Below are 72,089 nucleotides of genomic sequence, written 5' to 3'. Positions count from 1 at the left end.
CTTAAATTGATATATTAATTCATTAGATACAAAATCGTGATAATCCGACTACCCCACATGGCAAACTAAATCGATTACCCTGATGGGATAAGTTCAAGAATCGTAGATTTGCACTTCTCAGGATGCACGACTGCACTTTCCGATAAAAAAGTGTAGCTCGAGAGAACCGTGTATCCCGAGAGTCACAGATCTACGGTTTCCAACTTGTCACGTCAGATAGTCGGTTGAGTTAGCCACGTGGGGTAGTTAGATTATCACGACTCTACAAAATGACCTTTGAATAAATCTATCTATGCATTCAAAATAATAACAAAGCCTGGTACCAAAGATTTCAAGTTTGGCAAAACAAAACATGTTCCTCAATTCCACTCTTCTCACAACTAACCTTTTACTATTGAAAATGCACTCATATTGACTTTCACTATTCGATCCCATCTACATTGTCTGTCCTTTCCACAGATTCCTTTTAAGTCCTTTCCTTTCATAACATCATTAATGCTTATGCATCAATCCTCAAGAAGTGAACTAATGTATCTAATATATATGGTTATGCGAATTGCATTGGGCCTTTGGGATGCACTTCATGAGCAAGGTTAAAAAGTTAACTATTTCTCAAGTCCAAACAATTTTTTGAAGAGTGCTGATTTTTTAACTCAATCTCACAAAATAAGTCAAAAACTCACTGACATGACATATGCAAGAATCATATATTTTTCCTTCAAAATATACAATTGCATATGTTTATGGGGATGTGTAATTATGTATCCTGATGAAAAAAATCTATGATTCTTGCACTTGTCACGTTAGTGAGTTTTTAAGTTATTCTATCAGATTGAATTAGAAAATTATTACACTTTTACAAAATATACATATTAAAAAGAGTTTTGAAAATCTAACTCAAAATTCGCTCAACTGACGTGGCATGTGTACAGAGCATAGATTTTTCCTCGGAATAGGAAAAATATCTATGATTCTGTGTAATTGAGTGAATTTCGAGTGGCATTTTTCAAGTCAATTTATCACAATTCTATTAAAAATATATTTTCTATTGAAAGTAATTCTTGATTAAATTAATGAAAAACTACCTAAAGGATTTGACACATGAGTTGCATTTTTCTCTAATCTTGGACATTTACCCAAATTAATGGAAATAAATCCTATATTGGAATCTTACTATCACTCAAGTGATTCTTTGAAAACCCAATGAACACCATTCCTGAGACTATGTAATGGAGTCTACTTATGTATAATCAAAATTGTAAGTTATTTTGTGACTAATAAGATTCTCCAGTTTAAGTATTGGTTTATCTGTATTGCCTTGTGTGAGACATTCTTTTCTAGGCTAATAATTTTTTGACTCGAAATTTTTTTCTCAGTCTGCACTCGATTGATGTGGCAAGGGCACAGAACCATTGATCTTTTTCCTTGTGTATCCCGAAGAAAAAGATTTATGATTTTTTGCCTTATCACGTCAACAACGACAAGCCGAGTGAAAATTTTCGAGTCGAAAAATCACGACTCATCTTTCCATTAGTAACCTTTATAAGATGTCTCACCACACACAATCTATTAATATACATTAAAATTAAGCACCCGTATGTTGTTTGTATATATAGTCACGACTATGATAGCTCAAGATTCAATTACTAGGAGTACACATAAATATCATGGCAAACCTTTAAAAGAAGTGCCAAACTTCATCCTTAATTGTGCCGATTTTAAATTTAAGAGGTCGATTAATTACATTTCTAATACAATTATCAATTTGATTTTTAAATCGACTTGATTCTTAAATCACCAAGTAACCATAAACCAAAGCTTTTGTCAAGAAGATTTGTATGAGTTAATTAAGTTGAGATTGAATATTTCATGCAAGAAAATGACAATACACAAAAAGAAAATAAACAATCTTTAAAAAGTTAAAATCTTTATCATCACCACAACATTAAAGATGAATAATAAGGAAAAGAAGAGATGGGTCTTCTGAAAAATGCCTTCTTTTTGCAGAATTTGAACTAGAGGAAGTACAAAGAAGAGAAAAATAATTCAAGTTAATGTTTAAATTTAACAACAACAATGCCAAGATATGGGCCAAATTCCAACATAAAAAAAAAAAAAAAAAAAAAAAAAGAAAAAACAAGACGACAATGTATATAGCTCTAAGATTCTTCTCACTTCCCTTCCTTCTTCTCCAATTCATCTACCAATCAACTTGTGCGAATCTCGATGATTTCTTTCTCACAATTAATCCTTCTTCTTCATTGAAGAATGTTTGTTATTGTGCATCCACACCTTAAGAACTTGTCTCTTCACACCAACTTCTTCACAAAATTGTTGCACAGTTGACTCATCTTGCTTTTGAATCCTCCACCCAATCTTCTCTGCTAAATCCAACATCTTATCTTTCTGTTCTTGTGTGAATTTCGTTCTAAAACGCTTCTTCGACGATGCGAAAGTTTGAGGTTGGGGCGGTGCCATCGCTACCGTTGCCCCCACGTTCGAGTGGTACACGTTAAGTTCGTCGCTGGACGAATCTGTCGGTCCAGCTGCACCAACACCACGACCAAAGGCCATCATCATTGGTGGTGGAATTGAGGTTGAAGGATGAGGTGGAGGAGGTGGTGGGAGTGGAAGATGTGGTGGTGGGATTTTGTTACTTCGGTAGTAATATAAGCGATTAGCACCGGATTGATTCTCACCATTGATTTCTTTTCTATGGAAGTTCCGGTGACAATCACACGCGGCACATTTAAGTGATTCTGGTGTACCATCTTCGCCATCTGGCATGAATTCGCAGCATCCATCGATTACATGACCTCCTGCGCTTGCCGCGTGGTTCTTCAAACATTCTTGATATCTTACTACTGATGTAGATGATGATGAACCTGTAACTGCAATTGACACTGGAATTGGATCTGGATCTGGGTCTGGGTCTGGGTCTGGGTCTGGTTCAGGATCTGGATCTCTTTCCTCATGATCATGGTGATGATGATGATGATGATGATGATGATGATTGTGGTGATCTAGGGTTTGTGATGAGGTGAACATTGTGATTCCATTACCATTTCCTTCTCTACTTGATCTCTCTCCAAGTGGTGTTGTTGTTGGTGGTGGAATTATTGAAGTTGAAGAGGTTTCTCTAATGGGAGGATTATAACTTCCCAAAGAGTTTGGCATCCCAAATCTCTTATCTTGGCTTCCTCTCAAGTCCATTTAAGTCTACAAAACCCCAAAGATCTCAATCTCTCTCTCTCTGTCCGTCTGTCTGTCTCTCTTTACCTTTCTTCTATCAAACCTAACTCAAATTATCAAAGAGAGAATTTAATTAAGTATATATATAAACAAACATTTAAAACCCTTGAGACTTGAGAGAGCTAAAGCTAATTAAACAAATCAACACCAACCCATTTCTCTAAATTCACTCAAAGAAGAGAATTTGAAGTTTGAAGGTTAAAGGAGATGACCCTACAATAGAATCACTACTACTCTCTTATACCTCTAACAGAAACCATAGATTAATTATAAAGAAAGCAAGCTAATAAGGAGGAGATATAGGTTGTAACTTATACCCCACCAACAACATCACTAAGCTAACACACCATAACCAGTCTGACTATTAGGGAAGATTAGAAAGAAATAAAGAAAAAGAGAGAGAGAGAGAGAGAGAGAGATGTAGAGTGGGTTTTGTTTCCTACCAGCCATCAAAGCCCAAAGCAAGAAACAAGTTGGTTGCTTGTGTTGAAAGAGGGGAAATTGAGCGTGAGATACAAGAGATTAAGAGCTTCTCTGCAAAACCACCGACATGTCATGTTCCTCCTCTTCCACACTGGTCCCATCTCTCTAATAATTATTGAGAGAGAGAGAGAGAGAGAGAGAGAGAGAGAGAGAGAGATTTTGCCCTTAACTTGCCTTAGCTTTTGCTTGCCTGGAATCCTTCCCACAACCTCAAACTCTCAATTTTAATTAAAGAGATGAAGGAAAGAATTAAAAGAGAGAGAGAGAGAGAGAGGTAAGGGTAAGGACTATTGTGTGCTTGTGGGGAAGTAATAAAGTGGTTGCTTTGGTCCACAACACAGCATTTGTCTTCTTGGTGTGTGTCAGTCTCTCTCTCTCTCTCTCTACTCGACGCTATTGTGCGCCTGCTGCACCTCCTGCAACTTCCACTCTTTTCCTTAAGCGATGGCTTTTTCTTTCTTGCTTTTCTCTACTGCAATCGATTCCTCTTTCATCTTCTCTCTAAAACTTGAGTCTGAGTTTGATGCGAGTTTCTCCTTTGAAAAGCTATACAAATCACGCGTAGATCGACAAGTCATCAGACGCACAAATTAGTTTATAGTCCTATATGTTTATGCTTGATATACTCTTAACCCTATAAATAGTACTTTTTTTTAGTGGATCTTTTACTTCCACATCCAACTTGGTATAGAATAGTGACTTTGACTTTTTATATTTAATAATATCTCATCAATATTAATACATAATGAATTTTTATTATTATTGAAATTATATATATAAATAATCATTTTTCAAAATATGGGTTAGAAATTTTCGATTGAACTGATTTTTTTAGTCCAATTTGGAACTTCTAAATCTATCAAAAGTGATTTACAAATTATTGATAAAAAATCGACCATCCACGTTTTAAATCACTTTTGATGGGGTTTGTGAGCTCACAAAATATAAACTTTTGACCCATTTTTGAAAATTGATTATTTTTACTTATGTTGGATCATCAATATGACGAGAATCTTCACAAAAAATCAGTCCATTCTGGATTTCTAAATCCATCAAAAGTGATTTACAAATTATTGGTAAAACATTGATGGTCCATATTCTAAATCACTTTTGATGAGGGTAGAAGGTTGAGACTGAGCTGATTTTTTATGAGGATGATTTTTTCATCGTAGAGATTATCCTCAGAAAATATTAACTCAATCCAAAAATTTTAACCCATATTTTGAAAAATAATTATTTTTACATATGTTTGTTACTGATGTCCCTTGAACGCTCCCCTATATTTTAGCATTGTTCTAACTTCTTACCATAATTTTTAAAATGTGTGAGTCGACTTGAAACTTAGCCAAATTGACTCAACTTAATTGGATTTCAGAGTGATTCAAGCAAAACTTGATGGAACCAAATCAACAAATCATCAATTCGATTGAGTAAACATGAAAATGCATTGAGTTGGATCAAAAACTCGATCGAGTTATTTGACTATGACTAACGTTTTTGGGAAGGTTTCAAGCGTATTAAGTTAGCTAAAGTTTGAGTGTGTTGAGACTATGACATAAGTTCGAAACTTACCTTCACTTATTAATTATTAACCATTTTTATTTTATGACAAGGGTGACCGAGTTCAAGTCCAACTAGGGGGATTGAAAGAAACAAGGCCGCAGCCAAGACATATGGGTCCCTCCCCTGCACACGTGCAACTCTCACACCTCACACACACACACATCGAGTAAGTGAGGGTGCGCCTTCTCTGGTGGCCCCAAGGAAATACTGCTCATACTGGATAACGAACTCACAACCTATCGACTCTCACCGGTTATTAGATCCGAAATTGCCATTGAACCGCCCCTCAAGGTTTAATGATTATTAACCATTATTTTATATTGCTTGTCCAAATAAAAATGTATAATAATTTATGGTATTTAAAATAAATAAAAAAGAGATAGATTATTATTATTATTATTATTATTATTATAAAATTATTTGTGAAAGTGTAAAAAAGAGAGAAAAACAAAAAACATAAAACAAAGGATTTACATGTTTGACCATAAAAAAAAAAAATATTTTTGAAAGTGTAAAATTGCATACCTCTACCATCAAAAAAAAAAAAAAAAAAAAATCTTACTTGGATACTGGCCACTTGAGACATGAGGTTTAGATATCATAAGAACCAGTATGGATATGAATTATAAATTTAATATATTTTTATTTGACTTATCTTACTTAACTTATAAGTTTTTTACTTGATTTTTTAAAACTTTGCTTATAAAAAGGATACCAGCAAAAAATTTGTACTTACTAATACAACAAATTCGCACCCCTATTAGGTGTCAGTCCATCCGACGCTTCTTATCTTTTTTTCGATACAAGGTGTTCATATCAAACTCTTTTATTTTATTTTTATTTTTTTTATTACTTTTTCCTCTCCATCTCTCTCTCACTGACTTGGTTGAGACTTGAGAGGCATTTCTCTCTTTCTGTATGTGTCTATGCTTCGGTACTTGATCGCTGAAAACGTGTGTGTGAGTAAAAGATTCTCTCTTCTTTTATTTCCACACTGTGCTAATTGACTTTCACCTCTTACTTTTGTATTAGTCTTTTAATTAGGAATAATACTGGAGTGACTTTAAAATTGACATCGATTCACACTTTGCCAATGTGGATGTATGTATGGAGCCATAAATGCTTTTTCATCGACATAAGTGTGAGAAAAGCATTTAAGGTTCGTAACGCACATCCACATCAATAAAGTATGAATCGATGTCAATTTTAAAGAACTCTTTAATTGTATATATTTCCCTCTCATTCACCTTACAAGATAAACAATTCATAACTTTCTCTTTTTTCTTATTTTAAATGTTATTTTAATCCAAATCCCACTCTTAACAAATCTTTTAATTCATAAAATCCATGATGATCTAAAAATATATATTTTCAATGATTAATCTTAGTCTAGATACATCCTCCTTGAAAGACTTAATTTACATGATTTTTTTTTTTTCTTTCTCTTAATCATATATAGTTAAAAAAGGGATAGTGATATCCTGACTATCCCATGTGACAAATTCAATCGATTACCTTGACGTGACAAGGTCAGGAATTGTAGATTTGCATTCCTCGAGATACATGACTGCACTTTCCCATAAAAAATGTATCTCAAGGGAATCGTGTATCTTGAAGAGCACAGATCTACAATTTCCTAACTTGTAATGTCAGGTAATCGATTGAGTTTGCCACGTGGGATAGTCAAATTATCACGACTCATAAATAAATTAGTAAAACCTCATATTTTAAATAGAGTCGTGCTTGACTAACATTGAAATTGACATCGTTTGGGACATTGGTGTGTACAAAACCATAGATACTTCTCTCTCATATTTTGATGAAAGACATCTATGGTTCTATAGACACATCCATGTCAGCAATGTCTCAAATGATATAAATTTTAATGTTACTTTAGCATTTTCCTTTTAAATATATTGTCAATATCACTGGAATGGAAAATTCTTCATCATGTTGAATTACGTTTGGTTAAGAATCCATTTTTTTTCTCGCAAAACTCAACTCATCTCATAGAAATAATGGTAGTATGGTGCATATTCATACCTTTATTCCAAAATTTGTAAAATTCTCTAAGTAAGGATAAATTCCTTAAGGAAGACTTCATGGGACACTTAGTTCAACCTTGCGCTGACGTGGTTGTTTGTATAGAACTATAGATGTTATTCACTTGTATCCCAAGAAAAAATATCTATGGCTCTGTGCACACCTTTACATCAACTTAGTGTTGGTAATTGGTATAAAAATCTATCACCCCCTAACATGAATCTTGATCAGGATTATATGATCCCAAAATATCATATACAGTTGGATGTCATGTATAATAATGCCAACTAGCTTAGTTGGTAAATCTTTAGGTGATGATACCATAAACTTGGGTTCAAATCTCGTCAGTACTAGATTAATAAACGAGTCATGATAATCTAACTACCCCACGTGGCAAACTCAATCGACTATTTGACGTGACAAGTTCAGAAACTGTAGATATGTACTCCTCAGGATACACACTTCCCCTGAGATACACTTTTTTAATGGGGAAATGCAGTCGTGTATCTCAAGGAGTGTAAATCTACAGTTCCTAACTTGTCACGTTAAGGTAGGCAATTGAGTTTGCCACGTGGGGTAGTCAGATTATACCGATTGTTAATGAACTCCTTAAAATTAGGATTATCGATGAAAATAATAATAATAATCATCATCATCATCAATCCCCCTACCACCCTATCCTAAGCCATCTAAGGCATCTAGTACCTCTACAGATTGGAAATAAATCAATTTACCGAATCCATTGACCCAAGTCAAAGGAGAAGACACCAATAAGAAAAAACTATTTGTTGGGATACTAAATGCACCATTTGAGAAACTGGCTTAAATAGAAAACCTAATCCCTATGGACTTTAAATAACCTTAATTACGTCCATGCTTAGCTAACTAATCAACATTTAATATTGTCCTCCCCCATTTTTTTCAATCCTAAAATAGTAAGAATCTCATTATAGCCGTTTATTTTTTCGTCAAATTAGGAAACAAAACGGCAATTAGAAACAACATTCAAATATTTTAACTAGTATTTAAGAGGACTAGAAGAGTGGAACGCGTAACCTACATAACCACACAATTCACGAGGAAATAACATTAACAATAGTTGCAGAGACTGTTTTATAAGATTAAAGTAATAGAAATGTGATTTAATTAGTGGAAACCAATAACATGAAATGAGGGTTGTGGATCATCATCAAACAAACTGCGAATACTGTGAGGATGTTTAGGGAGGGCTGTCAATGGGTAGGTTCAGGTCAGGTTAGTTGAGTCCTAACCCGGTCCTAAAGAGGAAGGTTGTACTAAAAATTGCGATATACTCTCAACGGAAAAAAATCGATACTGACTCACCAGGGTTAGTTGAGATGGTAAGGAGCGATTGGGTTTGCTCCCAAGGTCGTGACTTTGAGTCTCTACATGCCCATCCACAGAAATGCGGCTACTTAAATGTTGTAACACGTGACAGGGTATTGGATGGTGTGTGCACTCTCAGGTAGATTAGTCTCACCAAAGGTAGAGATACTCCCTGGGTTTTTAAAAAAAATGACACGCCTAAGACACATTCAAGTTTATTTACATGTTTTTATAGAAATTGGGGTTCAATATCATAGTCGAGAAAGTGGTTAGAGATGAAAATAAAAAATTATTACTTATAATATGTTTTAATGATATTTTGCTAGAAAATTACATATCTATCTATACAAAATATATTGTGTCGAGTCAGGTCAAGTTGGGTATTGTTAAGCCTTAACCTAGTGCAAATTTAACACGTGATTGAAAAAAATTTAGCCCAACCCTACCTTTACGAGCTTCAAGATCAAGGCCCTTACCCTTCTATTATTGGTTGGTTCAAATCGAGTTAGTTGGCCTACATGCTCAATTGACACCTCTATATTTAGGACTATCAATGGGTGAGTTTCGTCCAATTTGGTTGAACCTTAAACCAACCCTAAAGAGGCAAGTCATATATCGATCGCATGCCCCTATTTGGCCTAATTTGTCAAATCGCAATTGTCTTGAGTGAAGCTTGAATTATTTTTTATTTTAAAAAAAAAATCATGTTAATTTAAAGTCATTAATACTTAGAGTCTTTTGATATATTTTTTCATCAAAATAAGAATTTAATCTCCATCACAATTGAAAGAGAGGATTAGAGATGAAAATAAATTTGTAATTTTTAAAATATATTAATTTTTATTATAAAATCTTACATCTAACTATATATATAATATACATATAAACAATATAATAATGGGTTGGGATCAGTTAACTCCTAAAACTGATTTATGAAAAAAACTCATGATCCCATCCCTTTAAATACAAAATCCAATGGTTAAGATTTATAAGTATCTTGATAACACAAATCTCAAAAATACTTATACCGATGATAAATCTCAATCATTGGATTTTACATTTAAAGGGTTGTGATCACATGTTTCGTAATTTTTCATGAGTTATTCTTAGGAGTTACGGGATCCTGACCCTATAATAATAGCTCAATCCGGAACTAGTGGAATTGTAGCATTGGACAATGTAAGGCCTAAGTTCATCGGTGTAAAGTTTTAAACCTGACCCTACCTTAGGGGCCCAATGTCAAGGTTTAATTTTTGTTATTTTTTAGAGATTCTATAGTCACACCAACTTTTGCTAAGAACACCCACCCCAATTCGTAGGTAAATCATCGAAGAATAAGCACTCATCTTGGTGTGTTCTTAGTAAAAGTTGTGTGACAATAAAAGCTCTCTAGTTTTTTTTATAAGTTGGCTGACCCAATTATAGTACTCCATGTTCCATAGATTTTTAGATATCTAGGAAACATATCTAATCCCTAGATATTTTAGAATTTATGAGACACGTGGCGATAATTTAAGATATTTAAATCTCTAGGAAACATAACTAATCCGTAGATAATTTAGAATTAAAAAAAAAATTCTATTTATGAGACACGTGGCGATAATTTAAGGTCGTATTTCTTTTCTTAATGTCCGTGCCGATATGGAGTCAGAGTCACCTCAATTAGTGCAACTGGCAGGAGTCCGTGAGTTGTCATGGACTACAGCAGTAGTTCTCATTTGTATAATAGTGGTGATCCAATGATGATGTCGTGTACATTACTCTATACTTTGAATGACGTGTAATTATTCTATTGAAGCAAGGTTTATCACTAATATTGGCTTACTTGAAATTAATTAGTAATAATATGACACGCGTCGTTACATGTATAATATTTGATGGTAAGATGTATTAGATCAGAAAGTCCGCATTAAGTAAAACGTGTATGAAGCGGTATTATGTCAGGCTAGCGTACACAAGTCCCTATCAATGTTTCTCAGCTATCGTACGCCTTGTTTGGCGTGTCCACACGAGTCTTACTTTGGGACTCGAAATGTCTCTCGTGTAAAATCTCAACTTCTGATACGCGGTGATCAGGTGAACCGCGGATGGAGCGTATGAATAGTTCAGATTTTAGAACATAGTTTTATGGGAAAATTATTAAAGAATAATATATTAATTAATAATTTAGAAAAAAAATAATAATAATGTACCTGAGGTCAGACCATCGATTTTAATAAAATAAGTGATCCAAATGCCAATTTTCAGTGTTAAATAATTAAATTAATTAAAATACCCTTTTGACTACGAAACCAGACGATTTGACCCTCAATTTTCATACGAGCCTGCTCCCTAGCTCCCAACCACTAATTTTTAATTAAATCGATGGTTGGAACGTCGATTTTTTTATAGTCAAAGTGGAAGCGTGGTACCCCACTCACTCACTCACTCTCATTCGACAAAATCAGATAAATTATATAATTAAAAATTCGTTTAAAAGAAAATTTATTTGTAAAAATAATAATTATTCCATTATTTTTAAGGAAAATTATTTTTAAGTATTATCAATAATAATTTTTATTAGTTGTAAGTATTTGTAAAATCTTAATTTTTATTATATATAAGTATTAATTACAATTTTTTAATTAATATAATAGTTATAATTTTAAGATTGCAAATAAATATAATTTTTAGGATTATGTATTTATAAGTATTAATTATAATTTATAAATATGTAATCATAAAATATAACAAATGATTTTTAATTTTTTTATTTGTAATAAAGTTTAGTCTTATATGGCTAAAAAGTTTTAGAATGAGTTGATTTTTTGTGAGGATTATCTCTATAGTGAGTAGATCATTCTCATAAAAAATCAGTCAATTCTAAAACTTCTAACCCCATAAAAAGTGGTTATAAACTAATGGTAAAAAACTGACGGTTCACGATTCTTCAACTAATAAACTAGGGATAAACTTTTCAAAATTAACTAATTTTTTGTGAGGATGATTTTCTCACCATAGACAAAATGCTTTGTCTAGAATGTTGTCTAGGATTTTGTCAAAATTACATTACTTATATATATATACACACACACACGAAGGATGGTTCGTATGATTAATCTTGATCTTTAGAGAATATTCCAAACACACCTCATTTGAAGAAAAAAAAAAACTAATGGAGAAAAAAATTGTTTTTTCCCTTCTTGTCCTTCCAATCCGAGCTACCATCATATTTATAAGAGAAGAAAGAAACCAAATCCTACTCTAATTGGCGTACTTACCATAAATTGTAAATACTATTTATAATAAGCATAAAAATAGTAAAATTTTCTAATTACTTACTAATTGGATGAAAAATCCTAAGTACGTTAAAATTCTCTTTTAAAACAATTTTAGAATCATGATCATGTTAGAGTTATTCATAGTAAAAGATTCTATAAATAAAAAGTCCAACTTTGTCCGTATTCCAACCGCCAATTTATTATTTTTTTGCTAAATTAATTTTGAATTCTAATATTAAGATCAGATAAAAACCAATCTGATAAGAGTCCATTGCAATGCTTGTTGGATCAATTTTGAATCCAATCCGGACTTGATCCATTGGAAGCCCTATTAGAAATCCCCCCCCCCCCCTCTCGGGCTTAAATTGGCATGGGTTTTATTCGAAATCTGAATCCGAATTTAGCAGGTTTGGTTTCATCAAGTATATCTAAATTAAAATATGGTTCGGATGTGAGTTGATATCTCTTGATCCGAGTTGGATCCAGATCAGATACGATTCTATTCTTATATCTTCCAAAATTTGAATAATATATTACTATGTAAGATGTATTCTTATATTTTTTAAATCATTTATCATCAAACAAGAATAGTTAGGTGTAACAATCAAGACATTTTTTTAAAATAGAGAGGTTTTGAGTTCAAGTCACCATTTTGTCACATTTTAACAATTTTATTTAAAATAATCTTAAACAGTTTGACATTATCCTACCCGAATCAATAAATTCGGTTAGATTGAATTCGTATATACTTTTAATGAAAGTAAAATAGATTGGATATGATCTTAATTAGCTAGTATGATTCGAGTCAGATTCAAATAAAAAGAATCGAATACACTCATATTCGACTTGTTTTAAGCCCTACCCCCCCCCCCCCCCCAATTTTCTTCCACTGTGATTTGGTTTTTGCTTTTTCTTCTTGCAACTCAAATCATAATTTTGCAATTTTCTAAATAATTTAGGAATTATATATGTATTTTTTTTATAATATAAGAATCAAATAAAATTTTCTTATAATTCAAGTCCTTGGATGTATTAGATATTTTTGAATTTTTCTCGAATTTTTCAAGAAATTACTAATAGGAAAGGGGGGGGGGGGGTTGAATAGGTATTCTGACAAATCAAGTCTATTTAAAAATTTTAATTAAGCAATAACAAAATTAGACAATCAGATTTGCAGAAATAACATAGAGTAGTAGAGTTAAGAGAAATTCAAACCACACAAGAGGCACATATTTTTAGTGGTTCGGTGACGTAGGTCCCTATCCACTCTCTGAAATCTCAAAATCTTGAGTTGATGTCTTTTTATTCAATGTTTTCGGATTATAACCACGTACACAGAAAAACAAACACATTGTCACAGTACTCTGCTAGGGACCTTCACCCAAGCCATTCTAAAACTCCACAACAAGAAATCTTAGTGGAGAATACAAATAAAACAACTTTCTCTCTTTCTCTAACTTAAAATATTACCAATAGAAGGATCAAAGAAGAAGAAATAAGATATGAAAAACTCAGAAATTATCTCTTAGATCTAAAAATATTTTACTTTTCTCTTTTGCTTGATGAGAAATTCTGAGAGGTTTCCCATATTCATATAAGAGAATGAAGGATAGGATTTGAATAAGAAACCCTAACAAACTAGGATAGACTCTGAAGAAGTCAACAAGTTTGAAGAAACTAAAAGATCATATTTATCTTAAAAAAATATGCTCGTTTGAAATAGATTTTGAAAAGTTCGCAAGACTACTTCTTAAGCTCAATCGATCAAACAAGTTGGGCCAACCGAGTGACCAAACTCAAGTTTTGGGACTTTCGGGTTCGGTCGACCGAACAGTGTCGGTTGTCCGAGTGAACAAATAAAGAGGTTCTTAAGTTTCGGGTTTGATCAACCAAATATGTTTGATCTCTTGAGAGAGAAAATAATGAGGTTCAAGAGTTTTGGGTTCGGTCAACCAAACATGTTCAATCGTCTAAGAGAGAAGAAATGGAAGAAACTCAAATACGGGTTCGGTCGACCGCCCAAGGACACTCGCATACTAACCTGAATTTCTTTAGTCTATTTTTAACGAGTGTTGAACTTGGTCTTGTTCTTCATTCTTCTTGATCTTGAATATGTCCGTCACTCTTCATGATACCTTTTTTGAGCTTGATCTTCAATAGAATTTTACTTAGACAATATATCTTCAAGCTAAACACTACTTGAAACGATCTTATACATTGATCAATTACAATAAATAAAATATATAAGAAAATCAATTTACATATATATAAGAAAATCAATTTACATATATATAAAAAAATCATGGATATGAACAAATCCATTTAAAATTCATGATTTATCACTTATTGAGTTAAACAAATAAAAAAATTGTAAAATGGGATAAAAAATACATGAACCCTTATTTCTTTTATAATTTTCTTTCTATTGCAATCTCATATGGTAAATTTTCCTAATTCTCTTCTTACACTTTATCCCTCTCTTCCATCATCTAAACACAAGATTACTAATCAATATCTCTCTCTCTTTCTCTAATTTAGTTTTGAAATGAGTCTTGGTTGAAAATCTTACTCAATTAAGTAGGATTGTGTACTTCGTTTTTTTGAAGCTTTGAATTAATAGTGCCATTAGTTTTAAATTTGTTCAATGTTATTCTAAAGAGTCCTGATAATATGACTCGCCGGGTGTTATGCTCAATCGACTCCCTGACGTGAAAAATTTGGAACCGTAGATCTGAAAGCCTTGGGATACATAGTTCCCTCGAAATACATTTTTTTAGGGTGAAATGAAGTAGTGTATCTCGAGGCATACAAATCTACGATTCAGAACTTGTCACTTCAAGGAGTCGATTGAGTATGTCACCTGGCAAGTCATATTATCACGACTCTATTCTAAAATACAATAACAAAATATCTTACAAAAATATGTAGAAGTATTTAAGCGTGTTATGGGTTTGTTGGAAAACTTCATAAAGCTTCCAACAACGATTGAGTTTGATAGCAAATATTGAGAAGCTTTTTAGTCATCCCTTAGTTAATTAAGAACTCGAAGATGTCAATTGCAAATGCATGTGTATCAAAAGGGTTTGTTTATAATTTATAATATTAATTAAAGTATTTTTGAAGATCATAGTAAAAAAAGATATTCCTGTAATTTTGAAAACTACCCAACTTGATTATAGGGATGTTGTTGAGAAAAATCAGAACAATTGGACCAAGAAACGAATCAAAACAAAACACAAATCACGCATAGAAACACTGATTTTTATTTGGTTCCCTCAAGATTGAGATACGTCCACAGATCACATCGATTCCATTATAAAGGGAAACTTACACTTACAAATTACACCCTTTCACCTAAACGAGAAATATAAATACCCTAGAAAACTTAACTTGGATTTTACATAGTATCAGTGAAATTATAAGAATACCCTTGAGAAGGTGTGGCTTGATTTACAGTACCTCCTTGTTAACCAGTACTATCAGGCTCTACAAATCACAACAATCTCCCACTTGGAGATTGATCAAGAGTATCTCCACTACCATGTACTTGAGAAATGACGCCGCCATAACAAACCTGATGTGAGTCTTCCCTTTCTTTTATTCTTGAAGACCAATAGAAACTAAACATGACTTCAGTTTCCCCAAAATCATCACGTTGGTAAACATATCTGCAAGATTAATTTTGGTGTGGATCTTTTCCAAGGTAATCACTCTATCTTCTAAAAGTGAACGTGTAAAGTGATACCTTATATCAATATGTTTTGTTCTTACATGGAAAGTTGAATTCTTTGCAAGGTGAATTGCACGTTAATTAGCACTATATAATTTGCAATCTTCTTGCATCTTACCCTACTCTTTATTGAGAGACTATAACCAAACCATTTCCTTGCATGCTTCTATAGCTACCATATATTCTGCCTCTATAGTCGAGAGAGTAACAATTTTTTACAACCTTGAGACCCAACTAACTGCTACACTACCCAAAATGGAAACATAACCTATAGTGCTCTTTCTTCCATCCAAATTTCTTGTCATGTCAGAATCAACATATCCTTATATACTAATTTTTGCACCACCATAACATAGTGATATATTTGTGGTATCTCATAATTCATTTCACAACTTACCAATGCTCCTTCCCAAGATTACTAATGAATCTGCTTATAACTCCCACTACTTGGGCAATATCTGGTCTAGTATAGACCATGGCATATCTTAGACTACCAACTACAAAAACATTTGATAGCATTGACATGTATTGCCTTTCTCCACCTGTCATTGCACCATGCATCTTAGAAAGTGTGAAGTGACCTGCTAAAGGGGTGCTAACTGGTTTGACAGTGTCCATGTTGAATCTTCTCAATACTTTTTCAACGTATTGTGTCTAAGATAACTTCAATTGTATGTTCACCCTGTCTATACTGATCCTCATCCCAAGGATTTGTTTTGATGCACTTAAAACTTTCATAGAACCTTTTTATAAAGTTATTATTTCAACCCTACTTGAACCTGCAACAAATATATCATTTACATACAAAAGAAGAATAATGTAGGAATCATAGAACCTCTTGAAATAACGACAATGGTTAGCATGACATTTAGTGTATCCAATTGAACCTGATGTACCATTGTTTAGGTGCTAGCTTTAACCCATACAATCTCTTTTTGAGCTTACAAATCATATTCTCTTTTCCCATTGTCAAATATCTTTGTGGTTACTGCATATAAATATCTTCATTCAAGTCACCATGAAAAAATATTGTTTTTACATCCAATTGTTTTAAATGTAAGTCTTCTATTGCCACAATACTCAATACAGATTTGATAGTAGATAATTTCACAACAGGAGAAAATATTTCTGTTAAATCAATATCTGCCTTTTGTTGAAAATCTTTTACAACCAATTTGACCTTATATCACTAGCTTCCATCATGCTCTTCTTTCAATTTGTAGACCTACTTGTTATGTAAAGTTTTTTCGCCCTTGGGAAGTTCAACTAAATCCCATGTCTGATTTGATGATAAGGAATCCATCTCAACATCCATAACAAACTCCCAATCATTCTTGGTCTCAGCTTGCATAGCTTCTTCATAACATTCTAGTTCACCATTATCAGTCAACAATAAATAATGCAAAGAGGATAAATAACAAGTTGGGATGTTTCATTGGATAGATCTAGTAGATCTCCTTTATGGCGAAAGGGGGACATGAGTAAAAGAAGTTTGAGTTTCTACCTGAATGTTTTCATCAATAGGTTTTAATATATCCTTTAATAATATTTCATCAAATTCCACGCACCTATCATTTTCAGGACTTTTTGAAAATTTCTTTTCTTGTAACTTCTCCTTTTACATTACTTTCTCATTGAATATGACATATTTGCTCCTAAAAGACTTTTTGATTTTCTAGGTTCCAAAATCGATTGTCAAACTCATCAATGTCATATCCAATAAATATGCATTTTATGGACTTTGAATCTAACTTACTCTATTCATCCGAATCTATATGAACACAAGAAGTACAACAAAAAACTCTCAAGTGGGATAGATTTACTTTTTTTTTCAAGTCCATACTTCTCAAGTAGTCCAAAGTCAAATGCGGCTGATGACCCTCTGATAATTAAGTAAGTTGCAGTGTTCACAACATCCACCCAGAAAGATTTAGGTAATCTAGCATTAATCTGCATATTTTTGACACATTCTATAATAGTTTTGTTCATACACTCAACAACACCATTCTGTCGTGGTTTCTTGGGAATTGTTTTCCATCTTCTGATCCCATTAAATGAGCACCATTCTTCAAATTCATTATTGTAATACTCTCCACCATTATCTAAATTGAAGCACTTCAATTTCAGACCTATTTCATTTTCAATCAAAGCTTTCCATTTTATAAACATATTAAATACTCGAGATTTATATTTTAGAGAGTAAATTCAAAGCTTTTTGGTATTATCATCAATTAAAGTGACGAAGTAATGAAAACCACCAAATGAAAGTACCCAAGCTGGTCCTCGTACATCAATGTGAACCAACTCCAATTTCTGAAACTTTGGAGCTCTTTTGACTTTTGTAAAATTCACATTTTTTTTATTTTCAAAATATGCAATATTCAAACAAGTCTAAATTAATCTGTTTTAGCCCAGTGAATTTACCTTTTGAATGCATTACCTCCATTCCCTTCTCATTCATGTGCCCAAGCCTCGGATGCCTTGTATTTTCATCACCCTATAGTTGCCACTACAATTGTATTATTGGTACCAAATACAACAAAAAGCATGCATTTTTTTCTTGCCACGCATTACCACTATAGCCCTTGTCATTTTTCATGAATCAGCCAAGAATGATGTGGTAAATGTTCCTGAATCCGCAAGTTGCCCAATAGAAATCAAATTCCTTTTTAATTGTCGAACCTGTCTCACATTTTTCAATTGTAGAGATGTCCCATCTGATAAAGCTAATATGTACATCGTACTTTCCAACAATGCCACAAGGTTCGTTATCTCCAAGAAAGACCTTTTCAAAATCATCCTGCACATAATTTTGTAGGATTTCTTTATAGCAGATAGCATGGCATGATGCACCCGAATCATTGCATGCATCAACAAACAAGATCAAAGCATCAAAATCATTATCATCAGAAATGTTTACTGAGTCTTTACTTCCCTAATTATTATTCTCAACAGGTTTCTTTACAACTTTACAGTTCCCCTTTTGAAGGTGCTTCTTTTTACCACAGTTCTAGCAACCATCTCCTTTCTTTGAGATGGTCTCGACTTGTTTTTCCTTGATTTTGAACGCCCGCAGTTTTTGTTTCATCTTCTTGACGTTCTACCTCTTTCTTCCATATTTAAAGCATTCCTTGATGTCTTTATTGCTCCTGAAGATTTTGTGCGCACTTCTTCACTTAGGAGAATAGAAACAAAATCATAATACTTTAACGTACCAGAACTAAAAGAGTTGTTCACGGCTCTCACCAAATTATCCCAACTATATGGCAATCCAAATAAAATTAGTAAAACTCTGATTAAATCTTCAAAACTAATCCCAATGAATTTTAATTGTTTGTGATTGTATTGAACTCGTTTAGATGCTCAGCCATACTATCACTATCAACCATCTTCATATTGAAGAGTCTTTTTATTAGGAATACCTTATTTGATGAAGAAGGTTTCTCATACATCTTTGACAGAACAATCATCAGATATGATGTCATCTTCTCCTTAAGAAATATTAAACATCACAGATGAAGTCAAAAATAATCTGACCGTACAAAGAGCTTTCCTATCGAGAATCTTCTAGTCATCATCTGTCATGTTCATAGGCTTCTTCGATTTTCCTTCCAAAGGAAGATAAAGATCTTTTTAATAAAATGTATCTTCAATTTGCATCTTCCAGAATCCAAAGTTCAAACCTTCAATCATTGCTTCTACTTGAACCCAAAGGCTTTGATACCAGAAGTTGAGAAAAATCGAAATAATCAAAGCAAGAAACGAATCAAAACAAGACACAAATCACGCACATAAACACAGATTTTTACTTGGTTCCTTCAAGATTGAGGTACATCCACGAATCACACCGATTTCACTATGAAGAGAAAACTTGCAGTTGCAAATTACACTCTTTCACCAAAACGAGAAATATAGATACCCCAAGAAACCTAATTGAGATTTTATATAAAATTAGTAAAATTACAAAAATACCCTTGAAAATGCATGACTTAATTTATAGTACCTTCTTGTTGACCAATTCTATAAGGCTTTACAAACCACAACAGATGTGGGGATTAGGGGTGTCAATGGGTCCCTTCCTAAGAAAATTAGAATCATATCGACTATAGTTTTTTCAATTTAGATTCTAAAATAAGTGGAACCAAAATCTAAATCGCCAAGAATCACGATTACCTGTTGATTCCCGTTCTCAAGATTCAAATGAGAAAAAAAAATTTCAAAACCATTATAAAAGAATCTCCTCTTAAAAAATAACATACCATTTGCAAAGTATCAACTTAGTTATAATTTATTTCATTAAAAATATGATTTAATGATTTTTTTTTCAAAAATTAAAATCCTACTTTACAAGTAATAAACTTTAATAAGCTTCAATAGTTAGCATATATATATATATCTGTTAATTTTAAAATATAGGAAAAACTTAAATCATGTGTAATGTAAAAATAATGAAAAACTAAATCAATTTTGAACACCCATCCCATATAACTTAATGGTTTTGATTCTTATTGGTTCAATTCCATATTAGACAAGGCTTTAGTCGGTTCCAATAACAAGAGTCATAACTGAAGTTTTCGATTTCAGTTCTGATAAATGGGTACCCATTGACACCCCTACGTGGGATTGCAATTTTTTTGGATTTTGACCAAAATAACCTTGATTATAATAAGCTTAAATGTAAAAGTGGGAGCATTTTCGGCCATCCCAATTTTTGTACCAAACCACTTCTAGTCTGCTTCTCTCACAATAGTAGTAAAGGAATACTTGATACTTCATCAATGTATGAGCTAAATCAAACAAAAATTGAAGTTACATAGCAAAGATAAAAAAATCATTGACCCAAGCCAATCTAAAACAATTACATATAAAATTTTAACAAAATTCAAGACTTAAACCAGAGAAAAAAATTCAATGAACCAGAATGGTTGGATTCAGCTACAAATTGATTGGTTCTGGTTCATCCTATTCAAGGTTTATTATTTTCCAAAAGAAATATTTTCCTTGATCTACCAATTAAATAAATATAAAGAAATAATTCCAATACAAGGTAAAAAAAAATTGCCTGAAATTATATCTCTAGGGAAGACCCACTATTCTTCTATTGAGCATAGGAAAAAAGAAATTAACTCAGAAAATTTCAATTTAATAACTCACTGACCACCTCCGGCCGCGAGTTTTATCCTCTGTTGATGCTCAGCAACCTTATAATCTACAATCTCCATGAACAGCTGTGAATCCAATACACTATCTGGGCGCCCATAGACCGCAGCTTGAACACTGGCCATGAGTTTTGCTATCTCCCGACCAGAGAATCCTTCGGTCTTCTTGGCAGCCTCACGGATCACATCTTCGGACAAATCCTTTACAGTTATCTTCTGTTGTTTCCTCTTGAATAAAGATCCCCACCAAGACTCATTCTTGTCCTGGTCGGAGAGGTATTTGTTCAAGTAAAGCTTCAACAGCTTTTCTCGCTCTTCTTTCCTCGGGAGTGGGAATTCGAGCACCTCATCTATACGGTCGGTTATGGCACTGTCAAGATCACCAGGTCTGTTTGTCGCGAGTACAAGGACCATATCACGTGACTGATCTCCAGTTCGAAAGAGTAATGCATTAAGGGCACTTCTCTGAGCTTCACTCATATGGATGCTATTACGCCTGCATTATCATACATAGCAATTGTTACCATTCTCTCTTTTTTTCTCCCAATAGTATTTATAAAAATAAAAATAAAAAGAACTGATATTGACACCCCAACTATTACTTACTACACCCCAATTTCTTAAATTATTTATCACATATTACAAGGGTTTGGCTCAAATTATTATCTCAACATTACAAAACATTATAACACTCACTTAAACTTTAAACAATTTCAGGAGTTTACAATTTGAGTCGTGATAATCTGACGCCCCCCTCTAAAATATGCCCCCATCACAGAACCGTAGATCATTTGCATCGGTATACACATGAAGAAGATTAATGGTTCTGCGATGGCAAGTATGTCAGAGGGGGCGTCAGAAAATCATTATTCTTACAATTATGATGAGGCTCATATAAAATCTTAAACCCAAAAAATATAATTCTAGCAAAAAAAAACACGAGAGAGTTTCTATTCTATTGGCACTACAACTTCTACATATTCTGAACCATTCACTTATTTTCTTTATTTTTAATTGGGGTGTAACAAGTAAAAGTTGGGATACCAGTAGCAGCTCTCTAAAAAGAGTCGTGCTGGGGTGATATTGGGATTTACTGCGATTCTCACATTTCGAACATGGGGTGCGCACATAACCTAGATGTGTTTCCTCAAGATACGAGTAAAAAGCATCTACGGTTATGTGTGCACCTCAACATCAGAAATGTGAATCGCAGTAAATCCAACGTCACCCCAGCATTAGTGCTCTAAAAAATATACCATTAAATAAAGAAACTAGAACAAGCAGAAAAGGTGTTCAATAGAGATCTATGAGACTTTCCAAGGAGTTAAAAACCCTTGAGAAAACGATTGTTAATGTTTATTAATGAGATTTGTACTGGTGGTAGAAGCAAAACTTTCGATAACAGTAGACATGGCTGTGGACAGAATTGAATGGAGGAACAAGATTCATTTAGCCAACCCTATATTTTTGGGATAAGAGTTTGACGATGATAATGATGAGATTTCTTCCAAGTACCACTGGACTAGATACCGTGATGGTGGTGGCAATGGGGTCAGTATTTGGAAGGACAATCAACAGTTCTAGAGTTGCGGGACATAGTTATTATGATATTTTAAAGGTGTAACAGAAGGCAAATGCTTAAACAATCACTGTAAGAAGAAATCTATTAAAACAAAGTATCACATAGGCATACAACTTAGGTTCATATAAAACATTTTCAGCACGTCAACATACGCATATCAAATAAAACCAACAACGGCAAAGCCTTATCCAAAGGTTTGGGATGTCCAGAGCCATATCTGCTTTTACAATCTCCATTCACTCTCATGGGTCTTCCTCTCGCTCTATGAGAACTTTATTTTCTCAAAAGTGAAGGTTGACATGGACTAAAACTGAGACTAGTCCCCCACCCTTCACTTTACAAATTTTAACCTGAAAACTAATTAAAATAAAGTTTAACTTGACAAAAAGTAAAAGCCAGTTAGCCAATTAACTCAAAAGATAAATATCATCCTCGAGGTCTTGTCCCAAATTTTGGGGTCTCAAACTGACATTATAAAACAATGGTTGTGGCTGGATTAGTTGATCCAAGATATGGATTTGTTTTCACACTTGAAATAGCTTAGAGTAAAAATAGCAATGTTGTTGTAACACTGTGTCACTAATTTCCTTTAGCCATGTTGCTATAACATTGTATCCAACATTGTTATAGCCACCAGTGTTGTCAAAAGTGGTCGCATACACCAAATTATGCTATCTGCCAATATGTGATGGCATATTTTTGTGTGCAATAGCATATGCAATGGCATATTTTTCTGCATTTTTTTTTCTTGCAGCATATGCCACCGAATATGCGTTCGCACATGCTATTTAACAACATTGATAGCCACGTTTGCTGTAACTTTTAGATAAAAATAAGATAGAACTTATAAATCCCACAAAATGGAATCATCTAACCTATTAGTCACCACTGCAGCCCCAAACAAGAAACCTACCCACCCACCCGTTCTCCATTATTGCTCTATACATTAGAAGATAAATGGAAAAATAAAAAAATTAAGGTTTTTTTTTGGATGGGCAAGCTGGACTTGAACCCCACGACCTCAAAGTTGCTTTGCAATGTATCAAACCAACTGAGCTGAGTCTAAGCCTTAAAAAAATAAGTAAGGTTATTTACATTATTAGGCACCATGGCTGCTGCAATTGCAACAGGTCCTACATGAAGAAAATATGACCTATTTTGTTGAATGCATTACAATAAAAGGTAAGATATGTTTCGCATTGTTCTTGTGTTGCTAGTAACGGGCATAGTATTAAATTTCAACATATTTCCACGAAATTGACCGAAATATTTTCATTTCCACAAGTTTTGACATGAAATTTAACCGACAGTTTCCTTTGGCATATATTTCAGTGAAAATCACTATTCGTTTCGAGAAATATTTCGATGAATAGTGAATTTCGACCGAAATATCAAATTTTAAGTATAAAAATAAATATTTTGATGGAAATATTTCGAGGAATAGTAAACTTCGACCGAAATATTTTATTTTGAAAAAAATTATAATTGCTTTTAAAAAGAACTTTTAAATTATACAATGTATTTACTAATAAAATATTGCACATAACATTCATCCATTGGTATAAATGAATTATGATTAGTTAGTTATCTTCTCTATTTCATCTTATTTTAATGTATTCTAAGCGTATTAGTACGTCTATATAAGCATGTACATAGTAAGTCATGTTCTAATTAGTTGGATACATTAGCAACTTATTCCAAAAGTAAGAAATATAATAACACTTGAATGCAATTTAATAATTTTTTCATTTCAATGTTTTGCATAGTAAGTTGTATGTAGTTAATGCAACTTATTATTCTTATTTCCATGTAGCAAAATGTTACTGTTCTTCAATTTCACTCCATATGGTTCTCCATTGTATCTTGATGACATAATGTGTGTTTTAATGCCTATTTTATCATTTCCTATAAGAGTCTATGAACATTTCTTCAATATTTCTATCATTTTCATCATTCCAAAAATTGTATTAATTTCCACACTAATCTAAATATTTCCATTTCCATACTAACCAAAATAGACACTGAAATTGAAATTTAATACCTTGGTTATGGGATATTTTATATTTCATGTCCCATATACCTGCATCAGTACACTTATGCACCTTGGTGTGGCTAGGTGCAGTTGGTGAATCAAGTAGTCTTGAAGTTCAATACTTCCATTTGGTTCTCTCTGCACTCCATTGATGTTCAATACTTCCATCAATAATCACCCCTAGTGGCATCGCCATGTATGTGGGTCCTTTATGGGCACTGTAATACTCTCCCCCAATGCCCATCTAAAGCCCACAAAACCACTATCTGTCCATATTTACAGCAGGTACACATATCAAGTGTCCCACCAAGAATTAGGACATTCTCCCTCATAATTCTCTATCCTGTTTAGCTGTCATATTTGCACTAAATGGAAAGGAATTTTTTTCCAGCCTTTCCATCCACAAACTAAAAAAAAACAAACAACAAATAACAGGAAAAAAAAAATCTTAGTGCAGATCCAAGCTACTTCGTCATCATTATACAGACTTTTCAATCAACATCCAACCTTATGGTCCAAAAACTACGAAAAATAAAAATAAAAGAATTTCCTTAGCACATCAATCATTCTTACTCGAAGTCATTGAAAAAAAAAAAAAAAAAAACTGCAAGTCTTAGTAGACCTACATTCTTAATATGTGGCTTAATTTGTTCGTATTACACACAATTCATGTAGTTTAAATTATGGTTTAGGGATTAATTTATGCCTTTTTATATGATTCTTCTTCCAGAAAGGAAAAAAAAAATGGTCGTGGTTTGTTCATGTGGTATGGGGAGCCAAAGACTCATGCAACAACAATTGTGAAAGGAGAAGAGAAATCTGAAGGCTAGAAAAGAGAAACTGAGGAACAGTGGAATAATATTGTAGACCTATTTAAAAACTTGAAAGAAAAATTAAATGATTTATAAATTGATTAAGCCTGTTTTTAGTGAGTTCAGTAACTCAGTGATTGTGGGATTCGAACACAGGTCTCTGGTATCATCATCCAAAGACTTTACCAACTAAGCTAGCTGGCACCTGCTTCATGAATAGACTATTATGTATGTTAAAATTTGGATACAATGATTTGAATTTGTAAACCAGTATTTCAATTTCTTATTTTGTAAGAAATTAGCATATTTTATTATGTGTGATGGAAATAGGCATTTGAGATAGGCAGACAATGCATAACGTGATTAAAAGGGTAAAATAGACAAACTACCATTTTTGAGCAGTATGTACCAAACAAAATTCTGTGAACTCAGTGCTAAATTTGAATGAGTTCAACACTATTCAGACAACAAACAGATTTTTGATCACTTAATTCAATGCTTAGAGGTTTCGGCGTTTAAAATCTGTCAGCACTTAACTTTTTTCAGTTTAACAAACAGCCTCTAAATCTCAAACAGGAACTAACTAGGCAAAAATCTAAGACGTAAGTCTCTCAACGACCTCATCAATGAAATAATTCAAAATATAATCCTGATTAAGAAGGTAACTTTCATGATTCAAGGATATCACAAGAAACTCAGTCGATCTCAATGCAATGTACTTCTCAGAGTTATAGGAATAATGTTTTTAAAAAAAACCCAAAGGAGGCATCCATAAAGGATATGCAAACTTCTGGAACATTTCTTAAAAGTTAGATAAAATATGTTACGTAGATGGTAACTTACTCGCATAGAAAAGCATCAGCCTCGTCAATAAAGAGCAATAGGCCTTTCTTTGACTTCTTAGCCCAATCAAATATCTGATGGATTTTGGTTACGGCCTCTGCCCCCAGCGGTGCAACGTCTCCCCCCGTCATCATTGCATAATCCAGACCCTTAAATGTTATAAGAAAGATTTAGAAGTATATAATTTGAATGTCAATAAAATTTTCCAGGACTATGCAAAATATCATGCGTCACAAACATTCAAGTAATGGAAGAATGAAAATTTTAGTTGAGACTTGGGAGGTATTTCATAAGTGGCTGAATCTTTAAAGAACAGACAGATGCAGTCAAGTTAACCGATGCTTTTTTCATCAGTAGGTTAAACTCACGTTGATGTCTATCTGTGTACTGCTTTCTCAAGCATCTCCATTTTTTGAGCCCTTGCGAACTTTCAAACAATGATCAAAACTAAACTTATACCGTACAATTAATGAATATTATTTCCAAAAATAATCGCAAAACTTTCGTGAAGCTCTCATATTTATAAGTTAATAAATAAATATATAAGTTCCATAATTGTTTTTGTCGTTGAGTGTACATTTTCTTCCACTCTCAGGTGTGTCATACTGATGCAGGAGGATGAGGGGAGATAAGAAAATAAAATTTGATTTTGGATTTTGAGCAAGTATGACCACAATTTCAATGAAAATGGTTAAATGTTAAGGTCTTATAGGGTAAGGAAGGGATTAAAGGATTAGAAAAAAGAGAGAGGGGGGGGATAAAAAGATAGAACCTTGAAATCACACCAAGGATAGTGGAGAAATCACTTCACTCGATTAAAGAAACCCATTTTTTATTTATCAAATTTTCATTGTTCAATAATTTAAAAAAAAAAATCCTAATACATTATATATAAGGAAAATAAATCAAGAATCCTAGTCAAATTAAAATACAAAATAAATAAACCTAATTTTATTAACTCTCTCTCTTAATTTTTCAACCCTAATAAACTTAAATAAAAAAACAGTAAAATTATTAAACTGCTCCTAAATATTATCCTAAGACCATGGACCAATAAAACATTAAAATAATCCCAAAAAACATGAAAATAAAGTCCTAAAACAAAAATCTAAATAAAAATTAAAATCTGCTCTTTAAGATTTGATATCCCCATCAATTCTCCTCGACTATGAAGATTTTGCCACTGGCAAAATAAAATTGTAGTAATTATCATCATCGGTTGCGGTCCACATTATTCTCCTCTAGTTAGAGAAAACTTGTCCTCGAGTTTTAAAATGTTTGAGAATGATAATGAAAATTTGTGATTCATCCATTTTGGGGAAGATTCCTCATCATGTCTTAAATGTGTGTGAACTTCAAATTGTGATCTTCTATCTTGGCAAAGTCTCCATTGTACTTGTCTGAGATGATTAGGTTAATTTGAGGTAGTGATGGAATAACTGCATCATGAACACAAACTGTAGATTTTGTCTCCAAAAGATCTTCTTTAGGCTCTTTTGACGTGTGTACCACTTCATGATTTTGTTCTTGCATTGATTCTGGAGTTGTAGGTACACCATCTTCTAAAGTTGATGTTTGAGCTATCTTTTCTTCAATTTGTTTTTCGACTGATGGTTCCACACAACTTGACTTTCATGGACATACCTTGAGTAGATATTGTATGCCTAAAATAACACGTAAAATATTTTGCTCAGCATCAAACGTAGCTTGTACATGTGAGATCCAACATCGACCCAGCACAATATAACAATCTTTTATAGGAACCACCTTGCACTCAACACCATGGATAAAAAATTTCCTGACAGAACTAAACAACATAGCCATAATTACGATAACCACAATAAGTCTTATTTTCAATATTCTGCAAAATCTTCTTAGAAAAACTTGTGATAATCAAGTTGTCCTCATATTCATCACTGCACAATACCCTGAATGACTTCTCAAAAAGTAAAACAAATCTGATTTTGACTTCCAACAGGTTTAGTTCTGATACCAAATCTGATGCAGGAGGATGAGGGGAGATAAGAAAATGAAATTTGATTTTGGATTTTGAGCAAGTATGACCACAATTTCAATGAAAATGGTTAAAGGTTAAGGTTTTATAGGGTAAGAAAGAGATTAAAGGATAAGATTTATTGGGTAATGATTAAGGGTTAAAATAAAATGAGTTTCAAGAATCAAGAAAGTTAAGAGAAAATAATAAAAAGAAACAAATAAAGATTAGAAAAAAAAAAAAAAAAAAAAAAAAAAAAAAAAGATAAAAAGATGGAACCTTGGAATCACACCAAGGGTTTCTTTAAATCACACCAAGAATGGTGGAGAACTCACTTCACTTCATTAAAGAAACTCATTTTTTATTCATCAAATTTTCATTGTTCATTAATTAAAAAAAAATCCTAATACAATCTATATATAAAAAATAAATCAAGAATCCTATTCAGACTAGATACAAAATAATAAACCTAATTTTCGTAACTTTCTCTCTCCTAATTTTCCAATCCTAATAAACTTAAATTTAAGACAAAGTAAAATTACTAAACTGTCCCTAAATATTATACTAAGACCATAGGTCAATAAAATCAAAATAAGCCAAAAAAAACAAAACATGAAAATAAAGTCCTCAAACATAAATCTAAATAAAAATTAAAATCCACTCTTTAACTTTTATTTCCCCATCAATTATCCTTGATTGGGAAGATTTCGCCACTAGCAAAACAAAATTGTAGTATTTCTCATACTTGGTTGCATTCCACATTATGTACCCCCAATTAAGTCTCTTGACTCTCTTATATTCATAGTTCTCCCCCTCTCCAATAGATTGGTCTTTTAGAGTAGTTGGTTGGTAAACATAATATCAAAGTGCTAGGTTCGTATAGGTCATAGGTTCGATTCTTTCCACCCTTATGGGTAAGGGGGAGTATTGAGTGTATATTTTCCTCCACTCTCGGGTGTAGAGTACCCCAATTAAGTCTCGTGACCCTCTTATATTCATGGTTTTCCCCTTCTTCAATAGATCAATTTTTTGGAGTAGTTGGTTGCTTAACACGTGTTTCCATAAATATGGATATTTGTACACGATTTTCACATAATCTGTGGGGCCTAGCACAAAGTTTTTGTCGAAATAGGCAAAATCCAGAATGTTTTAACTTCTAATGCAATTTTGATTTGTTAGAAGCTTTAGGATCAGCCAAATTTATTGTAGAAATCTGATTTTGTTGAGAATTCTTGGATGATCATTATATGAACCCTAATATGTATTTATAGAGATTACATCAACCAAGATATGGAAATATCCTAATATAAATTTTCTCATTTATTAATACTTCCTAATGTAGAATATCCTAATTGATATATTACATATATTATTCTCCATCACTACCTTCCTCTTATGATGAAATACATTGATGATGATACAATGTATCTCATGTTGATTCTCTTAAACCCTCCCACAATTGCAGTCTTTGGAAGAAAGAGTATGCAATTGACTTCTTTGAATAATTTATCTTGATCTTATTAAGTGACATGCTATTAGATTTCCCAAAATCCAATCGTGCCTCCTGGCAGTCACTGCTTGTCTATAAAGTCCATCATTATCGCATCCCGCTCTTTTTTTTAGTATGTCGAAGCTACTAGCTTACGAGACTAGGTTTGTCATGATCTCTCCCGAGAGCATACAAATTAGGATTGTACGATTGAAATGAAAACTTTCATTGGAGAGATTTTAGATATAAAAAAATGAGATTGTAAGAGATGACTATATAGACATGAGAGACTTGTAAAGATAAAGGAGGTGTGATTTTATAGAAGAAAAATAGAATAATAATAAAGTTTAAAAAAAAAAAGGATTTAGGTTCAGCGATGGAGGTGGCGCCATGCCAAAGAACGATGCACCAAGATTGGTGTGCTCATAGGAGTTAGAACTCTAATAACATGAAAAAATCTGATTTTGTTGAGAATTCTTGGATGATCATTACACTCCCCCTCACGTGTAACATGTCTCCTATATCCCTGTGGTTACTCTCTCTGATACCATGCAGAAGCCCATGGGCCTAACTCATCCTCACAAAACCGGCTTGTAAAGTAAGGATTGCCCCAAGTTTATATACAGCCAAAGGTCATGATACCCAGGCGATGTGGAACTATCTCTTACATTTATTGAGGATGAACTCCGTGAGAAGATCATCATCAAGAAAAATCGTCACTTAACTCATCTCCATGTAGATCCCACTCCTGCATATCAATGCAAAAAATAATGTCTTTTTTCTTTTGTTAGTTTTTATTTTTTATTTTGTGGTGTTGTTTGGCTGGCTGGGATGGGGGGAGGTCAGTCTTTTCCCTCTATGAATGTACAGTTGTCCCCTTATGTAGATCACATATAGGTCTTGCGAAACAAGAAAGATGAAAGTAAACCAAGAATCAATATTATACCGATTTCCGAGCCATCTCCCTTGCAACCATAGTTTTACCAGTCCCAGGAGGCCCATAGAAAAGCATGTTACGGAAAGGTGCCTGATGAGCCTTGGTGTTTGCAGTAGCTCGGGCAAGTTGCTCTATCCTCCTCTGTAAAGAAGGGTGAAGAATAATGTTTTCCAAACTGGTTTTACTTCCAAAAGGCTGTGTTTCTCCAGCTGCAGTACTATAATTCAACATCTTATTAAAACCACGAGAAACCAAACCGGACCATGGATACTTGGCAATGGACGATTCTCGAATCAGTGAAGGCTGGCCCAATATCCGATTGATGTAACCCCATATTACTCTTGCACCTTCTCTGTAAATACAATAAAGAAATATCAGTGGCATATTAGGTGGTATGCATCCCATGTAGAGGAAATAACTTGTGCAAAGGACAGAACATCTTCAATGAAAAGATGCATATAATTGGAACATTAAGAAATTGCACTCATTTGGACTTGATTACTTTTATTTGTTTTTCCCCTTTTCTATCAGTGGAAAACATTGTTAAAGTGAATGGGTTATCTTGATTTGACCACAGGGTATAGTAATTAGTAGGGTTTGTGCAAGAAGGCAATGACGTTCCTGGTTTCCCGAGATGTATGTTAATGTGTCACTTGAAAACAGTTGTTACCAATACCCAGACAAGTTAACCTTTCCCAAAAAAGATTTACAACAAATACATGTAAACCCAAAACCACATATTTGGGATTAGGCTTTGATGGTGATGATACGTAACCCTCGAAAATCATAATAGTTACCACTAATTTCCAAAAATTGCTACTTTGCTGAGGTAATAAAATGAAAAATAACCATAAAAAAAATGAGATGATAGCGTGCAGACCTAGTGGTGTAAACTCCGGCAGCTAGTGCAGTGGCTCCTCCAACAGCCATAATCAATTTACTCTGGTCAGTCAATAAAATTCTGAAACCCCCTACAAATTGCAGTTGAGCAACCATTAGATCAAGAAGATATTTTTCAGCTTCAACCAAAATAAGTAAGATTGAAATCATATAAAAAGAACACAAGTAGCTTGATCAAACTTCAGATTATTTACAAAAAATTGAGGATGAGATCAAACTAGCATACAATTTGAGCATCCAAAGAATATATGGAACACAACTTAAATTCTGTGAAAATGTAAAGAGCTGCTATTGGCACCACAACTTTTACTTATTGCACCCCAATTCCTTAAATAAGTAAATTATTTATCACGCCCTAATTAAAACACACTCTTCAAAAATTACAAAGGTTTGACTCGAATTATCATCTTAACATTACAAAACATATAACACTCATTCAAGCAATTTCGGTAGCTGTTTACAATTACGATTAGGGTCATATAAAATCCTAAACCCAAAAAATGGAAATCTTCAAAAAAAAAAAAAAAAACAGAGAGCTTCTATTGGCACCCCAACTTTTACTTATTCTCAACTGATCTCTTATCTTCTTTATTTTTAATTGGGGTGTAATAAGTTAAAGTTGGGGTGCCAATAGCAGTTCTCAAAATGTAACATCAGGAAGCAACTGGTACTCCAATCGGATGCCAAAGTAGTCAAGAATAAGATGCAAGACCAAGTCAGCTAAGTTTGTTGAAATCTCAGTAGTAACGCCAAGTCGGCCAGATCAAATCCTAAACAAGTTTAGTAAAACTCAGCCGAGCTGCTCTGGATGATATCTATTGGACTCAATTACCTTGCATGACTTAGTTTTCTTTGGCTAATCCCACACGAATTGACCAAGACCCGAGTCAGATAAATGACTCGCATGCTACTAACAATTTCAATACAGCACAGATAAGAAAGATGACTTTATGATACCTTCAATGTGACTAAAAGTTGTATTGATTGCGGCAAGCCACTTCTCTCTTTCACCATTCATTCGTTCTACGAGCATTCTCTTGTTATGGTCTTCAGTCAGTTTTGCCTCATGAGCCCGAGCTTCAGCTTCAGCCATAGCTTTTACTCTTATTGTTTCACGGTCTATCTCTGCTCTTTTTTTCTCAGTTTGGCGTTGTCGTTCTTGGATTTGCTCTTCTGTAGCTCTTCTAGCTTGTTCTTTTCGTATGGAGGACTCCTCTTGCATCCTGACCAATTCGGCATTCTGTAGCCTCTGGGCTTCATGATCAGTCTGCAACAGATGAAAAAACAGTACTGTAATATATTATAATAAACAGGCAAAGGAGAACTGGTTCCACATTTCAGAAAACATATCAGTTCAAACCATAGTGACAAAGTCGGGGTAGGGGAATAATTTGGCAAGAAAAAGCTTCAGAAAAAGTCGACAAAAGATTGATAAAGTCGGGAAAACATCCAATAAATTAAAAAAATAAAATATTTTAAGTATAAAAGTATTAAAAAAAACATGTGCATTTTATGTATTTAATGATAAAATAACAATTAAAAAATGCTATAAAAAAATAATCTGTCATTTTTTCAAAAAATCATCAATTATATCACAAATAATCGTGATTTTTATAAAAACTTTGCGAGAGTTTTTGAAAAAATCGTAATTTAATTGACAGTATTTAAAATCATGATTTAATCGCAATTGTTTCAAAAAATTGCAGATTTTTTTCACTATGGCTCAAACAAAGGATTTATGCTCAAAATTCATGGAGTTAAGTCTGAACTGAGTTTGTGTCAAAGACAAACACAAATTTTCAAGAGAAAAAGGAAAGGCCAATATCGCATTCAATCACCGACTCAACCAAATAGTTCATATGCTCATTTGGTATGGAAAAAGGTTTGACCTAGTCAATGATAATCTCGGAAAATCCTTGAAGAGATTAAGCAAGCTTCTTTTCCACTATTTTTATTACTATCGGAGGGACCCACTCAACCTGACCATACGCTTCTGCAACTAAGCTGATTCAACTTGACCAGACTTTTGGGAAACTTTTTAAGTCATGTACCAGTTTAAGTGCGGAAATATATAATAAAAAATTACTCCTGATACCTGCATTCTCTTCCTAGCCAACTCATCTTCATAGCGTGCCATTTGTGCTTTAGCTTGTGCTTGTTGTTGTACTAAATTCCTATGTTCTTCAGCCATTTTTCGTTGCTTTTCCTGCAATTGAAAAAACAGCTCATTGTCAGGAAAAATATTTTGCTTACAGAAAATTAACTCATTTGTGTCCAAAACAATGAGATTGATTAACAATCAAAATTTTGTAAGGAACCAATTTATGCTAGGAAACTAAAACCAATGATTTTGACATACATCACTACTTATCAAGGGAACAAAATAGAAGATGAAGAATGATTCACGGAGCATTCTCTATGCACGGCATTTCTATGATTTACCAGACAAAAAGCTGTGGCTAGAACAAGAACAAATGCACCAAAAAAACAAACTCACATAATACATCAAAAAGGGTGAGGAGGATAGAAACACCAGATTTTTTCTTCACATGGCCAACTTTCATAGCCGGGTGTATTTTCTCTCCAAGCTTAAAGTCAATGATTCATGGAGGTTGGGGGAAGAGGAAGTGTGTGAAGGGGTCATGCAGTATAATGAGACATTGTATTCAGAAAATTATGCGAACAGACCTACTCTGGACCATTTGCACTTTGATAACTTTAGACCAACAGAGTTGGTTAGAGAGGCCTTTTGAGAAGGAAGAGGTGCGGCTTTTGGTTAGCGGTATAGCTAGTGATAAAGCTCCAGAGCCAGATGGGTTCTATATGGGTTTTTTAAAAGTATGTTGGGAGAGAGTGAAAAATGACATGATGGCAACTTTGGGTGACTTTTATTGTAATTTTTTTCTGGATGTGGGCTCAAATTTTACTTTCATTGCCTTAATTCCAAAGGTTACATGAGCAGAAGATATTTTGAATCTAAGGCCAATTAACTTGGTAAGCTCGGTGTATAAGATCATCACAAAACTTTTGGCTTCGAGGCCAAAGACGGTACTAGGCAATGTCATTGGTTTGTCTCAAAGGGCTTTTGTTGCAAGGAGGCAAATCCTTGATGGTGTCCTTATGAAAAATAAGTGCATTGATTCACAAAGAAAATCTAAGGAGTTGGGTTTTGTTTGTAAAGTTGATTTAGAAAAGGCTTACGATCATGTGAATTGGAATTTTGTGAAGTTTATGTTGAGAAGAACGGGCTTTGGGGAAATATGGGTTCGTTGGATAATGAAATGTATATCTACCCCTACCTTTTCGATTCCAATTAATGGGTCTTCAATAGGTTTCTTTAGAAGTGCAAGGGGGCTAAGACAAGGAGACCTTTTATCCCCTTTCTTGTTTGTGTTGGTTATGGAAGGTCTAGGGAGGGTGTCCAAGGCGGTTGGTATGGGTGATCTCTCAGGTTTCAGAGCTAGTGCAAGAGGGTAATTGATCTCACATCTTCAGTTTGCGGATGACACATTGATTTTTTTTGGATTATTCACAACGACAATTGAGTTTTTTGACCGATATTCTTTGTTGTTTTGAGGTAATCTCGAGTATTCCGATTAACCTTCGTAAAAACAAGCTTCTGGCCGTGGGTGAAGCGGAACGGGTTGAGGCAATGACGGAATCTATCAGCTTCCAAGTGGGGGTACTACTTCCAACCACGTATCTAGGCCTTCTATTGAGGCAGCCCATAATAGTAAAGAGATTTGGGAGTCCATGGTGGAAAGGGTTAGAAAGAGGTTAAGTAGGTGGAAGGCCAAATTGTTGTCGAGAGGGGGGGAAGATTACGCTCATAAAGAGCACTTTGGCCAGCTTTCCAATTTATTCCCTTTCGTTGTTTTCTTTGCCTAGGAGTGTCAAACTACAATTGGATAGAATTTATCGCGACTTTTTCCGGCACGATAACGATGGTAAGAAGAATCATCACTAGGTAAGTGGGAAGATGTGTATGCCTAAGAAGAATGGTGGTTTGGGGTTCAGAAATTTCAAATCATTAAATTCATCCTTATCGGGTAAATGGTTATGGAGGTTTGGGAAGGAAGATGAGTGTCTTTGGAAGAAATTAATTGTGAAAAAATTTGGGGTGAGTGAGAATGGGTGGGAAACTGGTCCAGCTAGGTCATCTGGTGTGGAGTATGAAAATGAATTTTAAGGTCATTATTTAGGAAAAAAGTTAGGTTTAAGGTTGGGAATAGGTCTAGGGTGAGATTTTGGGAAGATTAATGGTGTGGGAATGGACCCCTTTTGGAGCAATTTTCAGACCTTTTCAATTTGTCTATGAAGAAAGGCCAAGTTATTTCTTTATTTAGAAGCATGAGGAATGGAGAAATAAATTAGGATTTCGGATTTAAAAAGGTGTTTAATGATTGCGGAGAGTTTAGGGGTTTGTTACATTTGGTGGAAAATAGTCAAATGGATGTTGGAATGGAGGATCGAAGAATGTGGGGTGGTGCAAGGGATGGTCGTTTTTCTGTGAAAACAATGTATTACGCTATCTCTCCAAAATGTTTTATGGATTTTCCTCACGTGATTGTTTGGGGTGGGAAGTTGCCCTAAAAATTTTTGGCTTTTATTCAGTTAGCGGCTTGGGGGAAGTTGCCAACTTTGGATCAATTAATCAGACGAGGTTTCATAGATCTTGTGAAGAAACATCAAATCACTTGTTCCTTCATTGCCGGGTTGCCCATCAGATTTGGTCGCATTTCTTATCTCTCTTTGAATTAATGGGTTGTTTGCCACTTTTGGTCAAGTCTTTGTTCAAGATATGGCTGGATTGGGGAGGCACCTTCTCCCTATCCAAGGGATTCTTTGGTGTTTGGCCCCCTTTGCGATCAATTGGAGTATTTGGAAAGAACGTAATCTTCGTATTTTTTAGGGAATGGAGTCCAACAGTATCTATTTTGGCCCTATTGTTTTCTTGGAGCAAACTATTTAAGGAGTTCAAAGGGATCTTCTTTGAAGACTTTATTGTTAATTGGGATAGGGTGTGTCAGTTGACATTGGGGTAGCTTTGTTGGGGTTTCTTTTCTTACTTTATATGTTTCTTGTTTTTTGGTATCTTGTTGTTTTTGGTTGGTCCTCTCGACCCCCCGTTGTTGTTTTCTTTCTTTCTTTTCAATAAATTCGTCTTTACTGATAATAAAAAAAAAATTGTCAAAAAGGGTACTCTGAGAAGAAGAAACAATGATTTGCCCTTACTACCAAATAAAAATATAGAAAGATAAAAACATAAGATGGAAAAAAAATCCAGATAGATAAGAATACACTCAAATGATATAACTATATTCAAATAATATTATTCAACAAAAAAAATTATATATTAAAATAAAAAGGTACCTTGCAATTTTTCCACTTGAAGCCATTTTATACACAAAACGTATTTGTCAAGCATGGGAATTTTTAAGAACGAAGTGTTTGTACAGATAACGGGTAGATTTTGTTAATTTGCGATAACAATGAATTAACAACTAACAAACAAGTAGAAATTGTAATGCTAGGGAAAAGAAAAAGAATGAAAGGTAAAACCCAAACTTCTAAATTTTCATTATTTATCTACATTCATAATCAAACCATAGTTGTTCTAAGTTCTAACCAACCTAGAAAGAAGATGAAAATCTATAACAGGGGATGACAATCAAAGTTCACCACTTCAGATAAAATCTAGAAACATTTGTGTTGTAAGTCAATCAACAAAAATGTAACAAAGGAGTCCACAATTACCTTCACAATCAATAAAAATGCATTCTTATCTCCGTGATAGTTTTTAAAAAAAGTCCTTTGTCCATTTAATTATCTGTAAAGCATGTCTATTTTTCTTTTTTCTTTTTTTTTACATAGATTGATCTAGCAATCATTCTTCAATTAGCAAGACTGAAATAGAAATTCAACAAAATTTGGAATCTGGGTGACAAGGGAAAAACACTCACAATTTCATCATGAGATTGTCTTGCTTGATATAACGCCTTCTCTGCAGCCAGATCCTCCAGACGAGTCTCTTCCTGCTTTCTCATAACCTCAAAAACCTGAGCAAGAACAAGGAAATTGAAGAACTCAAATCTGATTTTAAACCAAATAACTCCAAAACCTGATTATTATTATCTTTTTTGAAAGGCAAATTGAACAACTCAAAACTGATTTTAAACAAAATAACCTCAAAAACAGCAAAGCGAAGCACTCAAATCTGGTTTTAAACAAAATAACTCCAAAACCTGTTCAAAAACAGCAAATTGAAACACTCAAATCTGTTTTTAAACAAAATAACTCAAAAAACTGATGAAAAACAGCAAATTGAACCACTAAAATCTGATTTTAAACAAAATAAATTAAAAATCTTATCAAAAACAGCAAATTGAAGCACTCAAATCTGATTTTAAACAAAATAACTCAAAAACCTGATCAAAGACGGTAATTGAAGCACTCAAATCTGATTTTAAACAAAATAACTCCAAAACCTGGTCAAAAACAGCAAATTGAACCACTCAAATCTGATTTTAAACAAAACAACTCCAAAACCCAATAAAAAAAAGTAAATTGAAGCATTCAAATCTGATTTTAAACAAAATAACAAAGAATCCCGGAAACATTAAAAAACAAACAAACACCTGTTTCGCGTATGGAGAGCTGTTTATTTCCCGAAGAGCTTTCGCTCCTCGCTCTAATGATTCAGGATCGAAACCAGACGAACTTCCTTTAGGTTCTTCGGCTGAAGATTTCGCTTCTGTTTTCGGAAGATTTGTTGGAGCATTCTGCCTTGTTTGAGTAGACGAAGAAGAAGAAGAAGAGAAGGGAGAAAAACGAAAGGATCCATCAGCATACGTGCGATCTGTGAATCCAGAGAACGAAGCAACCGCAGCAGCCATGGCTACGCACGAAGAGATTCTCAAAGTAGCCATTACTGAGCTCCAAATCTCTAGATCGTCGCTAATAACTGGTACGGTATATGATCTCTTTTACAGGAAAAAACTCCATTGATGGAGATTTTTGAGAAATGCGAAGGAAAGTGAAGTTCGCGCTAAAGGAAATGAGGTCTGAAACATAAACCCCTTACTAGGGTTTAAACGGTACAGACTACTGAGTTTCACGGTTTTAAATCTCGGTATTCCGAGTCGTCTCGCTCTCAATACCGAGTTGACTCTCCAAAATCATCTTAACTTCTAACTCGATTTATAACTATTTACAAATAAATATGGAAAATGCTGGAATGACCCAAAAGTGACAAAAATGATGTGGTGTCGCGCAAGCCTCTACAGTTATGTACGCGACACCACATCATTTTTGTCACCTCTGTGTCTCCGTTTGTGTCACCCCAGCACAACTCAATAAATATTTGTATGAAAAAACTGTAAATATTTTATAATAGCCAAGAGGTAATAAATATTAAGATGTGTAGTCAAAATATAATATTTCATTGAGGGACACCTAAAAATTACAACTATTTTTACATAACCACTTGAATGTCGTCCATTTTTTTAATTTTTTCTACAATGCCATCAAATGTATGGCATTTGACAACTATTTTAATATTTAACTTACTAAAAGTTGAGTATTTGTATAAAAAAATACTAAAATCTAATTGACTCAATCGAGTTTTATTGATTCGTCCGATATTTAAAAAAAAAAAATTAGATGGGTGATATTGGATTTCAAATGAGTCAATGTGAAGGATTATTCATAGCATGACTTGAGAATTTATTCAATTCATTCGGTTTATGAAGCTATCGGTCAATGTGAGTTGTCATTACATTGACTCGTCTAATACTCTAAAAATGTTCAATGAATGTATGAAAATTCGGTCGAGTTAGATACGGCTTGTATTTTGATTTTAAATATAATATTTTTTTTCCTTGTCTAAAACCATTAGACAAGGGAAAAAAATTTAAAATACCCTTCTAATTTTTTTTCCTTGTTTTTCAGTCCTTTTTCATAATTTCCCGTAGGGAGATTACATCTAAAAGCTTACGGAATTGTTCGAATCTCTTCTAATCCTTCTATTTCTTTGGTAAGTTTTATTTATTTTATTTCAACAAGTTAATAGAGTTAAATTCATTGGAATTAGGATAAAAGTTTTTCATTGGCATTTTACAAGAAAAACTCAAGCACTACCTCATCACTTGTGAGAAAGGTCTCTTGATCCTTTATCCATTATATCCTTGTAATGGGAACAAGGGGTAAAAAGGGTAGAACTCATCCTCTGTCTTCCTCTCAAATGTCTTTCTTATTATTGTAATTTTTTAGTTTTATAGAATTCATTATGGATACCTTCACCTGTGTGGAGATGGCTTTCTATGTGGAGGTTGACAATGGGTGATCATGATAATGGCACGTACCAGAACAACATTTTCAGGTTCTCGTAGTGTAAAAGATCTTGAATTCATCAAACACTTGCTTTGATCCATTTTCTATTTAGCCTAAAAGAATTCGACCAACGCCAATTCTTAATGATTGGGGGTTTATGTCGATATTTTCATTAATTATCCTGTCCTGGCACAAATTTCAGATTTTTAAAGTCTTGAATTTGAAGTCCAGATGCTAGTGGCAAATTAATTCACTATGAATTCGATCTTTATATTTGCAACTCCAATAGTTCTGTGAGGCCTGGTTGATAATAATAATAATAGAGAGCTCATATTGGCACCCCAACTTTTACTTATTACACCTCAATTAAAAATAAACAGAATAAGTAAACAGTTGAAAATAAGTAAAATGTGGGGTGCCAATAGAAGCTCTTTTTTTTGGGTTCGAAATTATATGAGCCTAATCATAATTGTAAATCACCACGGTTATACTGTTTTGTAATGTTGAGATTATAATTTGAGCTGTTTGAAGAGTGCTTTAATCTTTTTTTAAGTGGGTGTGATAAATAATATAAGAAATTGGGGTGTAGTAAGTAAAAACCAGGGTGCCAAACATTGTATTTCTTAACATTTCAAACCAGTGGTATTCACAATCAACATGATTACCTTTACCGTTTGTTGCCATTGAAAACAAATAAACTTCAATACAGCAATAATTTAGCTCAAGCTTCTTTGGATATAAATACTCTGAACCAACAACAAACAGCTGCTAAGCAGCCTTTTAAAAAAAAAAAACCTCTCCGTTAGCGACTTCTCTTGGTTTGACATTTCTAAGAGGCGAGAAGAACTCTCGCAAAGAATATATACTATATGCAACTCCATCTGTGGTACAAAATAAAGAACCATTTCTCCCCTGAGTCTATCCGCATTCATCATTATTTATATCCAGACCAAGTGATGGCTTAAGTTAACTCTCTCACCAAATCGAAGCGAATTCCTGAATTGTTATACAAAAATGAAATAATTCCAGACCAATCAAATAGAAACACCATGAGATCATCACTCTGGTATCAGGGGTTCCCAGCACCTCCACCATTCACATTTTCTGACTCTGGTGGTGGCTTTTGAGGTCTGCTTCTCAGAAAGCTTTTTGCATAAAGAGAACCAAACACGATGACCTGATATTTATTGCAAAGAGCGTGTCATTGGACGACAGTAAAAAAAACCAATGGAAAATTAGTGAAAGGAAAATTGAGCGTTAGGCCTACCCCTCCAATCCATTGACTCCAGCTCAATGGATGTGCAAACCATATGCATGACAACACGATGCTCACCAACTTTCCCCAGCGAGCAATAGAATTTCAAAGGATACCATGGATCAGAACCATATATAATATACCCAATCAATTTTATTGACAAGTCCAATATAAATCAGAGAGATTATATTGCCACACCAACTTTTACTAATGGCATCCAAGATGGGGGTGTGGCAATAGAATCTATAAATAAGTGCAACTGTAATATTTAAGAAGTTTATTACCTGTCTTGTGGTCATTATGGTCGCAAAAGTGAGAGCACCAAATGTCCGGATTGTGTAAGAAATGAAGAATTGACTAGCTGTTGCTACCTGCAATCAAATCTTAATTAGCAAAGAGGAGGACTTTATGTTTCTTGATCTTTGTTCATGGTGATATAGTAGTTATTTATAGAAGGAACATGGAAATGACAGTTTTAGACAAAGTAGTAGGATAATTGGTAGGTGTTTAGTTAGAGAAGTAAGAGAAAATATTACTTACAGTAGAAAGCAATGCAATATCGAAGAAGCAATCATTATGACGAAACACAAAATCCACGGCCAAAAGAAGATGTCCCTGTAACACTAGTCCTAATTCAGAATACACCCAAGGTACATAATCAGTAATCGGAGAGTATAGTGGTGAGCTACGTGACAGAATACAATAAATGAAGCTAACAGAGAAAAGAAAATAGTGCTGATAAAAATATGATCTTGCAGAGAATTTGGTGGAAACAGAAGATAAAGGACTTGTTAACATCAGCATGGCATATTCATGATCAATATAACAAACAAGAAAAAAGAGGAATTTGTGAGGGTCAAGATCATTGTTAGAATTATGTGCTACAACAAAACTTCAATCATAAAAAAGTGAGTAAAATATTAGATTAAAAAAATGTAGTAAAAACAAACATTTTTGCATTTATATACACCTAGGATGCTGCAGGTAAAGTAGTAATGTAACTAAATAGTACCCAAAATTTCTAACCTTTATCTCAGTAATGTAAGGAATTTTCATCGTTTCCAAAACTTGACCATAAGTTCCAAAGCTTGTCACAGAACAAACATTTTCACAAACAAAATATAATAACATAGATAAATAAATAGCAAACATTTAAAAAAGAATAAATCCAGGGAAATTGAAGAAGAAAGAAAATAATGAAAGTTCACGTTTTCACAATCCTAAGTTTAATATCCAAATCCTAACTTATGAACATCAAATTAAAATCTATATTATATCCATAGTGTCATACTTCCAAATTATCAAGTTTTAATCCCTCGAACAGAAAACAATTTCAGAGTGTAAAATCACTCCAACAAAAAACATATTAACACTCTTAAGAATAGAAGAAGCAAAAGAACAGGTTTGTCATAGAGAAACAAAAACATGGAAAATGTAGAAAAATAGGGAAAGTAGAAACAGGAGAATTGTAACCAAAGATTTTAGAGTTGCAAATCTGGTGGGACTTCTAGTTATTAAGGCCGAAAGAAAAGAAAAGACGTAATACAAAGAAATAAGGACCTGTGTAAATTAACTGTTAGAAGAGGCAACTTTGAGGGGGGGAGGGGGGTTGAATACAACACATCCCCGTAAAATTACACTTTTGAGTCAAAAGGAGTGTCCCCCCCAAGGCATAAACATTTTCAATGCCTTTTTGAATAAGATGTGCATGTTTTTCAGGGAAAGGTACTTAAAATTGTCAAGGCCTTACTTCAGAGACTCAAGGCATACGACTTCGAAAAGATTGATTTATTTCATATTTTAGAATACTTTAGCCTGTTGGAATAATGTATTCATATGAATAAGCTGATATTAATTAAAGTTTTTTATATCTTTTTATTAACAAAACTAAAAAGAGATATTGTGGAAATGGAAATGTTTTATTTAGTAATGTTCGTCAAAATGCAATAGCATGAACCTTATTGAGGTATTACTAACCTAAACCATGCTTAAAAAAGACTTTGAGTTCGTCATTAGTAAGGTGTCATGGTAAAGTGTACTTTTGCCACTTGAATAAAAGCTGCGCTAATAAACTTCGATAATGTTGTTATTAAGGGTAGTTTTGTACATAAGTTGCCTAAATTTACATAAGTTAGTTTGTGACAAGAATGGTACCATTAGAAATCACTCTTTGAGATCTTTATGACAATATCAATGATCAACTAATTTTGTACATGAAATTAGTATTTGCATTTTTCCTATAACACCTAGAAACTTGATTTTTAAATCAATTGAAACCCACTGCTAAAGAGCACAGAACAAAGCGGCAACCCATAATGATACATGCACATAGAAGACTAGCAGAAAAAGCTCGTCAGCACAACAAAAGCAACCCAGCCTATTCCTTTCACTGATTTCAAATTTTCAATAAGACAGATTATTGAGCTCCCAATTCCAGCTAACAATGTGATGCAGGACAACCTAGATTTGTTAGATATAAGGTTGTTATACTTTGGAAAGGGTGGTGGAAAGGGCCACATAGGTGGTGAAGAAGAAAAATTATATATATATTGAAAAAAGGGGTTTCTGAAATCCTAATTGGTTATATGTTGAAATGTAAAACACAAAGTTTTCCGATTACAACATTTTGAAATTACGATTAGGGGAAGGTTAAGGGTATTTGGTTGGGGTTAAGTGAGATTTGAATAAGAAATTAATGGAACCATGATTAAATAAAATGAGAAAGGATTAAGGGTAGGATAAAATGGGTTTCGTGTATTCAAAATTAAAAAATTTAATAATTCAAGAATTCAAGAATCAAGAAAATCAAGAACGAAGATTAAAAAAAATCAAGAAAATAGATATAAGATTAAAAGAAAAAGAGAAGTGATAGAAAGATAGTACATTGGAATCACATCAAGGGTTTCTTAGAATCACGTTAAGATGGATGACCTCCAATCATTGAAAAAGCTGCAAAATTTCTTTTTATTCCAAAAAACTTATGAAAACAAATTATAATAGTCATATATATATATATATATATATATTGGTTAGACTCAAAACCCTAATCTTAAAATTACATAAAATGGACTCTTTTGACCTTGAGAAGTAAATCCCATGTAAGATTGACAACCCATTGGTATTTTGACCATAACTTTCTTAAAATTCATCAAAATGACGAAATCATGGGCCCGTTGGATAGGTAACTGAATAAACCATCAAATGGCACCAAAATTGAACCAATACAACACGTTTGATCCCTCAAAATAAGACCAAAAGGAAAATGACGTGAATAGTACCTAAACTCTTATAAGACTTCTAAAATAATTAAGTGATAAAAAAAAATCAAATAATCTAATCTAAAACTAATCCCAATGAAATTTAAAAAAAAATAACCCTAGACCCAAACAAGTTGCAATATAAATAATTTTAACATTTCCATTGGAACCCGTGATTGCTTGCTTGATTTGCGTCCCGCATCACAATGTTCATAGAGCTAAGAGGCACCATTGTCAAAGAGGATCAATGTTGTAGTTCAAGTGAGAGGTGACTACTTGCTAAGTAGGTAAACTCTGTAAGTATGCTATCACAATCTCCGCCTCCACCAACTAATTACTAATCATTTATCCGCTTGCTTCTTTTTTTTGTGTCTTGGTAGAACCCAAGTCAAAATCAAGGTGTGAATAGAAGTGAATCAAGCTTCATTGCTGGGATACCTCTATATTCCAATCTTGAAGCGGACCACCTTCTGAAGAACAATCTCAAACATATAAAATAAGTCTTGCTCCAAGTGGAGGTTTCTTCGAGTCTAAAAAATGGAGCAATGTCTACTATTTGTCTTTTCTAATAATTCCCAACTCACACCGAAGTATATAACAATTGCGGAGAGATCTTTGCGTCACATAACTTCAACCTAGAATCAAATTTTGACCCTTGCCTTTTGAATAAACTAGCGGATACTTGTGCCTACGACACATGTGTGACACGTGCATGTGTTCCTTACACATTGAATATTCCTTACTTGTTGAAAATGTAATTGAATCGATAAAATATCAAATCCACTAAAATAAAAAAAATTGGTAATCCAAAACCACAGCCCTCTAAATTCCATAGAAAAAAATTCAGATTTTAAGTCGTCAAAAATTGGCAATTCAGAACGAAAATTTCCAAATATTTTTAACTTTGTGAGATTTTAAATCTTACCAAGGATAGTTGGGTCTAGAAGAAAAAAAATTAAACAAAAAAAACACTTTCGGTCTTGAGCCAAGATTTTTAAAATGGACGGCTAGAGAAATTCTAATCTTAGAACTATTATTCATAAGTAAAATTTATCTCCTTTTTTTTTTAAAAGTTAAAAGGGATTTTCCACTTTTTTAGGAGTGCGATTTTGGAGATGCACGGACCATGCTATTTGAGAATTTCATGGGATATTTTTACTAAAAACAGTCGAAGCTCGGTTAAATCTTTTAATCCCTTTTAGTTATGAAAAACACTTTCCTTACTAAATTAATAAGATTTCAGATGTGACAAACGATCATTGTGCTAAAATGCTTTACCAAATTGGAAATCCAAAACCACAGCCATCTAGCTTTCATTGAAAAACTCATATCCAAAAAAATAATCTTTTGTGGACTTGATCCATGATTTTTAAAGTGGACTGAACTCTCACCAAACTCACAATTTAAAATTAAAATTTAATGGTAAAAAAAAATTTAGTTTTTGTAGACTACATAGAATTTTTTCATCTACATCCCTATGGCATTGGAACATGCTTTTGGATGCCACAAGGTGAACTCAACGACCCTTTGTAAGATTTCAAATCTTATTAAGTTAGTGAGGCTAGACATACTCTTTAATTTGTTAAGAAAATAATTCAATAGGAAGAAGGGACTGAACCAAAAATATCCCATGATTTCTTCCAATAGTATGGTTTGGTAACTCTCCATGCGTCTCCAAAATCACACTCCTTTCTACTTCTCTCTCTTTATCTCCCTTTCCTTAAAGAGACTTTCTAAGAATTGGGCATAAAATAAGATCTGAAAACAATATAAAGAAAAATAGAAATCAGAGAACTAATTACATTATGGAAAAAAAAAAACCCTAGAAAAAGAATGATTGGCTAGATTCTTTTCCATAGAGAGAAAATGATCCGACCCGTCTCTTTAATTTAAATGATCTCACCATGACCCATGTCTTTCGTAAACCAGCAGTTGTCATGAAGAAGAAAAAGACGAAGAAGAATTAGAAAAGAAATTTAATCAAACCGATTCAAATACCAAGTAAAAATAACAATGAAAAAATAGAAAAAATTAGAAAGCGTTTAAATATTAAAATAAAGGAATCCTTACCTTAATGATTTTGAAAGCCTCCAAGACAAACCTCAAATTTCTGAAACTAAAGAAAGGTAGATGGAAATATGGGTAGTTTTATGTAGATATAGTTAGTTTTATTTGAAAAAAAAAATCCACCGTTGGATGCTCTCAAATACATCTTACACAGTCGAATATATTCTGAAGAGGGGGAGAGAGGAGTTTCTAGGATTTGAAAGATGGAAAACATGGGCAGTTTTAGGTAGTTAGGCTGGTTTATTTGGGAAGTGCTCTCAACCCTTGGATTTTCACAACTCCATCGCAGACCATTAATTATGTTTATGACTGGGACAAAAACCCTGTTTTGTATAATAGATTGCATGAAGCTGGAAGAGTAAATTTCTGATCCATCCCAATAATAACTTTCTGATAGAACTTAAGAATGTAGGAGTCTTCAATTCTAGTCAATTCCATCACCTGGAAAAAAATATGTTCACTTCAAAGCATGACTCTTGGAATGAAAACTACACTGCAAAGGTGTCTAATATCTGTGGAAATGTCACCATTAGGCATGTTGAACCAGAATGTTTTAGAAATCTTGAAGGTGTCTTAACTTCGGAATCAATTTAGGGACCACCAAAGTCTCTAAATGGCTCAACATTGTTCGAGAAATGGTCAAGCCCTTCTTTTCTGAAAAATAAAGGCTCAAATATAAACAGAAATAGTGTAAAAATTATGCATCCACCACAAACATCAAAAGCCTTATCCAAACTGTATGGATTGGTTGCATCATTTCTGTTCACTCGATTCTATCTAAAGCCATATCTTCTGAATAGATTTTCATCAACTCCTAATTCATGAGTATAAACAGTCACAATTCACAAATAACAATGACTTCAAACACGCCCACATCATCCCTATGTCCTAGTTACTTATTTCCCACAATCAGTCAAAAGAACTCTGATGCAGACCATTGCAATCAAGCAAAAAAATGCTTAATAGAATAAATGAATACATTTCAGAAAAAAAGAAGCAGAAACTCACCAGTCAGACTGAGAATACAGGAACATAACGTCGTATAAAATATCTGATTATGTATTTCCATATCATAGCCTTTAAATAGTTTGTCCTGGAATGTGCTTGTGAAGCCATCAAACCTGTTGAACATACACGGTAAAGGTCAAACAGCCTGGCATGACACTGGAGTGTCAGTGTCCCTTTTTCGTCGAGGACAAAGTGAAAAATAGAAGAAGAAAAAATTCGTCAATCCCTGGTAAATTCTTATGAAACGATACATCCACCACCTTAGCTACTACAATAGCACCCATTATATGCAATAACTTCATTGACGGATGATTGAAGAATATATGCAAGTAGAAACTTTATTAGACAATTATTATGTCCAATAATTTTTGGAATTAGACAAGTCCAATCCACTTTGGGCTGGTCCAGCAGAAACTCTGGCCTAAAGGTAAGTTCGGTCTGTCATTTAATTTGCTTCCATTGTTCCAAAAATTGGAATGGAAATGATGATGAGTATTTAAGATATACAGAAAACATTCTTGGCATACCAAACGACTAAGGCATGGTAGGGCTACAAGGAATTCATCTAATGAATGGCCCAGTTGTATTGATTTTTTTTATCAGTAAAGAAAAGTCATTGAACAAAGGGAAAAAAACAAAATGTATAGATACAGGTTGCAATAACTTTTGTAGCTGAAATGAACGATAATATCATAGGTGTATCTGACAAACAGTGAAATGTGGAAAGGGAAATTCTGCAAAGCACGAGCATGAGAAATGAACTTCTATGACAAACTTTTTATCTGAAATGACAACGATAAATCCTAAATTTGATACCTTATCCCTTGATTAGCTAGAAAATGAGTTCAAAGCTCATGCTCCCAAAATATCAAATACAAGAAAAAATCCAAATGGCAAGAAGAAATAGAAAAAATGGAGATTGGAAGGCTAAAAGCTAAATTTTGAAAGATGGATGATATGTGCTTGGCTGGACTTTGAGATGCTTTTAGGTATGATAAGAGTGGTGTGCTCCAGTTGACTCAGAAGTAGGGACTTATCTATGATAGAAGGCTTCGTGAGGCATTCTATTTAAACAAAAGTGGTCCCTTATAATGGCACGATGTGGAAATCAAGGAAAGAGAGCAAGAACAGGTCAAATTGGAAAGTTATCACTTAACACTTGCACATAGAGTAGCCCTTGAAATTCTCTCCTTAAAACGGTCAAAATTTACTAGGGAAATGAAGGAAGCAAAGTACCATGGCTAAGATATGGAGAAAAATATGAATCACCAAATTTACTCACACTTCTATGTACATAAACTATTAGGACATGTACTGTGATCTCCAATATTTTTTAATTGTGTAAGCTAATTCGCCGGGCGCTCTTTTTTCTGTAAGGACCAATCAATGGCATCTCCTAAGTCTTCATCAATAGTGAGAAAAAGGTTTCACACATGGGAAATGTGCTCAAGCAAACAATGATCCTTCTCACAATAATGTCTAGTTTATTGGTTTCACGACACAAATCAGACAAGAAACTGAGAATCATGGGGTTTCTACAAGTTTTATAAAAGAATAATGGCACCCCTCTCAACAATTAATAAAATAGAAATATCTCATCAATTAATATAATAAATTTCTAGAAAAGGTGGAGTAGGAGGAGTTACAAAATTCGGATATCACAAATGCCCCCACCTTTACATTTAAACAGGGTCATTTTGATAATAAAAAAAAACAAGAGAATTGCAATCACAGGACCCTATGATCTCATTGTTAGTTCTCAAAATTACAAAAAAAAATTAGAAAAAACCTTTTTCACTATGTAATGTCAAAAGTTAAAAACCCTGTAATTAATATTTTAAATTAAAAATAAGCCTTATGACACTTGTGCACGTGGGCCACAACTGTATGCGTACATATAGAAACAAAGATACACTTTCCTCACTAACTTGATAAGATTTCAAATCTTACTCAACGTTTATGAGGTCAAATGAATTACCAAATTGGCAACCAACACCACAGCCCTCCAGATTTCATGGAAAAACTCATATCCAAAAAAAATCAAAAGAATAAATATTTTTGGTCTTGATCCAAGGTTTTGAAAATGGATGGCTACTGAACTCCCACAGAATTCCTACATTTAAAATTAAAACTTAATGGTTAAAGAATACCTTTTTTTAAGGTTATTTCCTTTAAGTTCATAGAGTTTTGTCATCTACATCCCCCCTATTGCATCCAATCATGTTTTCAGATGCTACAAAGTAATCTAAACGACCCCAAATCTTACTAAGTTAGTAAGGCTAGAATTTCATAAAACAGTAATTGCTTAAATTTGTGGAGGCCACGACACTACCTTTAGTTCTGTCACTATATAAAAAAATATATATATAATGATATTTTTTCAAAATTTTGTGGGGGCCATGGCCCTCCTAGTCTTTACATAGTTCCGCCCCTGATGGCAACAACAAAGTTGACAAGAATACCAATAAACTACTACATGCCGAAGCTGGCAAGGACTTTGCTGATTTTCTTATTCAGTCTTTTGGCCAAGCCTCTAGGCTTCTTGATCAACCTGATCACAAATAAGAGCATGTTGGGTTCCTTAGTAAATCTACATGAGAGTGTAAGGAACCTTAGGTCCTGCTTGGTAAGCTGCCAATCATTCACAAATGCAAATAATTTTCTGAAATCAATTTTATAGGTGCTTGGTTACACAGTAGAAATGATTTGCATTACAAAAAATGATTGCTCAGTAAATGATTTGCAGCATAAAAAGAACAGCAAATCATTTGCAAAATCACAATGAAAAATTGTATTGCAAAGATCAACAAATCACAAAAAAAAAAGATTCGCAAGAGATTTCCCCCTGGTTACCAAGCAATGGTAAATCATTCATCACAAACCATTTGCAATGCAAATGAAAATGATTTGTAGTGTACCAAGCAGGGCCTTAGTTGTTCCCACTTGCAATCATACCAACACAAAGATTTGCTTTTGAAACCAGTATCACCTTTCTCTCCCGGTGAAATACCTCTGCTACCTCTAAACACGTTTGCAAGTTACTACATATGTGATGAAGCTCACCCTTACGTGACCAACAACTTTGAGGAGACTATATTATGTTTCGGCTTTGGAGGGACTGGCTGTCCTTCATGTAATAGAGTAATTTGTAAACCAGTATCGTACATTGTTCCGGAGACTGAGAATGTGATCTCGAATGGTGAAGGAGGTTATGTGAAGGGTGGGACATATATGGTGATGGATGATCTAGTGGTGATGCCCATGTCCACCACCTAAAGCAATGTTACCATCCTCAACAAGTTCAACATTAAGGATGTCATTGACATTGTGGAAAAGCCAGTTGATGTAACTATAAAAGAGGTAGGTTAAGAAACTCTTGTCTGATATATTTTCACATATAAATCAATTTGTGTTTGTGGACTTTAATTGCATTAATGCTTTCAATGTTTGGAATTATTCAGGATTTTAATTCCAGGATTTTAATGGTGGGATCGACCAAAGATTTTCTGAAGTTTTCATTGTAAAGAAAGAGAGCTGTTAAGTGTTCCAGTCTATTTTGTTCTTGAAACATATCTATAGATGCAGTTTGTTGATCATTTGAACTTCCAATGTAACTCCACTACTTTGCTGGAATCTGTTTCAGTTGATCATCTTATTATCTTCTTAACTTAAAGAAATTCCTCCATTAATCACTTATCACAGTAAGCTGCACGAATGTTATTGGATACTTAAAGTTCCATTTGATATTATATACCTTAAAACTATAAGATTTTATGGGGGAAATACTTCTCAAAACAAACTACTCTGGAAACATCTGCCTGGATGCCATGAGTCAACCCTGGCGAACACCCTAGACGGCAGGGAATAAATCCTGTTGTAGTGTTAGGCTGTCACCTAAGGTTTCCCCAGGGATGTTGAGTTCCAGCAATGTGGTTTGGAGCATCATTTAAAAGATATCATAGCACAAAAGTTATATATACTGAAAGCCTAATAAGCATGGCATCATTACCCAAGATAACCAATCATTAGAGAAACACCCCAAACCGTGCTTTCCCTTCCTCTATTATAAGGACTAATGTCAGCTGCTGCCTACATAAATAATCAGACAGAAACAGTTCATAAGCTTCTATTAAAAATCAAACATAAGCATATTAAAAGCCCTTAAATCAATGCAACTATTAAAAATATTAGTAGTTTCTATAGATGGTAGAATGAAATACTTTTAGACCTTTAAAGATTCTTATCATATTTTCAGGAAATTATGAACAGAGTTGAACCTGGGCTACATAAACTATATATTTATCAGGTAAAACAAAAACCCAAAACTGAAAGCCCGGACACTATCATTCTGGTTTCACGAAAGAAGCAGCAGGAACAAAAATAAAATATCTAATCATTGCCCAAAATTATAGACATTAATATATATTTGGCATGCATCACGCATCCACCATTAGACCGATACATATACATCACAAAATCAATTATTGTCTTTATTATAATCTAAACATAAATTTTAAATTATAAAAATCATAATATTGACTCCATAACTCTCTTTTTTTCAGGGTTTGAAAAATTAGACTTTGTACCCATGATGGACTCTGACACCCAACTGTATCCATGCAACATATTTACACCTCCAAATGATGCTTCACGAAAAGGTCATAAGGCTTATTGAAATTGTCATCCATTGATGCTTTGAAAAGGCGTTCTATACTTTAGCTCATCTAACCACCTTGCCACACGCTTCCACATCTAAAAACAATGTTCTTAGTCACAATAGAAGCTTAAAAAATCCAAGGACATATTTCAATCTTGCAATCTTGTACAATTCCATCTAATAGAAATATTACAAGTTCTGATGCACAACTTACAAGCTATGCCCCAGTGGTGAAACTTGAAAGGCATGCAACTCACCTAGAAGATGCAAATGCAAGATAGTGTCTATGCTATGTTACTTGACCCCTATGAATATTTATACAAATTTTATTTTGGTGAAGTTCAGTTTGTTTAACAAGCTAAGCTACATAATGTAGAAAAGGTCTTTCTTACAGTCATCCTTCCTTGCCGAGAAAGAGTTCATATGCTGTACACAACAATTCTCCCCTGCATTTACCTATCACAACTATTTTGTAAACATATAACACATAGATCCTGCATGTGTTTGTTTACAGTCTTCAATAACGTCCCACAAACATAAATGAAGACTTTGAAGACCAACCTACAACAATTGTCACGGTTCAAATTAGGGTACATAATTATGAGAATCTTCAAAAATGTCTTAACTCTGGTTGCCACTGCCCCACTTGCATCCTGGTCATTCAGGTAGCCAAATTATGAACAAGTACAAAGTGGAAACATAATAATATTTCTATTGGGGCAAGTTGAAGCAATGGAAAATACAATTGGGAATAATGAATGAAAGTGATGCAGCGAGAGTCAGGTTTGATTCATGCCCAAACTTTCAAGAACAAGAGAATCATATTCTTTTTCTTGGCTAGAGTATCATTGGAAATTTGAGACTAGAGGATAGCATCATTAGTTATTACCGGATATAGAATAAATAATGAACATCCTAGTGTCACTAGTACAGAGAACAAGTAGTCTTGGCCCTTATATTTCTTCTGCATGATAATTGTTCCCCAAACCTGTAGGAAAAAAAAAAAAAAAAACAAAGGATGAGCTGGAGAATAAAACATGTGTACTGATACCTACGACCAAATATATATGAACAAGCCAAGGAACAGAAATCTGACATGCTTTCGAAGTAAAGAAATGCAGAGTAAGCATGTTCAATAGAAGTCATCCCCACTTTAAGCTTTAAGGGATCACACTAACCTTGATCACCAAAACAATGAAAAAGAATGGAAAGTTGTACGAGCTCCTTAATCAAATGAAAAAGAATGGAAAGTTGTATGAGCTCCTCAATCTGATTTTACTAATGATTGGTATTTATAGCTATGTAAAAAACATATAGATCCTAGACTACCTCTCATGAATGAAATGAGCAGGTAGTTTCTGACTCAATGCACTACTAAAAGTTTATAAATAAATAAAGCACTCGTAGAAGTTAATGTAGGGGTGCAAATTGAAGAAATCTTAATGGTCCAAAATAAAAACAAAATCCTAAAGAAAAGTTCGTCAATCAAGATCTTCTTTGAAAATGCTCAGAGAGGAGATTTTATCAAAACTCAATAGCCCTAGAAACTGTGATAATCCCAAACTACACTCGTCTAGATAGACTGGGTCACTTTATGATTCTTGATTTAGTTATCAAGAATTTTCTTCAATCACGTGTTGGTGGATCTCTCCCCCACATATTCTTCAGGTTTATGTTCAAGTTTTCAGTTTTGGGGCGTGATCGAGCCTCCCCCAGTTTGCCGAGTCAACATGTTGTCAGATTTTGGGGCGTGATATAAACTACCTTAAGCACCAATTAATAAATCACAACCATCCATTTAAAATAAATTCTATAAAAGGTAGCCCCTATTCATTCTAGTAATTGCGTCACTACATTTTAGACCACTTTGTGAGGCCGCCAAAAAATTATAAAAAAGCAGCTCAACAACATAGGAGACTGAGTAACAATGACATAAACATGCTTATTGCTGTCCAAAATAGACACGATGAATTTAACACAGGTCCTTTGAGAATCTAAAAGAAAGAAGAAAAAAAATTATCAATACAAGCATATGATTAAGAGGAAACTTGAATGTTGGTCACAAATACTTGTTGCCCACGTTTGTCATGCCAAATATTGCCACATAGCACTCTGTTTCCCCACTAACCCCATTCATTTTTGGCACACCTCTCGGCGGGCTTCTATAGAAAATCAATCTTATTGATGATTTCTAGCCATTGGACGCGATCATTTTCATTGTCAACCAAAAATGTGGGTAAAAAAATTGTGCGTCAAACCTTGATGAAAGCAGCTCAATTCCAATGTCTAAAAATCATCAATTAGACTAATTTTTAGTGTTTTTTAGTGTTGAAGGTTGATGTAGGACATCTACAAATCTAGTTAGAATCCTACAAAGTTTCATAATTCTAGTAGGATTTGTTTTTATTTTCTAGTTCTATTAGGATTTCTATTTTATTCTTACTTTAGGAGTACTATTCCTTGTTTAGTTTTATTTTTTTCTAAATTCATTTTTATTCTTTAGGCTATAATTAAAAATGCTTAGAAGTGTCCAAATTGATTGTAATAGGTTTAGAAAGTTGTTATTATGTTATAGATAGACTGGGAAAACTACTTTTTTAGTATTTTAAAAGGTTTCTATGTTGTTAAGATGGAGTTACCTATATAAAGAGCTTTATATACGAATTTTGAGATAACAATTCATTCAATAAATTTAGTTATTGCTCTAGTTTCAATTTATTTTTCTGGCTGTCCTTTCCACTTAGCTAAGTGGTCCTTCTTGGTTGTCCTTTCTTTTCCAAACTTGAATCTATTGATTCAAACTAGTTTTGTATGTTCCATTGAACACAATCTCTCAATTCCCTTTAAATCTAATGATTCCCACAATTCTGCTACGCAAGTGGTATCAAAACTCTTGCTAAGATCTACAAAAGATGACCGATGAAGGTAATTTTTTCACAAAATCTTATCTAGAAGCTCTATTTAAAAGGTTTAAAGCCAGAATTATGACTAAGTTGGAGTCCTTTATTCAAAGCATGGTTCTCAACACCATTGGGAATGAGAAAGGAAAGAAACCCTTAGAGATGAAGACCCCAGGAATTCCCACTACCTGTCCCCTCAATTCCCCTCAAAATTCAGCCCCATAGGATTCAATTAGTGAGACCAAACCTACTCATTTTCAAAATCCTACCCAAAATGTTAATTATACACAAATCGTACCCTCTCAAATTGCATCCCATGTTCTTCTAAATCCTTAAACCTATCCTCCACTTACCCCCCCCCCCATCAAAACTCTTCCAATAAGCCACTCCCCACACCTCATACCCCCCTCCCTCAACCTTATAGACATACCGCAGAACTCCTAGACCCTTAAAATCAAAACCTTCACCCTCCCATAGCCACATATCAACCCCCACAACATGTTTTTCATAACCTCAACCCTCCATATAACCCTAAAAACCCTTTCATAACCAAACCAACCCCTTATACTGATTATCTCGATGAATTGAATCCCAATTCTACTCCACCACCCACCTGAAGCCATAAGGTCATGAGGTAGGGCATCTATAGTTCTAGTTAGAATCTTAAGTAGTTTCCTAATTCCGGTAGGATTTGTTTTTATTTTCTAGTTTTAGTAGGATTTATATTTTCTAGTTCTAGTAGGATTTATATGTCATAGTTATTTTATGAGTACAATTCCTTGTTAATTTCTAATTTGTTTTAAAAATCTTTTTTATTATTTAGACTTTAATTAGAAGTTCTTTGAAGCATCCAAATTGATTCATAATAGAATTAGACAGTTATTATTATGTTATAGATAGGTTAGGAATGTTAATTTTTAGCATTTTAAAAGGATTCTAAGTTGTTATGATGGAGTTATCTATATAAGGAGCTCTAAAAACGAAATTCACTGAATTCCAGACATCAATTTGATTATCTTTTCTCTCTTAATTACTTTTTAGCTTTATGCTTTGTTTTCTTTCAAGCTATTGTTTGTTTATCAATTGAATATATTGATTCAAATTGATTTTATGTGTTCCATTGAACATAATATCTTAATTCCTATCGAATCTATTGATTCACACACTTCCACTACATCAAGTGATATCAAAGAATCAATTGAGATCCACCACAATATGAAAGAAAGCAGCAATTTCTTCACCAAGGATCAACTGGATCAAAGGCTCCAAGAACGTGAAGATCGCTTGATCACCAAGATGCAAGATATGATCTTGACTACTTTTAATAAGCTTAATGGTAAGAAGAAAGGAAAAGATCAACCTGGGCAACCAAAGAGTTCTCCACGTGTTTTCAGTCATGAGGTAACCCCCAACCAGCCCTACTTATCCTACAACACCTTCCCATCAAAACCCTTCCAATAATCAACTCCCCATGCCTCATAACCCTTCCAATAATCACCTTCTAGCCATACTGCACAATTCCTAGACCCTCAAAATCAAAACCATCGCCCTCCAACAACCAGATATCAACCACCACAACATGTTTCTCATAACCCCAACGCTTTATATAACCCTCAACATCCTTCCCACTAGTGGTTTGCATTGCTGGCCACAAAATCAAGAACTAACGATGGGATTCCACAATGGTAAAGTATTGGAATATTCGCATTTTGACTGAGATGTTCACATCAGTCATGAACCTTAACTCTCTATTATAGTACTCCATCATTAAATGTGATATTATGAACTATTATTTTTTTTCCAAATATTTAAATGTGTTTCAATTATTTACTTTGTTTTACGGATATCAGTATTCAAATGTTTTCAATTATATCCTGATTAAAAAGCTGCATGATTTACAAATTCCTAGAATGATAAAACTGCATATAGGATGCTATTATTTAGAATTGTTAGATTTTCCTAATGGATAACTTTCCTGTTACTCACCCCTACGAAACACCAATTTCAGGTATATCTATTTTAGATGATCTTGTTGAGGAAACTCAGTTCCAAGGGCACATGGATGATGAGTCCAAACTTCCGAGATTGAAGTATGAGTTTTATTATCGAATCTAAACTAGAGTTAGGTTTAAGTTTTCGTTGTTGTCTTTGTATATATAGACATGATATGCGTCGATACTCTTTTCTTATATGTATATATTCAGTTTTTTAAATGTTCTAGAGACACTGGAACATGAGGTGGTTGTACAAACTCTGATAATCTGATATTCATATCTGTGTTTGTTTAGTGTTGTTTCCACTACTATATTATTAATATTGTCCAAATTGTGTTTATATATCGATTATCATGATATAGGTTATATATCATGCCTTTGTATTCAACTTGGGAAACATGGGGATTCGGGTTAAGTTTTTGGGGGCGTGACAGAGGTTGAGGCAACCTACTGAAGAGCCAACGTGACTCCATGAGCAACCACTTATAAAAGCAACAATCCAGCCCCCCAACCCCATCCCCACCCGCACACACGACAACATTAGAAAAAAAAATCCACCTACACCTCCATTCTAAACTAACTATGCCTACACCCACATTAAAGTTAAAGAACATACATAATCATTGAGCATTTCATGCGAGATAGTGGTGTGAGAGATTATAGGAAAAAACAAGGAATATATGTTCCCAGCAAATAAAAAACTAAAACCAACATGAACAGCACAAAAGCAAGTGTTTTTCATGACTCACCAGTTAAAAGTAGCAAAGAATTAAAATGAAAGGACTACTGACCAGCCGGTAACTAAACCTAACCAAATGGAGATTTACTTACCATAACTGGTATCATCTTGGCACATTTTGCAAGTGTCTGAACTGGGAAGCTGACATACTTGAGGGCCTGAATAAATTTTTGTGGTCAATATATTTCTTCCAACAAAAAGTTGTCAGTTTTCTCGACTCCCAGCTGAAGCTATCCAGGAGAAGTTGAAGTAGAAAGCAAGTGAATAACAACTTCCTTTCTTTCTTTCTTTTTTTCTTTCCCTCACTTGAGAAAAATGTCAAAAGGATACTGAAATGGATATTATTTACCTCATACTGGCAGGTTGTGGTCAGTATGTTTGAAACTGATACGAGGCAGTATTTATAAACTGGGGCAACAGGGAACAAGGCTTTTTTACTAACCTGCAGAGAATACAAATAAAAGGAAAACAGAAAAATTATGTTGATGATTTTTTATTTTATTTTGATAAAGATGCTTCTACAATTCAAGTTGTAGTGAGTAGAGTTTACCAGTAAAGCGCCTGCAGACACAGCACATGTCATAATGCGGTTGCAGAAAACAAGAAATAATGAATACTTAAAATACTCTTTGTTTTCCCCATATGGAACTCTCATGATCTTCTCCTGCAAGAGAATTAACTCTATTTTTATTCAGAACTTACAAATAGCTTCCAAATACATTTAGATACTAGTATACCCCTAGAAGAGTGTAATAAACTTATCAATTGCATCCAAATGTAAATCAAGAAGTCTAAAAGAAACAAATGTAAGCTTTGATGCTTTTTTATGGCATATATATAAAAACTAATATGGACAAGGAATAATGAGTTGCCCAACGGATAACCTACGAGACATGCCGATTGATGAGCCCACTTAGACACTAGTATGGTATATCCCTAGAACGGTGTAATAAACTTGTTGACTTCATCCAAAAGTAACTCAAGAAGCGAAAAGCAAATAAAAGAAAGCATCTATTCAAAAAAGTGGGAAAGAAAAGCTTTGACCCTTTTTTTTTCCATGATGGGTACCAAGCCCCAACTATTGAGCAATCCAATATATTACAATGAGTTTGACGGAAAAGAGACATGTAACAACTTGGAAGGAATATATGGAAGACTGAAAATGACTATTGCATCAAAATGTACAAAGAATAATGGGTTAGTCAAGAAATCTTATGAGATATGCCTATTGATGTTCCCACTTAGCGTATAATATAAAAAGTAAAAAACTGGAGCTTTGGTGCAGGCAATCATTTAGGTTTGATCCACACAGGTCATGAAGATCAGCTTTAGTCACCTAAAACTCATAAGAAAGATCCGATAAAAATCTTCCCAAATCAAATATCCTTATCTAGTTCTTAAAAACTTCCCGTAACTTTTTCATTAACAATAAGTACCCTTATTTATAAAATCTATAGCCTAATATTTCTTAATTTCAATCAAACAAAACAAGAAATTCCCCTTACATGTTGGAGTCTACTCCTAAACAAATCATTAATTCAGAAAATAAATAAAAATCCAAACAAGTAACAGGTTAAAACACCTTAAAAATTAGTTTATTTTCTTAATTCGATATCCTATTTTTGTCAACCTTATTCTTCATTCTCTAGATACTCCAATTCATTTGTTAAGGGATTTATCACTAGTTTAGCTTTGTAAAAGATCAGATTAAGGTTTAGAGAAGAAGAGAAGAAGAAAAGAATGGAGAAAGTGGGAGGGGTCGAACTTGACTCTCTCACTATGAACCGTGATATATATAAAACTAGAAAACAAATGAAATTACAAAGATGCTCTTAGGGCACATATATAAAATACAGATATATCTAACACTCCCCCTCAGTTGGAGAATATATATCATATAATCCTAGCTTGTTACACAAAAAAATAACCCTATCACTTCCCAATCACTTAGTAAACAAATCAGCAAGTTGATCTTCAAACTTGACATACGTAGTGGTAATTTCACCACTCAGAAACTTCTCCTGAACAAAATGACAATCCACCTCGATATGCTTTGTCCGCTCGTGAAACACCGGATTAGGAGCTATATGCATGACTGCTTGGTTATCACATAAAAGAATCATAGGTGTCTCTACTGTGAAACCAATCTCTTGGAGAAAATGTCTCAACCAAATAAGTTGACAAGAAGTATGAGACATGGCTTTACATTCAGCTTCTGCATTTGACCTGGCCACTACTGTTTGCTTCTTGTTTTTTCATGATACAAGATTACCTCCTTTGAAAGTACAATAACCTGCGGTAGACCTCCTGTATGAGGGAAAACCAGTCCAATCTGCATTTGTATATCTCTTAATCTAAGTATGACCATTATGCTCATACAACAAACCACATTTTGGAGATCCCTTTAGGTACTTCATAATACATTGAACAGCTACCCAGTGTGGCATCCTACGTGCTTCTATAAACTAACTCACAATGCTAACCGCATATGAGATGTCTGGTTTTGTGATGGTGAGGTATTTCAACTTTCCAACAAACCCCATGTATCTGCTAGGATCATCAAACATATCTCCTTGTTCAGTTGTAAGTTTCAACTTCTGATCCATGGAGGTACTTGCTAGTTTAGACGCAAATAATCCTCTCTCTTCAAACAAATCTAGCACATATTTTCTTTGAAGAGACTGATACCACGACCTAAATGAGCCACCATAATTTTTTCAAGTCCTTGGTATGAAATTGTTGTTGAAGATAAGACTTCACCCTTTGTATCCCATCGGAATCACTACTAACCAATACAATATCATCAATATAGACAATCAGCAACACATACCCCTTTTCAGTTTTCTGATGGAAAACTAAATAATCTGTTTGACACCGCATCATCCCAACTAGAAGAACCGCATCACTGAACTTACCAAACCATGCCTGTGGAGATTGTTTCAAATCATAGAGTGTTTTCCAAAGCTTACACATTTTTCCAATCTCCCCCTGAGCAATGGACCTAGGTGGTTGCTCCATATACACTTCCTCATGTAAATCACCATGTAGGAAGGCATTTTTAACATCTAACCGATACAAGGGCCAGGCAGACATAATAGCTAATGCAATCAACACTTGAACCGAAATAATTTTAGCAACTGGAAAGAAAGACTTAACATAGTTAACTCCATAAGTCTGTGTATCCCTGAGCAACTAATCGAGCTTTCAATCTATCAACTGTACCATCAGGATGAAATTTAAATACGTATACCCACCTACAACTAGCATATTTCCCAAGAGGAAAAGAAATCAGAGACCGAGTATCATTATAATGTAGAGCATCCATCTCACCAATCATAGCTATCCTCTATTCCGGATGAGATAAGGGATCCTGGAGATTCTTGAAAATAGAAACAGAAGAGACAGTGGAAATAAAGAAAGACAACGAAGCATAAGAAACAAAAGTAAAAATAGGATGTCTAGTAACACTAGAACGGGTACCTTTGCAAATAAAGATAGGTAATTCACTAGAGGATAAAGCAACATCCATTACCTGAGCAGGAGCTATTGGTACAAAAGGTGAAGATGGATCTTCAGACAGCAAAGAAGTTGGTGTTGGCAAAACAACAGTGATCCTCCTATGATAAACTCGAAGTTTTGGAACATAACTAAGTTCAAAAATAAGAACAGCAACCAGTAAAGGAACACTCTCGAATGTAGCATCAATAGACGACTAAGTATAGTATAGACTTGAAAAATGTAACATCAACGTAGACAAAGGCCCCGTTTGATTCAGCTGTCTGAATCTGCTGTTAGAATCTACTGTCAGAAGCTGAAACACTGAAAAGCTTGTTTGATAGAACTTTGTAAAAGTGTTGTGCTATTCATCAGAATCTGGTAATTATTATTTGATACAGCTTCTAGAATCTGCTGTATTAGGGTAAAATGACCAAAATACCCTTAAGGTTGATAGTGCACTCAGAATGCATAAAAAATTACCAGAATACCCTTATAAATATATAATTACATTAAATATATATAAATTTAATAAATTTATATTAAAAATTTATAAAAACAATTATTTTAATTGTAAAAAGTATATAATTCTTTAAAAAATTATAAAAATTTATAATTCTATAGAAATTTCGACAACTTCTCCTCTTAAAAATGGACATATGACTTAAAAGCGGAATCCATCAATAATTATTGTTGAACTCAAAATATTAATATTATTGAACTCGATGAATTCAACCTTGAAAATCCAATTAAAGATTTACAATGTTGCATTAAAATTCTTAAATCATATAATTCCTTGAAAACATTTGAACAATTGAAAACATCAAAACTTAATTTAAAAAAATTACAACTTAGGTCTTAAGCAACCATAAAAAAAATTCAAGACATAAGAAACTAAAAAAAACAATCTAACAAAATATATGAACATCTGTTGCCCTTGAATGATTGAGAGAGAGAGGGAGATAAGTGCATGTTTGCATAGATCAATTATTTCAGTTTTCTTTACGAAGTAACAAAGATTGATTTGATTTTAGATCTACTTCTTTGTTGTTTTCAAGTCTAGTTTTTAATTTTTATTATTGTTATTTTTGGATGGGTAAGCTCGACTTGAACCCACAACCTCAAAGTTGTTTTGCAATGTGTCAAACCAATTGAATTACGGGTCTAAGCCCAATAAATAATAGATTTTATTGAAAAACTAAAAAATTCACAAATTTGTCATCAATAAAACTGTAGAATGCTAACAAGGATCTCAATAGTCAAGCGAAGTAATCCAACATTTTGATTTTTGGGATATCTAAAATATATACCAAAACTCAAGGGTGCAAATCGAAAGTATGCAAAAAAAAAAAAAAATAATAATGTTGTATGCACCAGAGAACCTTCTGGAACAGGACGAATGTAGAACAAAATCTCGAGAAGCATATGGAGAAAGCAAATATTATTATCCCCTCTATCCATCTATAAATTTTCTCTCGCCCACTATAACGTGTATAGATCAAAAAGTTCCTCTTTCAGAAATCACTTTAAGTTATCTCAACAAGTTATTCAGTTTTAATTCTTTCGAAAATGTCGATCATCCCAAGCATCTTTGATCGCCAATCAAATGCTTATGATCAGTTCTCGCTGGAGGTTTGGGATCCATTCGAGGGTTTTCCCTTCAACAACAGCAACTTGAGATCATCTCTGGCGGAGTTGCAGCACCACCACTTCAATTTTAATTTCCCTCTTAGTAGTAAGAGTAGTACCTCCTCTACAATGGCACAAGCAAAGATCGATTGGAAAGAGACCCCAATAGCTCACGTGTTCAAAGTGTATGTACTAGGTTTGAAAAAGGAAGAAGTGAAGGTGGAGGTGGAGGTGGAAGACTACAGGAGAGTCCTACAGATAAGTGGGTAAAGGAGCCATGAGAAGGAAGAAAAGGACAATAGGGGCATTGCGGTTCTGTCGCAAAGAAGGGAAGAAGAAAAGTATAGAAGAAAATGAGATTGGGGGTATTTAGTCGTTTCAGCCGAACCGTTTTTCGATGTTGGATTCTCCCGCAAACGCAAATTGAAAAAATGCCTTTTACCAACTTTTCATATCTGCGTTTCAAAACGCACTATTTTACCAAACAATGATTCAGCTCTTAACCGTAGTTTTTCATTGCAAACACAATGAAATCTGCGTTTTGAAGCAGTAACAAACACCACCAAAGTGTTTGCGTAATGTGATGAATACCTAAAAAACACACACTTCAAAGTCTTTCGATCTAATTTGTTACAACCAGGACCCAAGTGATGAATAAAATAGACATACCCAAAAACACAAGGAAGATGAAAAATGGGACGATCAGGAAATAAGATTTGATGTGGAGAAATACCATCAAGGACAACACTAGGCATACAGTTGATAAGATGATAAGCAATAAGCACAATCTCACTCTAATAATATTTGGGAATCTTCATTTGAAACATTAAGGCACGAGCAACCTCAAGAAGGTGGCAGTTTTTACACTTCATTTTGTTGAAGGGTATGAACACAAGTTGATTGATGGATGATTCCGTAAGACTGCAAGTAGTATAACGACCAAGAAAAAATTATCAGAACGTAAAATGCATAAAGAAGTACCAAATTGAGTTTGAATTTCCATATGACACGGTTGAAATACATTAAACAACTCATAACGATCCTTCGTTAAAAACAACCAAGTTATCCTTGAACAATCATCCACAAAAATAACAAAATATTTAAAACCTAGATAAGTAGTGGGGGAAAGGCCCCATATATCAGAATGTACCAAACAAAAAGACTGGACTCTCTAAGACTCACACTAAGTGGAAAAGACACTTCATGGTGTTTGCTAAACTGACACACTTCGCAATTAAGTGAAAAGTCTTTATTTAAAGCAGGAACTAGACTCTGTAAAACACGAGGAAAATGATGACCAAGTCGTCAATGCCACTGAAAAGTGCTAGAAGATGAATGAAAAGCTATTGGGACTAAAGCACTATAGAGAAGATGAAGACCATCTACTTCACGCCCGCCACCAATCTTCTTCGTCTTTAGATCCTAAAACACGGTAAGAAGAAAAAAAATGTTACTAAACAATCCAATTTCTTTGTAAGTTGAGTCACAGAAGAAAAAAATGTCACTGAACGCCCGCCACTGTAGTTTTTTTAATTAAAATGAAAAAAAATTAATTTGAAAAATGATTTAATATTAAATGAATTTACATTGATTTGAAGAGGTCGAAACGCATTTATGGTTCGACTATTTTTTAATAAAAAGTAAAGAAGGAGAGAAATTTATGAGGTGGACTTGTAGTGTTCAACATCGTGGACAAATTTTCATTCTTCATTGACGGCCAATAGGGTCCCAATCGCAACGAAAACTCAACTCAAAGTAGTTGAAAAACCAACATTTTTTTAATCGTCTTTATTTGTTGGTTTTTTACGCTTGGAGAAAACAATGAACAATAAAAAATTTATAAATCCTTTATACAAAGTAATTTCGGAATGAAATTAGTATTTTTAAATGTATTTCCGTTTTTTACGATAATTCAAATTTCCGGACTCAGATACTGACGAGTAAATACTCCATTTTTCATAATTTTTCATTGCAGACCTAATGGTGCAATCGAATTCTTCCAATTCTTGTTTTAACAAAAATTCACATTTTTGCCTTGTCCGATACAAAAATCGAGGATTTGTAACTTTTCCGTTCAAACTCGAATTTGAGCGTGCTTACAAGCTAAAATATGTTCGTCGTCATTTTGAATCCAACCGGTGAATTCAGATTTCATTAAAAGTGAATAAAAAAAATCCGAAAATTTTACTCTAAGTCCCACTTTCAGAATTTTTTCCAAAATTCCATTATTTGATTTTTCTCAAGATATGAATTAAAAACTTGGAGTATTACATTCTCCCCCCTTAATAAAAATTTCATCCTCGAAATTGAAATCATATTTTAATCTCGGAATAGTTCTGGATATCGTCAAAAAATATAAACAAGTTTAAAAATACCAGTTTCGTCCTGCATTTACTTTATAAAAATGCTTTATATTTTTCTTTTATTTCTCATTGTCTTCTCCAAACGTAAAAAATCAACCATAGCCGACTCAAAAACCTTGGTTTTTCAACCACTTTGTATCGAATTTTCGTCGCGAACGGGACCCCGTTGGTCATCGACAAAGAAGGGAAATTTGTTCGCGATGTCAAATACTACAAATTCACCAAATCACTTTCTCTTTTTCTCTTCTCTTTCTCCACTTTTCATCAAAAAACAACCGAACCATAAATTTGTTTCAACCTCTTCAACCCAAGATCTCGTCGACTTAGAGTCCAAACCGTTCTTCGAAGAAAGGAAAAAAAGACGCCATCATCGAAATTTTTAAAAATATTGAATTCTTTTCAAAATCAACCGTATCCAAGTCTGGTTTGCCTCGATTTCTGTGTTATTTACCACGATTTCCACGCACACTCTTTGTTTCTAACGACCAAAAAGATAGCTAGGAGACTTATGATTCTTACTAGTAATCATAGATTTCAAATATGCATTTAGGATTTTTATCAAATTTATGATTTTGTTTCAAAACTTAGGATTTTCTTCTTTTATTTCAAATTCATGATAAATGTGTTTGGTGTGTTTTAAACGTGTTTTATAACAATTTGTGGGTGGGACATTTTATCAATGAACAGATGAAAAACTGACAATTCGGTCCTCTGCCATTTTTAGGACCCATTTTAATCCAAATTTTATAGTTTTTTTAATTTAAATGATAAAAAAAATTAATTTGAAAAATGATTTGATATTAAATAAATTTACATTGATTTGATAAATATTGAAAAAAAAAGGAATTGTATTTTCGAAAAGTGTTAATACTGGAAAAAAGGATTAAACGGAAAAAATGTCATAATCACACCAAAGGGGTGATATCGGAATTTTTCATTATTGTGATATATGGGTTGATGAACGGATATTCATGGATAATTTACTTTATATTGTCACGAGGTGACTTGCGTATTTATTTACTTTCTATTAGCACGAGACGCTGTTTAAATTTGTACAAGATTGCACCGTATTGTATTGTTATTTAATTTAACCCGGGTGGGCACTGTTGCATGGTAGGAAACTGGATATCAATTCTCAATTATGAAATGTTAATTTCTTATTTGTTTTCAAAAAAAATGTTACGTACATGTATCTATTTTATGAACTGTTAAAGAGTTTGCGAATACTTAAAGGGATAGTTTGTCATATCATCCGAAGTGATATATTATCTTGGGATGTACAGTAGAGACAACCAAGCTCATACGTGTTATGGGACGCATATGAGAATGACATCACAAGTGGAATTCGGGTTTATTCCCTTCTATCTTTTTCAGTGAACGTGTAATGTAAAGGTGGTCGTACATGAGTAGGGATGTATAATGGGAATCACATGCATGCCTAATAGGCATAGATGAAGATGACTAGTCAGTGATCACTAACAGTCTTGAGTATTCGAATGTCTCAACACGTCGTGAAGAGACCTGTTTTCTTATGGTCACAGTCAAACGGCCAACCTGGGCAGAATAAATGGTCACCCAAGTATGGTAAGTTGTAGCGACTGGCCACAAAATCAGGAACTAACATTGGAATTCCACACCGGCGAAATATTTGAGCATGATGTCCTGACTAGGAATCATTCAGTCGTAGAATCCCAACTCTCTAATTCCACTACTTCACTTTGTGTATTATGTATCTGCTGCATTATTTTTAATTATAATATGAAAAGCATGTTTACTATTTCAAGTTTATCAATTTGAATTGTACAAAAAGAAAATATTATAGTATGAGTATTGTTGATGGATGTAAGGTGAATTTCAACTGTTTAGTTGCTCATCCCTGACTATATGTACTAATTAATCATTGATTATTCTGTAAAACTCTGCATGTATATAAATGATTTAGTAGATTTACTCGTTTATGCTAGAAGAGGTTATTAATCAGAACTGTTTGTTTAGCTACTAGGTAACCCGTGTTACTCACCCTTTCCTTCTCCTTATTTTTTAGTTTCAGATCCGGCATTTGACGAGGCGGGTGTAGAGCAAGCTAGTGAGGATCATCTGGTGGGTCAAATAGATGACTAGAGTCCATTACCTGGTAAGCACCGGGGCTATACCTACTAATGTGTTAGTTCGTCCAAGTTATATCATAGGTTTTGGTTGAGCTTAGGATTCTGTTAGTGAAAGGAGACTAAAAAAAATCATGTATATTATTTACTTCTTCCGCACTCTGATCTACCCTACATTAGTAAATGTAGTTGGACTTCCGTTGTTTATCATGCCGAAATTTCGAGGTGCCATGTAGTGCTTGGGATATAACATGGGATTTTATGTTAGTGCTTTGAGAGCACCACAAAGATATCTATTACCACCTCTACCTCCACGACTACCATCTCTACCTCCATGACTACCTCTGTGGTCACGACCACCATGATCTCCAATAGTAGCTAAAGCAAAACGATCACTCGTAGGTCGCCCACTATCTAGTACCGTGGCCTTCTTTAGCCTAGAGAAAACATATGTCAAGAAAAGAAGATTAAGACTTCTTAAAATTTGAGACTTAACTGCAACATACTCTAATCGGAGAGATGAAAGAAGATGAATAAAATCCATATCCTCTTTGCTTCTGCATTTGAAGGATATTACTGCAAATAGGTTGATATTGATTCATCTCTTCATGCATACGCATCAATGAAGTGAATGTCTGATCCAGAATTTTATCATCCTACTGTAGAGAGATATATTGTTGAGTGGTCTCATAAATTCAAGTAATATTATTAGATCTCGAATACGCCTCACTTGTTCCCAAATCTCCTTTGCAATATCCAAAAACATAAAGTTAGTATTGATCTGTGGCTCCATACTGTTCCACAACCAAGTAACAATGTAGGCATCTTCTTGTTCCCATACCTCAATGGTTTTTTTATCAAGAGAATCAAACTTCGTTTTGGTTAGATGAGATTTATTACCCTTGACCTTCAGAAATATCTTAACAGCCTCTAACCATTGTATGTAGTTACTTCCATTTAAGCGAATAGAAGCTACTTGAGTTCCAACCAAATCGGTAGATATACCCAAGATAGTCTTTTGCTCCATGATGAAATAACTGATTGTCCAATAATCAACAAAATTCCTCTACAATTTTTACATATTTTCGTGAATGATTTTCAACTGCCAAAAAATCTCCTCGTCAAGAATTCCTTATAGCCGAAAAACCTTCCAAGAAAAAGAGAAATTTGTCGTAATGAAGTCATAGGGTTTTAAAAACCCTCCAGATAAAAATTACAGGGCTCCAAAACCCCTAAAGATAAAAATGCAAGGTACCTTGAAGATCAAAAACGTAATCTGAAACCTAACCACCACAACCAACCACTAATAATTGACAAAGATCCCTTGATCTATAATCACATTAGGGAAATTTTCCAACCACAATGACACAAATCCTCCAAACAGAGAATTTTAGCCGCCACGAGGATAAAGGATAAAAATCAGATCAGAGAAATCTAGTTTATACCAAGAGTGAAAAGAAGAAAGTGCGGAAGAATAGGATAGAGAACCAAAATCTGACCACTAGAGATGCTCTGATACCATGTAGAAGATTAGATTAGGTTTAGAGAAAAAGAAAAAAATTGGAAAAAGTAGGAGGAGTTGAACTTGACTCTCTCACCATGAGTCGTGGTATATATAAAACTAGAAAACAAATGAAATTACAAAGATGCCCTTATGGCACATATAAAATACTAATATATCTAACCAGCTTTATTTACAAAAAGCACAATTGGTCGGGGAATGTAAAATTTTGGCTCCATTCAATGATTACTTGCATTACTCTCTCAAACACTTTCCAATTCGACCAAATCCTAATAACAATGATGCGGGAATTTAGAAATTTTCTCTAAAATTGCCGTTAATTTCATTCCTTTCATGCTTATATGGTTCACTTGATATAACCCACCAAATATTATCATCCATCTAGTCAACTTGCTGACAAGGACTGAAATAAAATTTCTTAGTTAACAATCACAGATACTATCAAAGATCCAATAAAAACGTAGGTTCAAACGTATACCATTGCGTCGAACAAATTCTTAATTTAACCGTCCAATCGGTGTAATAACAACCTAGAATTCTAATCTTCTAGCTTGAATTTGTGTTCCAAAAATAACCAAAGAAAAATTAAACATGAATAATAAATAAATGAAGTTTTATAATTGATAGAAAATAAAGAAGAATTCAAGAATCTTGCCTGTAATACACCATAGATGACGAGAGTTGTTATGATCCCAGATACTGCGAAAACCCCTTTCCACAAAAGGTTCTCCTTTACAGCAGATAATAGAGGATCAGCCATGCCAGCACTCTGTCACACCAAATCAAACAAAAAACTCATCAAACCATTAATTAAAACTTCAAACAACAATGGTCGATCGAAAGAGACAACAGCAAAGGATGAGAACCTTCAATAGATGATCGCGCGTGAGTTTTTACTGCTAATAATCACTAGAAAAAGAATCGAGAGGAAAATGTGGATTTAGGGCGCGAGATTTCCAACTTGAAAGAATGAGTTTTTATCTTTTTGTGAAATTAGATCAGAGATAAAAACAAATACTGGTTAGAGAGTGGTTCATTATAATGGAAAACAAAAACTTATGGAACATCGTCTTGGTCTTTGACATCTCTCGTTCTTTATTGTTTTCGCCACGTCAGCGCTCTCACTTCTGGACCCTCCTTGCAACATGACACGTGGTTTTTTAAATTTATTTCACCCCTATTTTTTATCAATATTTGGGATGCCTCCTTGGATACGCCACGTGTAATCCAAAGATGAGAGTCTACCAAAATTTCGAAGCCGACTACAAGCTTCAAACTTTTTTTTCCTTATGGTATGTCGGAAGGAGGGAAGTAAATACAATGTCATTATTAAAGAAATTTTAAGACAAATTAATGTGTTTCCATTAACGTTTAAATTCGATGTTATGTGATTAACAATAACCAAAAATGGATGGTGAATTAGGGTTGCAAATGATATTATTAGAGAAGAACTATAAGCTCACTTACATGTATATCTATCTATGGTAATATTTATATTTAAAGTCGAAAAATGAATCCTTTGTTACATTACCCAACTTTAATCTATTTAAATCTGATTTGTAGGCCATCTTATGTGGGTACGGTCCAAAAGTCATAACTCTCATATGTAATTACAGGTTTGTGAATAGTAAATATTATTCACATGCACGTAGATAATGAATTACTATTCAACTTGTCAAATTTTGACGATCTTTTAACAGCTTTTGTCGAAATTGTACGATTTATTACATACGCATTATTGTTTAGACTTTATATAAATTTTTGAAATACATACATATTTTCATAATTGAAAATGATCTTCTACTTTTTTGGGATATATACATATTTTCATAATTGAAAATGATCTTCGACTTCATTGTTGGAGACACTTTGAGGAGACTCCAAAAAAGATTGAGCTGCAATTAATTCTTGAGTAGATATAGAATCTTTAAGATTTTGTGGCTCTTTTGAAATTTTTTGCATTTGCTTGATGGTCAATATAAAGTTTTAAGGAGAAACTATTGCAGGTAATGGTGTTGGGGTTGTTGCAGATGAAACTGTAACTTGAGCATATAATTTTGTTGATGCTTTGGGTAATTTTGAAAATTCTTATAGAGATAATTTCACTTTTTCTCAAAAATAATTTGAATCTATAATCATACCTTAAATTCAAAGTCAATTATTTTCTAGCAAAAATCTTTTCAATCTCAAACAATCAAATATTTTTTCAAAATTCTATGAAGTAATTTTAACTCAATCCCAAAGTGTAATCATATCAGATAACCTAGATCAAGATGGTGAAATTTCCTACTCCAAATTAAAAATCCAAAAGATTATTTCTTCTCCATAGTGAAGAGCTTCTTTCTAGGCCTCCAAATATGACAAAACTCCAAATAACCAATGAGTCCACAAACGAGAATCAATTATACTTCAATGTTTAGTTGCATATGAGAGTCATGAAAATCTCCAACTTCAATAAAATAATCATAAGATTCAACTTCAATTTATAAAAATTTATTCTTAAATTCATCGGTAAGAATCATGAATCATGTTAATTGCAAATCCATACATGTTGAACAACTTTCATCCCAAATCCCAATAGAAACAATTTTCGATTCACTCATCTAGAAATAACATCAAAGGACTCCTTACAACTGAAAAAACCATATCGAACCATGTTCAAATTACACCAAGTTCAAATTGATCAATGTTGGGCAGTGTACCAAATGATTCGTTCTTTGGGCTTTAAATATCACCACAGATAAATGTAGATGTAAGTGGCCCCATAGTACTTCTCCAATAATATCATTTGCAACCCCACTTCTCCATCTATTTGTGGTTATTGATTAACCACATAACATCAAATTTAGATGTTAATGCAAACACATTAATTTTTCTAAAATTTTCTTACATATTAACATTTACATCGAAAATTGTATTTCATTTCCATCTTCAAACTTCTTATAACTGACTTTGGAAAGTCCTTACGTGGGTCCACACGTGAAATGATTGTGTGGTAGAAACAAAAGAAATAGAGAGAAAGCAAAGATGATCTCCAATAAAGTTTTTTGTTTCCTCTCTTCTCACATGTATAGATCTGTTCACCTTAAACCTACTAACAAACCCCTCCCCCCCCCCCTTTTTTTTTTTGGTTTGTATCTCTATTTCGCTGCTCTGTAACGACATGTGGCCCTTACACTCTCTTAATCCATCTTTGTTTTTGTCTATGGTTTAATTTAACAATATGAACAAAACTCACACTTTTGATCCCAAAATCTCGCATCCAAAATCTACATCTCTCTCTTAATTATTTTTTCGGTAATCATCAGTAGAGAAAACTCACACGCTATCATCTATTAAAAG

The 72,089-nt window shown here is 33.7% G+C and overlaps 3 protein-coding genes and 1 non-coding gene across 5 annotated transcripts; all 4 read right to left on the bottom strand.

Moving 5' to 3' along the window:
• Positions 1-1,910: 1,910 nt before the first annotated feature.
• Positions 1,911-4,339, bottom strand: HB24 (homeobox protein 24). Its single transcript, XM_086441288.1, has 2 exons — positions 3,696-4,339; positions 1,911-3,295 (listed from the first exon to the last, which is right to left on the bottom strand). Exon 2 carries the CDS (start codon positions 3,211-3,213, stop codon positions 2,245-2,247), a length of 969 nt encoding a protein of 322 aa, XP_086297414.1. The 5' UTR covers positions 3,214-3,295; positions 3,696-4,339; the 3' UTR covers positions 1,911-2,244.
• A 16,148-nt stretch (positions 4,340-20,487) lies between these two features.
• On the bottom strand, positions 20,488-38,501 carry LOC147405121 (AAA-type ATPase family protein). Its single transcript, XM_086441287.1, has 8 exons — positions 38,064-38,501; positions 37,389-37,484; positions 33,521-33,631; positions 32,383-32,692; positions 31,406-31,496; positions 30,535-30,877; positions 26,107-26,255; positions 20,488-21,333 (listed from the first exon to the last, which is right to left on the bottom strand). Exons 1-8 carry the CDS (start codon positions 38,352-38,354, stop codon positions 20,829-20,831), a joined length of 1,896 nt encoding a protein of 631 aa, XP_086297413.1. The 5' UTR covers positions 38,355-38,501; the 3' UTR covers positions 20,488-20,828.
• On the bottom strand, positions 24,644-24,751 carry LOC147405122 (small nucleolar RNA snoR103). Its single transcript, XR_015178145.1, has one exon. It is a non-coding gene; the product is annotated as a small nucleolar RNA snoR103 (small nucleolar RNA).
• Positions 38,502-40,471: 1,970 nt separating the features above from the next.
• On the bottom strand, positions 40,472-69,814 carry LOC147405120 (UDP-galactose/UDP-glucose transporter 5-like). Of its 2 annotated transcripts, none has more exons than XM_086441285.1 (12): positions 69,614-69,814; positions 69,403-69,516; positions 58,184-58,297; positions 57,983-58,075; positions 57,726-57,791; positions 52,890-52,988; positions 51,353-51,432; positions 47,344-47,456; positions 41,552-41,640; positions 41,296-41,382; positions 41,024-41,092; positions 40,472-40,933 (listed from the first exon to the last, which is right to left on the bottom strand). In XM_086441285.1, exons 2-12 carry the CDS (start codon positions 69,505-69,507, stop codon positions 40,826-40,828), a joined length of 1,023 nt encoding a protein of 340 aa, XP_086297411.1. In that variant the 5' UTR covers positions 69,508-69,516; positions 69,614-69,814; the 3' UTR covers positions 40,472-40,825. The 2 variants fall into 2 exon arrangements, with proteins under 2 accessions (XP_086297411.1, XP_086297412.1); XM_086441286.1 differs by lacking the exon at positions 69,614-69,814 and adding an exon at positions 64,137-64,179.
• Between the last annotated feature and the right edge of the window lie 2,275 nt (positions 69,815-72,089).

The sequence above is a fragment of the Akebia trifoliata genome, chromosome 4 (assembly GCF_017979445.1).
Source record: "Akebia trifoliata isolate Shusen 1 chromosome 4, ASM1797944v1, whole genome shotgun sequence".
In the NCBI taxonomy this organism is placed as follows: domain Eukaryota; kingdom Viridiplantae; phylum Streptophyta; class Magnoliopsida; order Ranunculales; family Lardizabalaceae; genus Akebia; species Akebia trifoliata.
The sequence above is the reverse complement of the archived record's forward strand: the minus strand, read 5'-3'. Positions and strand labels throughout refer to the sequence as shown.

Excerpts from the sequence above, each read along its gene's own strand:
- HB24 (XM_086441288.1), bottom strand. The coding sequence starts at position 3,213 with ATGGACTTGAGAGGAAGCCAAGATAAGAGATTTGGGATGCCAAACTCT.
- LOC147405121 (XM_086441287.1), bottom strand. The coding sequence starts at position 38,354 with ATGGCTACTTTGAGAATCTCTTCGTGCGTAGCCATGGCTGCTGCGGTT. Across the intron at positions 33,632-37,388 it reads GACAATCTCATGATGAAATT|GAAAAGCAACGAAAAATGGC; the intron begins GTGAGTGTTTTT and ends TTTCAATTGCAG. Across the intron at positions 30,878-31,405 it reads GCCGGAGTTTACACCACTAG|AGAAGGTGCAAGAGTAATAT; the intron begins GTCTGCACGCTA and ends TTGTATTTACAG.
- LOC147405120 (XM_086441285.1), bottom strand. The coding sequence starts at position 69,507 with ATGGCTGATCCTCTATTATCTGCTGTAAAGGAGAACCTTTTGTGGAAA. Across the intron at positions 58,298-69,402 it reads TCATCTATGGTGTATTACAG|GAGAAGATCATGAGAGTTCC; the intron begins GCAAGATTCTTG and ends ATTCTCTTGCAG. Across the intron at positions 41,093-41,295 it reads CCATAATGACCACAAGACAG|TTGGTGAGCATCGTGTTGTC; the intron begins GTAATAAACTTC and ends CGCTGGGGAAAG.